General features: G+C 45.4%; 1 long non-coding RNA gene across 1 annotated transcript; it reads right to left on the bottom strand.

Annotated features, from left to right (window-relative positions):
* Nucleotides 1–38,348: 38,348 nt before the first annotated feature.
* LOC135975095 (uncharacterized) lies at nt 38,349–69,637 on the bottom strand. Its single transcript, XR_010592132.1, has 2 exons — nt 69,546–69,637; nt 38,349–38,658 (listed from the first exon to the last, which is right to left on the bottom strand). It is a non-coding gene; the product is annotated as an uncharacterized LOC135975095 (long non-coding RNA).
* Between the last annotated feature and the right edge of the window lie 2,452 nt (nt 69,638–72,089).

The following is a 72,089-nucleotide window of genomic DNA, read 5'->3' as shown; positions in this document are numbered from 1 at the left end:
TCTTTTGTTTTGTTCTTGTTTGGACCCCTCCGCATACATTTGACAAAAACAACTCCACTTTTCACCTGTAGACTGGTCCACTTTTTTTTTTATACCTGTCGTCTCCTTTTTACCCTTAGATTTATAAAATAAATCTAAATCTACATCTGGACATGTGGCTTTCCATCCATAACTAATGTTCTCAGGACTAAAATTTTGACTTCATTTAGCTTTTCCTTGTCTTTCAACTCCTGCATTCACATTTTAACTCAAAGGGCATGTGGAGTTTTAACATTGTGTGCTATAGGTGGCCTAGAGAATTCCCAACAATTCTTGTATATTTGTTTGGTATTTTCATCATTGTGATTCCCATTAACTTGGGCCCAGAAAGTTAGGTCCAGTAGTTTCACTTGTAGTGTAACTGGCATTTCACTAGCAGCTATCTGTAGTGTGCATATGGGTGTTGTAATTAAAACGCATAGTACCTGTTGTTGTGTTTAAATCTAATTTACTGAGTTTGATGCTGACCTAAAAGCTAAGCAGCTATAATTGAGAACTGGTCCAAGTAAGGCTCTGAATACCATTGGCAGTGTTTTCATATCTGCTCCCCAATTAATAGCAGCAATCATTTTAAATAGGTTGATCCTTTCTTTAACAGCCTATATGATCTTTCCAGAGTAATTTAGTATCAAGTAGTATCCCTAGGAATTTAAATCTTTAAACTATATTTATTTGTTCTCCTTGCGGATACAATTTACATTCTTTTGTAGCTTTCCTTTTTTGTAAAGATCAATCCTTTGGTTTCAGCAATGGAGAACTTGAAATCTCATGCATTTACCCAGTCTGAAGTCTTTCATAGCACTTTGTTGATTCTCTTTTCTCTCTCTTGTTCTGAGGGTAAAGCCAGAATAAATACAATTTTCTTCCTAGAGTTCATCACGATTGGCTAGGAGAGGTAGGAACCCTGACCTGCCCACACGACAAGGCTCTTAGTCGCAAGCCCTTTAAAAAGAGAGTATCCTGGGTTTCCCCAAGCCTTAACTATTCCCCTGGAACCATCTTCTCCCCCAACACCTATCTTTGCTTTCCCTACATCTTCATCCACTGACAAAAGCCCCAGGAGTTAAAGGGGAAAACCATGGAACAGCTGTTGCCTGACCACTAGTCCTTACTACCCTTAAGGGGATGGTCACCCTGTTAGAATAATACACCTTCAGCTAAATCAGGACTGAACCAATGCTTAGGCGTGATGTTAAAGGGTGCCCTGTTATCTCTAAGATGAGTCATAGAACCAAGGACCCCTCACCACTAACAGCCCTTAGAATCTCCCATGACATTCTTTTTTTTAGGGGAGGGGGCAGGAGTGGATGTGTTAACTCCTGGGTCCAGGCCAAATTCTAGCTTGGGTCATTATATTTTACCCCTGCAGATTTAACTGCATTGAGTTACATTCGATCAACACTCTTTCCTTCCCTGTCATTGTGTAGCATTGCTGTGCCTAGCCGAAGAACTGCTCGGCTCTATCCTGTAGGTGACTGCATTTCATTGATAGCTGGTGTTCTCCAGTTTGTAAATCACTCTGGGATCCCTCAGGGCAAAGGCATTGTAAATGGCAGCCTCAGGATTAGGGTTGAGAGGGGGCTGCCAGGTGATTAGAGGGTTGCATTCAGCTGGTGCCCTCTAAGTTCACAAGGATGCAGACATTGGCCCTTGTAAACTTGCAGAAAGAATGTACTCTGAAAAATAGCCATAAAATAAAAAGAATCCATTGAAGCTGCTGAATTTGCAGGGTGTTTTACAACACTCAGGGTGAAAGCAAAGAGATAATAAATCTGGGAGCTAGTGGCCACAGCAACAAATTGCATTTCTCCTCTGGATGGCTTCCCCTCCTCCCCCTCCCCCCAATCAACAGCAATTATCAGAAACCTTAGAGTAATATAGCAAGGTTTATGCTGCTTCTATGACAAAGTTCTTTCACAAGACTAATTTATTTCACATCTGCAAGGTGCTGATTCATTAGAATGCATTACATGGGGGCCTCATCATGACAGCCAGCAAAAACACAATGAGAAAAGCCCCAGACAGACCTCATCCTAGTCTATTTATTTCCAATGCCAATTAAAAGCTCAGTGCATTGGATTTAGAAAACAGATGTCCACCGTAACTTCCCTGGCACTTAGGAACGGGGAAGGAAAGCAGAGATAAAAGTATTTGGAAAAAACATTGGCAATGAGGGTAGAATTTAAATCCACATCTCCCAAGAGTAGTAGGATGGGCTGCAACTCAGCACCCATCTGGCTGCCACACAAAGTAATATTGGTAAAGTAACAGCTATGCATCCTTTCCCTAGTCCTCAGGTTCGGCCTTAACTCTGCTGTAAATCCCCTTTTTGCACTGTTGCAGCAGTGCAAGCAGAACTTACAAAGGGCTAAGGACCTAGCCCTTGGTCTCTAAATGCTTTATCTGAAAAGCTTACATACCAAACTGAGTTCAGTCAATCCTCAGAATGCCCCAGGAGTGCCTTGGAGAACAGATCTCTGTACATATGTAAATACTAGCTCATTAACATGGTGACATGGTGTCAGTAGATGGTGCTCAGGAATGTACAGCATTGATTCTGGGTTTTGTAGGCCCACTAAAACTTCTGAGCGTGGGCACGGCAAATGGTTTCTTTTATGCAGTGCTTTACATCAGCTCTTCACACTGAAGAACGAAAGATTGCGCTGATCCTAGAGGAATGGAATCCCATACTTAAATGGCACGTGAATCATTTGAACATGATGCTGGACTATGGAGCCATCTCCACCAATGACTATTGTATTTTAACCATGTTTGCTTCTGCTACCAGTGAGCGCTCTCAAATTCAGTCCCTTGTGGGGGCAGGTCTACACTAGGGCAGGGATTGACGCTCTGAGATTGATACACCAGCAGTTGATTAAGTGGGTCTAGTAAAGACCCACCAAATCGACTGCAGATCGCTCTCCAGTTGACCCCTGTACTCTACCCCTGCTCAGAAGAGTAAGGTAAGTCAACGGGAGAGTTTCTCCTGTCAACGCCTATGGTGTAGACCCCATGGTAACTCAACCTAAGGTACGTCGATTCCAGCTACGTTATTTACATAGCGTAGCGTAGGTTATTTGCGTAGCGTAGGTCAACTTACTCCAGTAGTGTAGACATAGCCTAAGAAGGCATAAATTGATTTTTTGCTCCCAGTGCCAACAGCACTGCACAGGCAGCATGATTAAGGCCCCACATAAATTATGATTTCACAGACTGCACAGAAATCATGAAATTAGCCCAAGATCATGATTTCTCCAGAAGCAAAAAGGCAGAAGCAGACCTCCCCACATCCAACTCCCTGCTGAAGCGGCAGCTGCTTGTGAGGGGTTAGTAGGTGGGTCCCATCCCAGAGAGGAATAAGGAAACAGCAGGCCAGTCATATCCTGAGATAGGGATAGGGACAGCCGGGAAGAGGTGAGGACAGTGTCTCACCACATGGCACCAGTTGTCTAACCCTACCCCGTCCAGGGCAGGGATCAGGGTCCAGCTCACTCCACGCTCAGTTCTGATCCAGGCCACTGCTGCAGCTTCTTGTCCAGCCAGCTTGGGGGGCAGGGGGCACTGCTGACAACATGGAAATTAGGAGTCCGAGCCTGGCCCAGCCTGCCTTACAGTGGCTGCCAGGAAACACCTGGGGAGACATTGCAGCACTAGCTGGAGAGGGGCTGAGACCAGGAACCATCCCGAGTGGAGGCAGGGCCCTGTCATCCCCCAATTCCCCTTCCAACAGGGACAGGACCCCCTTGCATTCCTGCTCATGTTCCAAGCTGTGGTGATGCTGGCTACATTGGGGAATGGATCCCAGTCTCAGCTCCTGTGGTGTCTCCCCAGGCCTGCCAAGAGCAACTGAAAGGGGCCAGTCTGGGGCTCCTAATCACTGCATTGTCAGCATCGCTCCCCTCTTCCCACTGGCCGGACAGGAAGCAGCAGTGGTTGCCAGGGCCAGAGCTGAACACAGAGCAACCTAGGCCCAGAGGCAGGCTGGGTGGGCCTGCCTGGCACCATGTAGTGAGACACCACCCCATCTTTCACTCCCTAGGATAGGCCTGGCCTGCCACCTCCCTGCCCCCCTTCCGGGATGGGATTGGCCTACTAACCCCCCACATATAGCCACCACTTCAGCAGGGAAGCAGAAGTAGGGATGCCTGCTTCTGCCTCCTAGCTACTGGAAAAATCACAGCAGTTGGGGAGGGGGGAGGAACGACGACTTTAGCCTCTGGGCATATCCAGTGAAATTTGAGCATTTACCCAGGATGCCGCTGTGACTTTTTTTTTTTTTTTAAATAAATTATTTTCCTCAGGGTCGTAAGCCTGATCAACCACTTGGGGAAGGAAGAGCCTTGTGTCACTCTGGGACAAATGCTGTGGCCAGATAAGGATCTTCATTTTATAGACACTGAAAGAAGTTCCATCCAGGATCATATACTGCAAGTAACCATATCATCACACCTGATCCGGTTCACTGCCTCCTCTGTCTCCTCCTTCTGAAACATGCCCCTTCTAGGAGGTCCGTGAACCCAATTCCCAACCTCAAGCCCAGAAGAAATGTGGAATTAACAAGATGCATCATTCACTTACCTGCTTTTGTTACATGCTATCTCCCACCTGCTCATTGTCTATTTAGATGGTAAATGCTCCACGGCAGGAACCTTGTCTCCTTGTTGACCATAGAGCACCTAGAATACTTTGGGTGGGTACTATATGCATGTAGCCCTTCTGCTAGATGGTTCACGGCAGCAATTAGAGCTGGCTTCAATATATCTAGAGTTCCTCTTGAAGGATAATAAAACTTGCATGAGCCTCCATCCAGAAAAGAACCCTCCTGCAGTGGTCCTTAGCAGGCAGAACGCCTCCCACTTCGCAAGCCTTCCGAGTCTATATTAGAAAAAACGGGGGATCTTAGTTGGGGGAAAAGGGGATATAAAATCTGGAAAAACTCAGCAATAATATAACATTCAAATAAGAATTAAAGCACACAGTATATCTGCAGCAGTCCATTCAACTCCCTCCCCACCAGCCTCTGGACACCAACGAGCAAAAGTTCCCTGGCACCATCAACCCACCACAAACCCTACTCATGGTTTGGGCCAGTGAATAGTAGTCCTGGCATTTAAGGGTGATGTTCTCTGCAGCTCTGGCTCTGGCCCAGTTGAAGCCACTTGCTCAGTCCCACCTTGAGGTGACCCACCTTGGGTGATTCAGCTCATCTGAGTAGGGGGAACCTCATTGAAGCAGTCTCAGCACTGCTACTGCCCCACCAGCCTCTGGTGAGGAGTCCTCTCTGCACCATCTCCCATCAAGCAGTGTGCTCTGTCTGCACCACAGAATTCTCAATAGGGGGAAGCCAAGACCATGTAGGACCCTGAGGCAGAGTGCCTGCTACTTGGAGATGAGCTTTTCACTATGCAGAGACAGCTTTTTCCCCTTCTGTTTCTCTCAGAGCTTACTCCCTAGCAAAGTCTAAGTCTGGTACAGTTAGGCTGATTCCCAGGTGTAACCAACCTCTGCTGTAGCCAATCCTGGTTGAAAAATGAGGAGAATTGGCATCAGGCTGGCAGCCGACCATAAAACTTAGCCTAAGAAATCCAGGAAATTGTCCTTTCTATGTCCTATGTGACTAGGGCATTTCCTGGAAGTGAAGCATAGCACCCTCATCTGAGTGCTAACTGCATCATTCTGGATGGATGCAGTCAAAGTCCAGAAAATAAGATTGGCATATTGGGATATAGGGACCTTAACTGGAAAAACTGCACAGCTGGCCCAGACATTGATGGAAAGTACAGATTGCTCCCTTCCATTTGGTCTCTTGAATGCAGGCAAAGGCAAGAGATGCTGGGAAAGACTGTAAGCTACCATAGTATGGCATGTCAAATAAGAGAAATGGAATTGGTACAGTTTCAGACAAAGTGATATGGGAATGTGTAATAGTTGTGGATAGAATATGTGATAGAATAATTTTGGTTAAGTTAGCTCTTTAAAATGGCCTCCTAAATGTTATAGGTGAGAGGCGATGAACAGGAAAAAGAGGATTTCTGGGAAAATGGACACTGTTGTATGGAAAGTGATAAAGAATGAAAGAATCATCACATGGGGAGAGATGGTAAATACTTCAAAAAGATACCACAGCAGCTGTGAGTATGAGCATAGGAACAAGGAAGGGGAAACAAATCCTATACCTATGATTTGGTAGTCATTAATACATTTTTCACTAAAAAGGAAGAACATTTTCATTACTTATAAGAGTGGTAGTATGAGGGCACAGATAGCTTGGTTTATCAGGAATTAATCTGAGCTGAAGAACAACAAAAACTTTAAGATCATCCCAGGGGAAAGCATTATAGCTCAACACAGAATGCTAGTTCTTGACTATGGATACATATATATCAGAAGAAAACCGCCTGAAGCAGTATAGAAAGCCAAATAGTGGAAGCTTAAAGTTAGCAAAGAGTTTGAAACAAAAAAGTGTTTGAGAAGATCTCTTTAGAAAGGTGAATAGAAAATATGAATCAATGATGGAAGCACATTTCAAGCAACATTCAAGAATGTGCAAAGAGCCTACTTGATGAAACGAAAGTGAGAGCCTTTCTCCAATGAGATCTGTTGGTGGAATTAGAAAGAGAGGCCACGAAGAAAAGAAAATGGGTTTTAAACTTTGGCAAGTGACACTCCAAGAACAGGATTTTCAGGAGTATAAAAAAGCCAAAATGATAGTGAAGAAAGATAGCAGCTGCTAAGGTTAAAGCCAAGGAAGGCTTACATGCCCATCTTCAAACAAAGGAGGGTGAGAAAAAAAATAAGTAGACTGGTAAAAAGACATGCAATAAGAGTATTAAAGACATTGGTGAGATACAAGTCATTACAGATGAAAGTGGAAATATATTAATCAATGAGAACCAGATTAAGGAATGGTGGTGATTTTACTTTGAACAGTTTATGAATGAAGAGACTCCAAGAGAACTATTCCATTTGATAAAACCAAACCAAGGTCTGGTGGCACCAGTCCTAGAAGAAGCAATTGCAGAATCCCTGAACGACATGAAAAATAATAAAGCTCTTGGCCTTGATGGCATACCAGCGGAAATATGGAAGTGCCTGAGGCAAGTAGGTGTGAATATATTGACACAACTGTTTAATTGCATCATGAGGACTGAGAAGATGCCTGATACCTGGAGAAAGACCACATTCATACCAATATTTAAGAGAAAAGGCTGTGACAAAACTGTGGTAACTACCATGGAATTAAACTCATGAGCCACACAATGAAGATTTGGGAGAAAGTTATTGATAAGAGATTACAAAGAGAAGTAAAGGTCAGTGACAATCAGTTTGGATTCATGCCGGGCAAGTCAACAATGGATGCTATCTTTGCATTAAAACTGCTTGTGGAAAAATATAGAGAAAAGAGGGAAATCTTGTACATAGTATTCATTGATCTTGAGAAGGCTAATGACCACATTCCAAGAGAAGTCATCTGTTGATGTATGAGAATGAAACACATCTTAAGACTATATCAGACTCATCCTGGACATATACAAGGCTGCTGTTACCACAGTTGGAAGGCCATGTAGAAAAACGGAATGGTTTCTAGTAGGAGTTGGAGTATATCAAGACTCGGCACTAAAGCCCTTTGTGTTCACATTGGTGCTCAATGCACTTATAGAAAATATCCAGAGTGGCACCCTAGTGCATACTTTTCCACAGATGATGTAGTGCTCATGGAGGGTAGGGAGAAACAAAGAGGATGTGGAAGAAGATTTTAGGCTATGTCTACACTAGCACTTTTGTCGGTAAAACTTCTGTTGGTCCTGAAAAAAACTCCTCCTGACTGACATAAGTTTCACTGACACATGCGCTGGTGTGGACAGCACTCTCACTGACATAGCTACCACCGCTCATTGCAAGTGGTTTAATTATGTCAATGGGAGAGCTCTCTCCTGTTGGCATAGAGCGGCTACACGTGAGACCTAACAGCGGTGTAGCTGCAGCGATACAGCTGTGCCACTATAAGATCTGTAGTGTAGACATAGCCTTAGAGAGATGGAGGTGTGTACTTGAAAGAAATGACATGAAAATCAGCAGAAATATATGGTCTGTAGATTTGATGATACCTTGCAGGAGGACGTCGGTGGCGTGGGGGGGCAGCCACTACCAAAAGACACTGAAGTTCAAGTACTTAGGTTTGATAGTACAGGATAACAGAGAACTCTGCGATGAATTTATAAGCAGAACAGGAAAGGCATGCACTAAATGGAGAGAAGTGAACAGAGTGATCTGCGATAGGAGAATGCCTATCAAATTGAACAGTAAGATCTACAAGATGGTAATTAGGTTTGCACTTTTGTATGGCTCTGAATACTGGGTACTGATGAAGAGGTAGGAACAGATCTTGAATATGGGGAAATGAAAATGTTAAGATGAATGCTTGGAGTTACAGGGATGAATCATCTTTTGAACGAACAAATTTGGGAAGTGTGAAGGTGGTACCAATTATAGAAAAGCTGAGGGAATCAGGCTGAGATGGTTTGGGCATGTGAAAAGAAGATTGGAAGAATATACAGAAAACAGGATGTTAAATGTACTAGTGGAGGGTAAGAGAAGGGTTGGAAGACCCAAAACTAGTTGGATGGATGTTATATAAAAGGATTTGATTAGAGTTTCTGAGGAATTACTTCAAGTCAGACTGGAATGGAGAAGAAAGACTCAAAGAGCTGATTCCATATAGAAGAAGGAGAACCAGTGGAATTATGGGTATGTAACATGTAAATGAAGCTCTCCATAGCCATTCTTTTTTCTTTCCACCAACAAAGGGAGCAGAGAGCTCCTTCCACTCTGAAGCTTCTGACTATAGGCTTACATAAATTATGAATACGAACTTCAACTAGTTTTCAAAGATGTTTTCTTCTGTCATATTTTTTAGTCCAGGTGTCAGGGGTGTGCATGTGTGTGGTGGCCTTCCCACAGCTGGCAGTACCACTCAATGGCAGTAATCTCGAGTCGTCACACCTGGTTGTTATAGTTCAAGGAAGTGTCGCCCACTGGTGAAAGCTCCAGGTCACCTTGCCTACTGGCAACAGTTCAGGAAGCATCTCCCCATGGTGAGAGTTCAAGGCTACCCTGCCTAGCAGCAAAAGTTCAGAAAGCATTGTCCAGTGGCAAGAGCTCAAGGCTGCCTTGCTAGCAGCCAAAGCTCAGGGATCGGGGTGGGGCAGAGGAACTGGGACCCACCCTACTTGACTGGGCTCCAATCCAGGACCCTTTAAAACAATAACCCTCAACTGTGGCTGAGAGTCTGGTGCCCTCAAGCATGCTCCCTGGGTCACGTTCTATCCTTGTTCTGGTCCTGCTGTTGTTGCTTCAGGCTGGCCTGGAGATCCCTCCTGGGCTCTCCTCTGGTCAATCTCCGGAGTCCCTTTCGCTGGCAGTAGCAAGCATTCACCCTCAGTCTCTGTGGTTGAAGGGTTCCCAGGGACTTGGCTAAGAGGTCTGATCCCAGGTGTTTGCAGTCCCAGTGGCTTCTCCACAGGAGGCTGCTGCTGCTACATGCAACTGCTCTCCTCAGTCAACCCTGACTGAGCTGAGTTGCTCCATTTTAAATGCTCCATCCACTGGGAGTATACCCAGCATGGGTTAGGGGGTGTGGCTTCTTGGGCCCAGAGCAGGTCTTTAACCCTTGCCTCAGCAGTACGGGGTTGGTACACCCCATCACACTGATGAATGGGAAAAATCTTCTATTTCTGCTGTGTTTTATTTTTTAAAAGATGCTTTTTGTGCTACATTGTGGACAAAGTTCTGTTGGTTGTCCCAGTTACAGGGTGAGCTGCACCTTGGACCCTCTTGAGTGCACCCTTCAGGTGATAGGCCTGACTTCCTGCATCTCATTCTGGGGAACTACATGGTCCTACCACTCATAGATTAGTCCTCTGGACTGCAGGCTCCCCCTCCCCCATTTCCCAACTGATTTAACCCAATGGGCCCAACTCAGTTTGGAACCTGTAAGTTTTTTCCTCTGGGAGCCTATGACAGCTTCTTCAACACCAAGCATTGTTTATTCTTTCATCCAAAGATAGAAAGCATGCACAACAAAGGGTTAAAACAACAAATATACACATTTCCCCTTACCTATACCTTACTCTTTCCTTGCAAGCATTTGGAAGTTCCCCTCAGCCCAGCCAACTCTCGTCTCTGGCTGGAAGAAGCAAACTGTCCTGCTTGCAGCATGTTCCCTCTGTGTCCCTCAGTGCATGCTTGTCAGCTCTCACTGACACTCCCTGGGCAACCCCCGTTAGCTCTAAGGTCACCAAACAGCAAATGTGAAAAATCGGGGTTGGGGGGGTAATAGGAGCCTATATAAGAAAAAGACCCAAAAATCAAGACTGTCCCTATAAAATCGGGACATTTGGTCACCCTAGTTAGCTCACCTTTTTTCTAGGCTTGGGGTCCTGTAATGGTTAGGCATCCTTCTTTGATCCTAATAAGCACTTAACCTGGGGAAGGGTAAACTGTTCTCAGCCTGGATAGAGCCAACCATGGAGTATTCTCCCATAAACAGCTACCTTATTGTTTCCTCAGGGACTTGTATCGTTGTTCCCTTTAATAACTCCTTTGATTTAATTCTATGCATTCAGGCAGGAAAATATCATGCAGGTAACTTGAAGGGCAAGTGGTACTTATGAAAAAAATACTACACATAACTCCCCCATTCTCCACACTAGCATTGCCCCCTCCCAACCAAATTAAAAAATAATTTGGCCAGCTCTAATGACAGACTAAGGACTGTGTCCTGCTCCCATTGAAATGAATGGGAATTTTGCCATTAAATTCACTGGGGCAAGATCAAACCTTATGAAAATCAGACAGACAGAGATAATCATGCTACAATCCACATCCATGTAGGAAGTACAGCAAGCAAGGTTCCAAATAATCTTGTTTATTTTTGTACCCCCACAGATCGCCTTATATATCATAGACTATTAGGGCTGGAAGAGACCTCAGAAGGTCATCTAGTCCAATCCCCAGCTCAAAGTAGGACCAACCCCAACTAAATCATCTCAGCCAAGGCTTTGTTAAGCTGGGCCTTAAAAACCTCTAAGGATTCTACCACCATCCTAGGTAACCCATTCCAGTGCTTCACCACCCTCCTAGTGAAATAGTGTTTCCTAATATCCAACCTAGACCTCCCCCACCGCAACTTGAGACCATTGCTTCTTGTTCTGTCATCTGCCACCACTGAACAGCCTAGCTCCATCCTCTTTGGAACCCCCCTTCAGGTAGTTGAAGGCTGCTATCAAATCCCCCCTCGCTCTTCTCTGTTGCAGACTAAATAACCCCTGTTCCCTCTGCCTTGCCTCATAAGTCATGTGCCCCAGCCCCCTAATCATTTTCGTTGCCCTCCGCTGGACTCTGTTTGTATCTAAAGATGCTATTGCTCTCATCGAAGGCTATATCCTAACTCACATAAGGTCCCTTATTTAATGGGCTAGAAATTCTCATTGATTTAGAATCTACACTGAACCATTTAGCTTTTAATAATTCAAATCACAGCACACTATTTAATGAAAATAGTAATTACAGATTTACAGAGCAATGCAGGTTGCTGGAGGAAGAAAGCAAATCTCAGCATATTGTTTTCAAATAAATCTAATCTTGTAACCAAAAAAAAAATCCATGATATCATCCATAAGCTTTTCTTGCTGGCTGCAACTCAGGGGCTTGGTTGATCTTCCCCCCCGCTCTCTAATGCTCAGATAACTGAGTTATAGTGTAACATTTCTCCTCACTGTGGAGCTTATTTACATACAGAAAATAACTGTGAATGGAACAAAATTGTGATACAAATAACTTGAAATAATGCCTCAATTTGTTGTTTTACATTAGCATAGTTGATGGCTGCGTTTACCCTTAACTGACAAAAGAAAAAACTTTACTGTTTTCCACACTCGGTGGCCAACTGTGTTACCCACTGAATGACAATAATTATGATATAATGTTTACGTTATGGCAGCACCCAAAGGCCCCAAGCAAGCCTGGACCCCACTGAACTGTACAAATAGAGTTAGATGGGTTTATGCCCCAAAGCACGTATAGTCTAACAATAAGAGCGGTATGTGCTATGGCAAGTTCAGAGAGGAAGGAGGCTGTTCTCCTAGTTAAGGCACTGGATCTGGACTCAGACTTCCCATGTGACTTTGGGCAAGTCACTTTCTCTTAGTGCACTAAGAGATCTGTAACAATACCTGGAGAGAACAATGCTTCCTTTCTCCCACCCTCTGTCTTGTCTACTTAGATTGGAATTTCCTTGGGGCAAGGACAGTCTCTTATTCTGGGTTTGGGCAGTGCCTAACACAAGAGGACTTCCAAATGAGGGGCGCTGCTTGAAAAGGTGGCAAGAGCATCAGAGAAAAGCTTGAGTCACCTAAACTCTCCAGTAGAACTATCATCTTGTTTCACCGACCGGCTTTTATTATTTTAGCTCCATAAACTATATTGTTGCTATAGTAGCAAGGGACTGCAATATCATCCCGGCCTGATCAACCTAGGTTCTCCTACAACACCCACAATAATGGTATCGGAAGCCTCATGCATCTCAGGCCTCATCTGCAACTCCATCCCTGGGCTTCTCTTGAGCTGAAACTACCCTTGGTGATTACATGGAGTTGGATTTTCAAAGAGGTCATCTCCCATTTAGGCACCAGAATACGTGGATCTGCTGGGTAATAAACACTTCTGAAAGTCTACCCCATGATAGTTTTGGATCATGGTACACAAACTTGGGCATTCTTTTTTAAACATAATATAGGGTTACCATTCGTCCGGATTTACCCGGACATGTCCTCCTTTTGTGTGCTAAAAATAGCGTCCGGGGGGAATTTGTAAAGCACTCACAATGTCCGGGATTTCCCCCTCCCCGGGCAGAGCAGAGCGAGCGGCTGGGAGGGCTGCAGGAAAGTCCCGGGCTGGACTCCGGAGCAGCTTCCTCCTCCCACCCACCCCCCCCTGCATTCTGAGCCGGCCGGCAGCTCCTCCTCCTGCAGCCCGCTCCGGCAACCCTGTGCAGGGCCAGGGACCGGGTTTTGTGTTGTGCAGGGGAGCTCAGCCATGTGTCCGGCTGGCACAGAGCCCAACACCCTGTTCTGAGCAGCAGGGTAAGGGGGGGCAGGAGAAGGGACAGGGAGGTTCTGGAGGGGGCAGTCAAGAAACGGGGGGGGCTTTTGGAGGGGAGTGGAGAAAGTTTTGGGCAGTCAGGGTACAGGTAGGGGGTAGGGTCCTGGGGGGCAGTTGAGGGGGGGGGTCTTAGGAGGGGGCAGTTAGGGGACAAGGAACAGGGAGTCTTAGGTAGGGGGTGGGGTTCTGGAGGGCAGTTAGGAGCAGGGGTCCCAGGAGGGGGCAGTCAGGGGACAAGGAGCGGCGGGGGTAGGGGGCTGGGAGTTCTGGGGGGGAGCTGTCAGGGGGCAGGAGTGGGGAGAGGGATCGGAGCAGTCAGGGGACAGGGAGCAGAGGGGTTTAGATGGGTTGGGAGTTCTGGGGGGGCTGTCAGGGGGCAGGAGTGTGGAGAGGGATCGGAGCAGTCAGGGGACAGGGAGCAGAGGGGTTTAGATGGGTTGGGAGTTCTGGGGGGGGCTGTCAGGGGGTGGGGAGTGGTTGGATGGGGCGTGGGAGTCCCAGGGGTCTGTCTGGGGGTGGGGGTGTGGATAAGGGTTGGGGCAGTCAGGGGACAAGAGGCAAGGAGGCTTAGATAGGGAGTGGAGTCCCGGGGGGCAGTTAGGGGCAGGGGTCCCAGGAGGGGGCAGTCAGGGGACAAGGAACGGGGGGAGGGTTGGGGGTTCTGGGGGGGCGGGAAGTGGGAGGGGCAGGGGCGGGGCTAGGGCAGGGGCGGGGCTAGGGCGGGGCTCCTCCCGTCCTCTTTTTTGCTTGTTGAAATATGGTAACCCTACATAATAACCTGATCTGAACTTGGATCTCCAGCACTGAAAGGCTATTCTGACCACTGTGCCACTAGTAACCCAGTTGCTATTTTGGTAATGATGATATTTAGTGCTCTCTGCCGGTCTTAAGTTTTTCTCTAGCATCAGTCTCCACAGTATCTAAGTGTTGATCAGTCTTTTATGGAAGTGAATTAATACATCAGAGAGATTGGGAGCTGCCTGTAGGCCCCAGCCAGTATGGGTGTGGAAAAGTCTGATGCAATGGCAGATCACATAACCAACTAGATTCCAGCAGTGCCAGTCAGTAGAAGAATGTCAATGAAAGTTTGCTGCTTCTCAGAAGAAGCCAATAGGGTCAGGTGTAACTGACTTCTCTGAATGTTTTTTTTTTAAACCATTCCTCTTGGTATTTAATTGTTTTAGCATCAGATAACTTGAATAGGGCCTCTGAAAGATTTTTCCTTTTTTTAAACAAGAGCTGAGATGCAAATATTCTTTTCCAAGAGCTTAAACCCCAGGGAAGCAGATAATAAGCAATTACACTAACCAGATAGCACTGATGTCTAAAAATTAATTTCTGTGCTAACATTCCACCCCTAAAATTTCAAATTTCAAAGCACAGCACCTTTTAAAAAGATACACAGCTGCACAGTTATGCTTCACAGACATCTGCCTTTGCCTATTCCTGTGAAATATTTTAACCCCATCTACCCTGATGAATACAGGATACACTATAGCTCTTTCTAAACATAATTTCTTAAGTGCTTTGAGACCACTAGATGAAAGGTACTGTATAAGCACAAGGCACTACTCTTGCTGCAGCAGAATGACCCTGTCATCGCAGCATTTGTAACATGCTGCTTGTGCTATAGGTATCTCTTTTTCTCTGTCAACTTCTTCAAACCAATTTCCTTGGGGAAGAATATTGTTTCTTAAAGCTTCACTCCGACCTTAGGCTTTCCAGCATCTTCTGCAATGGTAACACCCTTAGTTTTGGGTCAGACTAAACAATAGGGTCATCAAATCAACTGAATCAAAACCATGTTTAATCAGGTCTACTGTAACTTGGTTCCTTATCACAGCTCCAAGCAACTCCCTCATGGTCACTAAATTCAGCTTAACCTATAAGTAATACTAATGACCCTGGTCATGTTAAATGACTGACTGCCCCAAAGAAGAAAACATCCCCATGAGATGATGTCCTTTAAACCAGTGGTTCTCAATCTTTGGTCTGCAGACCCTGGGGGTCCACAGACTATGTCTAAGAGGTCTGCAAAAGACTTAGACTGAAAACTGACTGAACAGAATTCAACTATATATACAGACAATAGATTGCCAATAGATTTCCATTCAAAATTTTGAAAGGGGTCCACAAATGAAAAAAGGTTAGAACCACAGCTTTAAACCTCATCACCTTTATACAACATAGATTTTATTTTTGCCTCAAATACACAATCTAAGAATACATGAACCACCCCTTCCAAAATATATACCTAGGAAATTAAACACTGAAAACATAGGGTATCAAGTACTACAAAGTAACAATTTTATCTGCATTTATGCTTGAAGAGCCTTAAATCAAAGATCAGTATTATCAATCAATAAAGATCAACAACTAACTTCCAACAACGTGTCTACTGTAGCATTATTTTGGTGGTACCAGTAAGAAGAGAAGCACACTAAACTATATTTAGCAGCTGAGCAGAGACTTCAGACTATGGATCAGAAGGGCTATAGACTATAGTCCAGTCTACTTCAACACATGCCTAACTTCAACCACTCCAGTAGCCCCATTACTTCAATGGAACTATCCATGGGTTTAAAGTTAGCAACTTCTTTGCTGGATCAGAGCCATATTAATAAATCACAGAGCACAGTCTGCAAGTATAGTCCCATATATAAAACAGCTTACACAACTCTTCACCTTGAAGCGGTGGGCTATAGACATTGTACAGTTCTGGCCACTCAGTACTAGAAAGGTGTAAATGAATGTGGATAAGAGCTACAACAATGATTCAGGGCCTTGAAAGCTGATTTCTAAGAAATAAAAGATTAAGAGAACTAAATGTGTATTGCTAGAGCAAACAGTGACAAAGGTGGATATAAAAATCACCTGCAAGTATTCAAACAGTAGAAAACACCCAGGAAATGGAGGAAGGTGAATAGGATTAAAAGTAATGGGAAGAAATTAAATGCAAAATTTAGTCTGAGAAGCTGATATTTTTTTAACCAAGAATAAAGTCTAATGGATTGCAGAATAATGTCTCTGTGGTCTCTCTTTCTTGCTGTGGGAGTCTGGCCAAGTCATTGAAGGCCAAATTTACAAACAAGGTGTCTAAAATTAGGCATCTAATTAACCTGTTTTGGCATCTAAATAACCATCCATTTTAGACATTTTCTACCACCTCTTTGCCTTCTTTCTTAAGTAGTAAGATGCCTTAAGCAGTATTTTGGTGCCTAAATATGGGTTATGGGGCTTACTTTTGAGGACCATATTTCAAAAGTAGATAATCTCTCCGTGCCTCAGTTTCTCCGTCTTTAAAATGGGGGTAGGAAAAGCTACCTACCTCACAAGGGTGCAGTGAAGATTCATTAATAAAAGTTTACCACCTGCTGTGAAATCTTCTGAAGACAGGAGTTATAGTAGAACCATTACAACTAGCCCTGCTCCGTTCCACTCTCTAGCCCTAAAAATCCACCACCTAAATTATGCGGAAATTACCAATGTAGTGAGTCTGACACCTGAAGTTTCATTTGTTATTTAATCTCATTTTCCGAGTGCACATCTTCTGCAGCTTGAACATTCTCTGCCTTTTGTTTCAATTAATGATGTCATAGATCAGTCTATTTTCCCAACCAACTATTAAATTAACTGCCTCCGTCTTTCTTCATTTCTTATTCAAGAAGGGGGGGGAGGAAAATAACCACAGCAAACTGCTGCACTTAACTCTTTATGATTTCAAATAAAAAACAGAAAAATGATGGTAATGTTTTGCCAGTCCTGCGGTTTAGCTGAAAAGTACACCGTACATCTTAGTTATGTCATGTTTTATTCCTCAGTTTATGAAGATGCCGGAGAATAATGTATCCTGTGGTCAAAAAACAAATTAGAAGAAAACAGCAGCAACTTCCACTGAGAGATTTTTCTGTTGTTTAACTTTATGCACCCACAAATAACCTAATTCCATGTTCTTTTCCCTTCCTTAAAAAACAAAGACACAGCACAAGGCAAATAAAAAATGCCACATGAAGCTTTTATATCCAAGTCTGATGCAATAGCTGTTTCGCATGTTTAGCTTTAGTAGCAATAATCCGTATCGACCTCCTATTCGCTGATGGTCTTGGGATACCTGATTGATAGACCACTATCTAAATGCACACCATGTTGAAAAGCTGGTCCAATAATACTCAGGAATAATGGGGTGGATGAAATTTTCCTTCCAGAACCATCAAATTAATTATTCACAAATAAATTCTCTCATTATTCAACCATGCAGGACTGAATAATATTCACTTGATACATGGTTCATGAACTGCCCTGCCCCATATCAATTGTCAAATAACAATTCATGAATTTTTTGTCATTATCCATTTTCAGTAGAGTGTTCTTTCCTCTTGATAGCTCTACTCTCCTTTCCCCCGTCTCAAAAGAGAAGGAGCTCTGCTCCCCATCTCATTCCCTCTTACTTCCAGCTTGCTGGAAAGATCTTTTGCTATGATGTGGGTCAAGCAGTCGCCGTTCATTGTATACGTGTTCTCTCTGAGATGGTCTTGGGAGAGTGGATTCCCTTCAATGGACCATCAGCATGTCTGGATACTCCACTGTTGTACCTAAAAGGCTGGTTGTGGGTTTTCCCAAGCTCACAACATATTTCAGTAACACACACATAGCATAACTTCATAACCTCACATACAATGATAGCACATAGAATTTAACAGGATATTAATGTTCAACAGATCAAGCCTTTTAAAATGATACCTTACAAGGCATACTTTGTACAAAACTTATCATAATTGTATGACAGTGGTGAATGTGGGGGTTCCAGGGTGCTGGTTTGAGGTACAGAGTGCCACACAGACTTTTACAAGAAAGTCTATAGCAGGGGTCGGCAACCTTTCAGAAGTGCTGTGCTGAGTCTTCATTTATTCGCTCTAATTTAAGGTTTCACGTGCCAGTAATACATTTTAACGTTTTTAGAAGGTCTCTTTCTATAAGTCTATAACATATAACTAAACTATTGTTGTATGTAAAGTAAATAAGGTTTTTAAAATGTTTAAGAAGCTTCATTTAAAATTAAATTAAGATGCAGAGCCCCCTGGGCCGGTGGCCAGGACCTGGGTAGTGTGAGTGCCACTGAAAATCAGCTCGCGTGCCGCCTTCGGCACGCGTGCCATAGGTTGCCTACCCTTGGTCTATAGCTAGGACAGTGCTGGGATCAGGAGAGTCTGGGACGGGGCTGATCAGAAGCAAAGATCATTTATACCTGCATAGAGCAAAACTGCAACTACTCTGACTCTGTATTTTACAACCACTTTGCACAGATATAAATGAGAACACATCTAGACAGTGAACAAAAACCCGTATATCTGCTCCGAACTTTTACCTTGGCTTGTTTTTCTCTGTGTCAAACTCTACAAAAGGTAAAATGCTCACAACCTGTCCATAAAATGACAGCAGCTACCTGCCCAGAGTTTCTCCAGAGTTTGTTTTTTGTATGGTCCCTTCATTATCAGCATTCCTATATTTTAAGGACCATGACTCACAATCTGGGTCTTCTGCATCAGGCTGAGAAATATGTAGAAAGGGCCATGAATCACTGCAGGCACCATTACATAATAGAGTGGCTGACTGATGGCCTACAAGCATGAAGAGCCAGGATTTTCAGTAGATTGAGAATTGAAGAATTTATTGCTGGCTGGAATTACCAGGGCTTTGGTCAGCCTCCAGGACCATTCAGCCATGGCATTAAGGAATAGTTCTCTGGAACAAGTTGCAGTAATTAATATGATCTGGAGGATGAGTCCAGCTGAGGATACTTGAGCCCCAACAGCCTCAGTTTGAAACTGCTGAAGGAGACGTTATCTAATCACATTCCTCAGAAGTACCACCTCCAGGAAGTGGCAATGGTGGGGAATGATGTCACACCAGCTGTCAGTCAACAGCGACATGTTCTGCAATGCTGTTCCCAGGACTTGCACTTTCAGGGCTTTAGTCATTTATTTGTGGATTGATTTTTAAATACATCCATCCTCATAATGTAACCCACACTAGGGAAATGTAGGTCTTTGTCCCCCTCTTGTGGCAGTCTACTTCATGTGGTGTTCCTATTAAGGCATGGAGAGCTTGTATTTAAACATTACAGGACTGTAATGCAACAGAAACCAGAGCCTGGTGTTGACTACAGCCTGAAGTCTTGAACCCCCCTTTCCAACATACAGGTTAACCGTTAATCTCTGTAGCCACACCCATGACTTGACACAACGATGGCAGCTATGCCACACGTCCCCTCCCCCCATTACCACCACACCACCCTTTTTATAAAAACACTGAAATTTGAACTTGCATTTGTATCTGGAGGTCTCAGTCCTACCCAGCTCTGAAATTGGCATTTTGCTTTATATTATAACATGTGGGGTTAGAAATGCAAATCTAGTTCTGCTTTGGCAAAATCTTTAATGTTCCCTATCACTCTTCCTGAAGCTCCTTCTTCTGGGAGGCTGGAATCTTTTCCCGTTGTACAGTGGATGTTCTTAGTTTCTCTATGCCCCATGCCTCCAGGAGCCTCCAGACAGCATTCAGGATGTTGTTCCTCTTCCATCTGTCTCCTCTGGTGAGGAAAAAAATTCCTCTCTCAGAACAAGTTTCATGCAAAGATGATTTTCAATTTTTCTTTGTCTCCTTCAGCTGAAACTTACTTTCAGTCTCCGTTGTGCGTTCAGCAGCACTCAGCACAACAGATTTGGTCAGCCATTACCCATTTTCAGCTTAGCTAGCAGTGCTGTGATCTCCTTTTCACCCACCAGAGCCTGTGACACTTGCTTTATATGGAATCAATGTACAGTGCCTCCTCACTGGAGCGATCCATGCATTCCTTCACTGCATTTACAGTTTGCTTTTGCCTGCGTTGTCTGACAAATATTCCAGCATTTGAACAAAAGTGCGGTCTATAAATGCATGTTCACACCCACATCTCCCACACAACCGTTGGGCTGCCTGCTTATTGCAACTTTTTGACACTTTTTCTTGTACTGCCCCTTTTCCTAATATGTTCTCCTCTTATGCCCAGCTGTCATGTTCCACTGTGTGAATTTCTTGATTCTCCTCCTGACTTAGACCCTGAACCCGTAATGCTGCCTGTTCTGCTGCTTTGCAGAGTTGTAGGATTTTTTCCAACGTCAGCTCACAATCCTCTCAGCAAATACATTCTCATCTCTGTAGCCTACCACCAGCCTCTCTCTAGTCAGGGAATCTCTTAAGGCAGTGATCTCCGAACTTTTTTGATGGCGCACCCCAACAGTAAAAAAATTTTGCGCACGCACCCCCTGCTTCCAGCCCAAACGTCGAAGCCAAAACAAACAAAAAAAAAAAGCCCCTTGGACTCCCGGACGAAGTTGGGGGGGGGGAGGGGAAAAGCCGCTCGGACTCCGGCCGAACTGCAAAAGGGGGGGGGAAAGCGGCACTGCTCCGGCGGCACTCCTCCTGTTGTGCACCCCGAAGGATCCTCTTGCGTGCACCCCACTTTGGAGACCACTGTCTTAAGGGACCACTGTTGCAAGACTGGCTATGGACCTTCCAATTAGTACCATATTCCTCAGTGCTTTCTTGTGCCTTTTGTACCTTTATGTGGAAGAGGGATAGTTCAAAGGTTTCATTCTTTCTTGGTGCACAGTAAGCTTTAACAGTGGAAGGACCTTATCTAAATCAGTTCTGTTTGCTAGCCACAGCTGGAGACTATTATAAATATCTAGGGCCTCTGCAGCAGCTACAGTTAATAAGGCCATTTTCCTAGCACTGCTTATTGTGTCTGCATCCACTGCAGTCACATACAACGAAAACCGGTTTGTGAAAGTTTCCACCACTCCTTCATGTTGCTCCCAATCCTTAATGCGGATGGTGGTTCCAGGCCATTCATCCTTGCTGGTTCAGTCCATGGAATTCTTGTACTGCCCCTTTGGATTCACTTTGAAATTTCTGGATTCACTGTGAAAATTCTTCTTGGTCACTCTCAAATTGGTCCAATTCTGGTACCAGGAGTAGTTGTTCTGACTGAGGCATAACAAGCTTGTATTTAGCATGCTAGTTATTTTTATTCAAACATTATATAAGTAATAACAGCACCCAGAGTCTGGTGTTGATGGAAGCCTGCACCTCCCTACAGTCCTGAATGCAGCCTTCCAAAATGGAGGATGACCTTTGGTCTCTGCAGGCACAGCCACCACTTTACATAACAATGACAGCCACTGCACATACCTAAGACCTTTAAAAGTCAGCTACTGCTTCCAGCTGAAGGATTTAGGCCTCAATCCTGCATGGGTAGATCTTTGTGGAGCCCTATTGGAGTAAATGGGGGCCTAACCACACAGAACAATTTACGGAGTTGGAGCCTCAGCCTTTTAGCTCAAGCAGTAGGGGTTCATGGTTTAATGCTGGATGTCCTAGGTACAAAAGAAGCTATTATCCCAAATAGAGTCAGTTACAAAAGCATTTCAATAAATTACAGAGATTATATATTATGGGTGTGGGGGGATACCAAGTAGCGCTGTTACCATTTTACAAGTGGTAGTGTAGACCTGCCCTAAGAGTCAATTTTTGAGGCAGAGTTGCTTCCTAGGAATAAGACATCAGTGTTTGGGTGGAGATTCTTGAAAGAGGGGACTAGGGCTGTGTGCTGCTGGTGACTACCTCTGCTCAAGGACTGCTGTATATAATGTAAATAAACAAGTTGCACTAAGGAAATACCCAAAGTCTACATCACTTTCTCCTGCAATAGGAAACTGACTTGGAAAGCCTCAAAATCTGCTACCACATGGCAGAAGAGCTACTACATTATAGATTTATAAAGCATCATATTTTCTCACCTCTTTCCCTTAGGAGTGGATGTACCCATCAGTTCAGAATTAGGTCAGAGAGGACATGATGCTATATCTAGTCATGAGCATTCAAACACCTCTTCTGTACTTCTGCAACAGATTCAAAGTATTATCACACACAGCAAGAGAACAGGACACTTCAACCACTCCAAAAATCTGAGCTGAGACTAGAAAAGCTAAGTCAGCATGAAGAAGGCATTTATTTCAACACTGAATGGTGTTATTTAAAATATATATATATATTCTCTTCCACAAATGCACCCCTTAGAAGACAGTTCCCATGATGCACCATTAATCTCACTAGCACCTTTGTTCCCAGAGATTCACCTGCAGCTGATTCAGCAACCTTGCAACTGTCACATGCATTGTACTACCAAGAGGGACCAAAAAAAAAAAGGCCATAGATTAAGTAAAGTTGGGACAGAGTCCTCATTAGTTACATGGTGGCAGGCCTTTATTAATGGCAGTAATCAGTAGAGTTAAAGTTTAGAGGCAACAGTGGAAAATCCCACCACTTAAATGTTGATTGGTATTGTCCCCTCCTCCCCCAAACTTAATGGTACAAGGTGAATTATTAACTGCTTTTGACTCAGCATCTCGGGTCAGCTTGGCCCCTGTGTCACAATGTCACTATTAAGACAAACAACCTCCCTCAGCATCCATCTCAATCTTCCAGCATAGCAAGGAAATTAGAACTTGACCAGTGAACAATAGTTGTCTCTGATTATGCCATTCATGGACAACATGAAAACACAAGAAGGCAATCTTCTCTCTAAGCAGAGACACACAGTGCTGTAGTACATTCCCTTATGACCCTAGACAACAGATTAATTCGGACCAGTAAGGTAGCCAAGCACGGCCTATTGAAAATGCCTAGTTGTACATGATGTAGTTGTTAAAATACAGGATGGGGAGTCAGAAGATTTGGAGCAACATTTCTGGTAATTCTGGGCGTGTCCGTTTTTGGGTGTTCAGCTTGAAGACACGAAAGGTCTGATTTTCAGAGGTGCTCAGCATCTACAACTCCCACTGGTTTGAATCCTACACTTGGCACAGGTGAGGAGGGACAGGGAGAAGGTGGCTCTAAGACATCTTTCTTCTCCCCCCGTCCAAGGGCTGCTCTAACTTATACCACCTGTGGTATACCATCAGTGGCTAGGGTGGCAATGATTTGTCAGAGTGCCATGTGCTCCTCCTGACCCTAGCACATCCAACATACCCCCTACATTCGGGGGGGCGGAGGGGTTCGGAGATGGTGCTGGATTCCTAAGGGGCAGAGGGAATTCTCAGCTGCCCCTTTAAAGAACCTCTCTGTTCAACAGCACCCAGCGAGCAGAACTAGGGTGGAGCCCATTAACTGCAACCAGAGTTGTGAGTATTTATCACCTCTGAAAATCAGCAACCAGATTATCAGATGGTAATCATTAGTATATCTGCATTAAAGTCAATGGAGCTATGCCAAATTACACCACCTGAGAATCCAGCACCAGGACCTTTCTAAAGGTGTTTAGGTGCCTAGAGGTAAAGCTGGGCACCTAGGGCTAGATTCACATTTAGGCGCCAACATTTAGGCATCACTTTGCTTTCTTCTTTCTCTGCTTTGCTTTCTTCTTTTTCGCTTTGCTTCCATCCTCTGCATCAAAGCCACTTCATGTTGAGCTGCACCCAGTGTCAGATATTCCCTCCAGGTTGAACGGGATTCTGCGTGCTCCTCCCAGCTGATGTTAAATGACTTCATGTAATTTTTGCACACATTATGGTACTGCCATAAAGCGCGATCCCCGCTTTCTAGAGCGGACGTGAATCGTGCTGCACAAAATGTTCTTGGGGATATGGTCTCCTCCCATTCTCCTGACATGACCAAGCCATAGCAACTCCTCTTCTTGATAGTAGTTTCTAAGTGTGTCAATCCTGCACGCTCCAGCACCTGTGTTCGGTGTTTTATCTCCCCACTTTATTTCCAGAAGCTTAGGCAGGCATCTCATGTGGAAGTTGTTCAGTCTCCTGATGTGCCTAGCATACGGAGTCCCTTTTCTGAAGCATAAAGCAGGGATGACAGCATGCACGTCTCATAGAGTCACAGCTTCACCTTAATTGATAGTTTGCTGTTATACCATAAACATTTCTATAATAGCCCAAAATTCTTAGCTGCTTTTCCAGTTCTGTCAGTTCAGGTCAAGACTCCTGCAGATCATAGAACCAAAGAAGCAAAAGCTGTTGATGACACCAAGAGATTTACCCTCTAACGTAATGTCAGACACTGGTTCTTCCACCCCTTTTCTTGAAACTGATTGTCAACCCAAAGCTTTTGTATGATAGAGGATTTGAACTCAGGTCTCTCACGTGAGTACCCTACCCACTGGGCTACTGGATACAAGAGGGACAAGTATCACCATCTCCTTGTCCTCCTTGGTTATTGGCAAGAAAGGATTGACCTGGCTTAGGCACCTAACTCCCAGAAAGGGCTCACAGCTGATAATACCAAGTGGAGGGAGTGCTCCCTTTGGCCTGGACTTAGGTGCCTAACTTGTTTCGAGGGACTGGACTTAGGCCACATACCTCTCCTCTGCATTTCCTACTGGCTAGTTTAGGTGATCCCCACCCTACCCTACCCCACCTCCAACCCAGTGTGCTAGCTTCTATGACTCCCTTTCTGATGCACCTAGTTCTCCCCATGCATTGTACAGGAGCCTGGTGCCTGACTCAGGGTGAGAATTCCACTTTTAAGCAAGACACAGAGGGGTTGGAACACCTAACTTTGAAGTCCCCCTTGTGACTCTAGCCCTAGTGCCTAGACGCCTCTCTCTGGGATGAACTCACTATTGTCCTTCAGCATGCACAGTCATTTCCACCAGCATGAGTGGGGTGTTAAACACTCCCAGATCAGAATGGTAGCTTTGATCGTTACTTTGCACTGATGTAAATCAGTACAACAACGTGCAGGGCAAAAGAGAGTCAGGCCCTCGGTGTCAGTTTTCCCACCTAGAGAGCTAATATAGTTCTTACCTACATCCTGTGGGAGGCTTAACTCAATTTCCTCCTGGAAGATGGTATAGAAATGCCAGGTTTTATTATATAACATCATAGCATTAGCATGACTATTGGATTAAGAGTGGGGCCTCATGAAGCAAAGCTGAGGAGACTTGACTTTTCCACAGGCCCTGAGCTGTCACCCAGAAACTCCTGCCCAAACACTACTATATGGGCAGTATTGCAAAGCCGATTGAACCTTTTCAGAATATTTTACCTTTTGATTTACCTTTGCATGAGGATGCCATCTCCTCAGAACAAACAAATGGAAAAACATATCAGATACCAACCAGCTCAGTTAGAGAAAGATGTGGCCAGTTGCAAAACGGCCACTTTAGGGCTGCAGCTGATTGCTCTACCACATTTAAAGCTGTAGCCACAGAAAGGCTGTGGGGGAAATTCCTGTGAGAGGGCAGCCCTTCTTTAGTCTGCTCTGCTTCTGGGATCTGCTCCTGTAAGGGCTTGTCTATATGGAGTTAGTGCACAGCAAGCTGGGGTGTAATTCTACAGCTCATTAATTGTTCATGTGGACACTGCTACCTCACACTAAAAGCTCCCAAGTGCACTTTAATCTACTCCTGTTTCAAAGTGGAGTAGATTGAAGTGTACCAGGGAACTTTTACTGCATCGTTGGCAGGTCCACAGGAGCTGTTAGCACACGACACTCTAGTGTACTTTCGATTTACACCTCACTCACTGTTCGTCTAGACAAGCCCTATCCTCCAGTCAGTTATTTTGTCTGCTACAACTGCCACTTTCCATCCCCACGCTGTGTCATCTACAGGCACATACACCATTGTTTTCATCACCCGTGAACTTAGCCTAGAATTGTATTTGGTTCTTGGCTGGAGGAATGGTTTAAAGAAAATGTTCAGATAAGGGGGAAATCAACAGGGGTGTGAGAGGGAAATAGGGAGTGTCTACCCCACTGCAACGCAGGCTGAAAAAGGGAACATTCTTACCTTGGCATTAGAAATGCAGAGCACCGGTTTTAAAGCTCAGAATCATGAGACACCATCTGTAAGCATAATAAAAAGCTGTGGAATTTTCATAACAGAAATGATTGAATTCACTTTCTGCTTCCTCTGCAACATGAATATGCCAGCTATTGAGTGCCATGATAAGAACCTGCCAAACTATGTCTGAATATAAAATCTATCTTCCCCTCTCACTTCCTTTCTGGTGATGTTGGAGCTGTTGTGCAAAGAACAGCGGTCAATCCCGCTAGGCATAAGAGAAATTTTAAGCCAGCTGAAATAATGGATAGCTATTATTCAACTTAGAGACCACCAACTAACTGATTCCCTTCAGCTTCATGAACTTCTGGCTCCTGGTTTACTCTAGCATTAAAAAGCTAACATTTAAGAAGGGAAAGGGGGACAGTAGACGTCCAAGATCTAGGATCCTCAAATTACATCGTCTACCATGGTAGCTTCCAAACAAGAGACAGCCAGAGAGAGAAACTGCACTTCTTTTGCACACCCCCAATACATCTTCCCTTCCCCGCAAACCTAACTTGTCTCCCACCTCCACCCCTTTGTCTACCACCTGACCGCCTTGATTGACACTGTTTGCATTCGCTTCATTATTGCAGCTCCAGAGATCTTTTTAGAAAGGCAAAATAAAATAAAATAAAATAAAAAGAACAAGAAAGAAAGAAAATAATTACAACAGGATTTCATCGACAAGAAGAAAGAAGGGAAATGTCCCTGTGGGTTTGATCAATAATGCAGCACTTGTTATCTTGATCTTATTAATAAACCACAAGCAGCCAAGATACATTTCTATCTACGAATCAATCCCTTGCAATGTTTCTGTCACAACTTTGCCAATACATGCAACCACAAAAAATAAAATAAAATAAAATAAAATAAAATGGGCTGGTTTTATTGACCATCTGAGCACTATCCCCTGTAGCTCATGTAGATTAACATACAGGAGGCGCTGCCAGCTCTGGTCTTCTTTTAATTACTCCTGGTTTTTTTTCAGGATTTGTTTCATTTTTTTTTCCTGAGGGGGCATGCACATAGAGGTGATTCCCTGTCCTATACTTCCTTGCTTCCACCCTCTAATGTTTACCTAGGGCCATTCTTTAAACCTGATGTCAGAACTGAAGCAGTGTGGGCCTCTGCAATGAATGGCTGCAGTTCTAGGTACCGATCCTGCTCACCTTGAAGTCAACAACAGAGAGCAGAAGATTGGTCTTCCGGTCCCTGTGCAAAAGACAGTGCAACAGCACACCGTATGCATGGTTGGTTTCTTCTCCTTCCTCTGTGTCCTCTCACCTCTTCCGTTCTCTGTCCTGTGTCCTCCATAGTTCTACTGCTCTATGCTTCTTCATGCATTTGTGTCCACCATTCCCACAGATCGTCTCATCATATCAAGCGGCAGCCATTGCTTTCCTGGACAAGTGTCAACCCATGATGTCACTTTCAAGCTGATCTAGCAATTAGGTTTGTGAAACTCTGTTACTCTTAGCTACAGCAGAAGGCTCAAGGGCCCATGAGTAGTTTGGGATTTTCAGTTACACAACTTTTCCTCCAAATCAGGGTGTGCCCAGGTCCAGGGCCGGCTCTAGGTTTTTTGCTGCCCCAAGCAAAAAAAAGTTTGGCTGCCCCCCACCCCAGCCCTGGGCTCCCCCCGCACCCCACTGCCGCCCCAACCCTGGGCTCTAACCTGCACCCCCTGCCGCCCCAACCCTGGGCTCTCCACCCCACCCCCTGCCGCCCCAGCGCTGGGCTCCCCCACACCAGTGCTGACTCCACCCACTCCCCCCCTCACCTCCAGCCGGTCTGGCGCTGGCAGGGTCGGGGAAAGCAGCGGGGCTCCCGGGCCGTGCCTCAGCCCAGGGTCCCTCCAGCTGGGGCTCCCGCCTCCAGGACCAGCCGGGACCCATGAGGACAGAGCTGGGGGACTGCCCCGGGAGGGGGCTAAGGAGCCGGGGCAGGGCAGCCCCAGAGGGAGCGGAGCCCCAGAGAGCAGGACGCGGGCCCCACACAGCAGTGCCCTGGGCACCAGTCCCCTCTAGGGCCCCACTGCTGCTCCTGGCCACCCTGCCACAGCCCCTGGGCGGCTCAGCCGCTTCGCCCAGCCCCTGCTGCGGCGCTGGGGGGCGGGCAGCCGCCCTGCGGCACCTGCAGGCGGCTCTGTGTGCCCCGCGGAGCGGCCCCCAGCCCAAGTGTCCCGCGCTCGGAGCCTGCCCAGCCATACGGTGCCGGCGCTGCTCCCCAACATGAACCACAGTGGCTCCAGGGCGCCCCCCATGGAGGACGCGCTGCCGCCCCAAGCAAAAAAAAAAAAAAGGATGGCCGGAATGCTGCCCCAAGCACGTGCTTGGTTTGCTGGTGCCTGGAGCCGGCCCTGCTCGGATCACACTGAACTGTATCATTAAAGGAAGCAGCCTGTGGAGGGACTGACATGAAAGCAGTGGTCTCTGACATGGAACTGCTATTCAATAGCTGGAAACAAAGAGGTGGATCCAGCACCACATGACCTGGCAACTCTTCACAGGTCATCCCCAACTGCTGCACAGACCACAGATTGGGGAAATCGCTTCTTTAGAATATGGCTGTTCTGAGCTAGGGAGAAAACTCACAGGAAGATTAGGAAGGAACTGTAGTAACTCTTTAGCTGTCATTAAGACAGACTCCTCAGTACAGTGGGGACTTCAGTCCAGGTTAACCATATGAAGGGAATTAATAACTAATGACTGTGATGGAAATGAAAACCTCCCAAGTTCTCCCATTTGTCCCCCAAGACACAGGCCTCTGCACGTGTGTTATCACCTGGATTTCCATGGTGGCCCTTGAGAAAGCATGTGTGAAAAGAGCTAAAGGAACATTGTGCTTCACATGACCCATTCCTGATGAAATCTCAAAACGCTGGGAGTGGAAGACATAGCAGCAAACTTACACGTTGGGGGTGAAATCATGACTCCATTAAAGTGGATGGCAAAACCTCCATTGACTTCAAGAGTGAAATCCTGGCCCCTCTGGACTCTTCTCCATAGCTTCTAGTGCACATTTCAGTGATGAGCACACTAGAAATGCCTAGAGACAAAGAGGAGCAGAGAAGTTTTCAGACCAGAGGGTTTGGGGTGGGGGAGGGAGCAGAGAAGGGGGAATATTGAAAACAGGAATATTAAAAGCTAGATATTCCTAGCCCTTTCAGTTTTAAGGGTCTATGAGAGTTCAGGTTGATTTTCAGCCATCCCACCTCCCGCCAGGTCACTTATCATAAAAATCAATTTTCAAGGCAATCTATCTAAGCTGTCTATATTTCCAATCTAGCTACCTAAAGTTTTATGCCAGGCTCTTCACCATGGTATGTGAGCACCTACCTCAGTGACAAAGGTTCCATCCTTTTGGACTGAGAGTTGGCACTTTTTTGGATGGGGAGATAATGTTGTCCAGCAGATAAGGCAGCCAACTGTTTTAGATTCTGTTTCAGGCTTTGCCACTTACATATTGTGGGGCCTTTAGCAAGTCACATATCCTCTCTGTAGCTTAGTTTCACCAATGGATCACATCCTGGTGTCCTTACTCAGTGTTTACATAGCACTTGCTCTCACAAGACTCTCTCTGAAGTCAATGAACATTCTGTTTGGGGAAAGACCGAGGGTAAGCCAAGCAGGGCCTTCGGGATTTGATCAAGAGAGAAAACACTAGACCCAAGTCATAATTATCATTCAAGAAGAATTACAATCAGAAAGCTAGATTCTACTCCATACTTCTTTATACTAAATCCAAGATCTGGTTAATTTCCCACCATGTTGTGGCCAGATCCATGTTGTATAAAACTCACCCACTGGCTGGCAAATGGCTTAGCTGACAGAAGGAACCTAGTGCCTTCCCTGACTTTCTAAAATGATTTCACTGTAGATATTAATGAGTTTTGATAAGCCTGAGTCTGAATATATGTAGATGAGTCCCACTTCATGCTGAGCCAGCGTAACGTTCTTGAGGAAAATGTAATTAAATTAGACATGTGAACTATAATGAGTTTCTATTACACCCTGCTGATAGTAGCAGCAACATCTGAAAATTGTATTTCACTGTCTATAACCAAGCAACACCTCCTTTATTAAACACAGGGATGGAGTTAGTAACTCAGGAGACTGCTGCAGTTTCAAACAAAGTTACTTTGTTAAAAAGAGGGAAGGGAAGATGTCATGGCTTATTGCTGCGTAATAATGTACAAGAACAATGGACTATTAATTTATTAATATGGGACTGGATGTCTTAGAAGCAAAACAATGGTCTATAAAGCATTTCACCTTTATGTCACTCATACAAATTCAGCCTGGTAATGACTGAATGTTGCTACAATCAAAAGCTGGTCGGTGGCCTATGTATTATGAACAAAGGATCTCAGAGGAGATCCTGTAGGACAAAGAAATTGCCAGCTCACTATCCTATCCCTGACAATGGTCAATTGTGAATGTTTTAGAAGAAAGGCACAAAACCGCAACAGTGCACCTAACTGTATAATTCTGGGCCATGCAGGGAGGTTGTTTTCTGACACAAAGTAGTAGTTAATGACCTGAACATAAGGATAAAAAGCTCTTGTAAATTTTACCTCAGAGATGTTTGATGGCAGCAGATATTCTAAGTCATACTTAACCCCTTTTTCCTTTTTTTTTTTCCATTTTATTTATCCATTTGCCTCAGTAATTTCCAGCAGCAGTGAGTTTGCATTTAATAAATGAATATTTCCTCTTACCTCTTGTAACTGCATTGGCTCTTCATTTCACAGAGCAGGCTCTTTTTCCTGGGCTATGGCTGCTCGGTACCATTCACCGTACACCAACAAAGTCTCCAGCACAATTGGAACAAACTGCCCCCTCTTCTTGGCAGTGTTAGTAGAAGGACCAGACCATATTTTTCAAATATATACATGGCATTAACCGTTGCCCTCATGCGAGTATTGGACCCAAATAAAATCACAAGCTCCCTTAAAGCCAATGGGTACCAAGCATTCTTTATGGCTCCACAGAAGGAACAATCAAGCCCCTTTATTAGCCTCACAGCCCCCAGCTGTTTTTACTATCACTTGAGGTACTAGGCCACGGGGCAGGGCAGAGCTAATCTGGATGGGCCAATGGGTTTTCCTCTTTGCAAATGAAGGGGCTGTGATGTCAGCGGCAGGCGGTGTGCAAGAGGCAGAAAGCCAGAAGGAAGAGTGTTCTCCTAGGAGAAAGCAAAGGAGGCAGCTCTTTGGGCCAGAGCTTACTGGAGAGGCAGATTTATGATGAGGCAGGACATAGTATAGATCTAACAGGTGTCTGTTTAACTGGTTCTTAAAAACCTGCCATGGCAGGGATTCCATGACCTTCCTTTGAAGCCTATTTAAGTACTTAACTATCCCTATAGTTAAGAAGTATTTTCTGATATCTAACCTAAATCTCCTTTCCTGCAGCTTATACCAATTACTTCTTGTCCTACCTACAGTGGACATGGAGAACAATTGATCCCTGTCGTCTTTATAACCACCCTTAACATATCTGAAGACTTATCTGGTCTCTTCCTCCCTCCCTCTCCTCCCCCCCACCCCATCACTCTTTTTTCATCAAGATTAAACATGCCAAGCTTTTAGGGTGACCAGATTAGCAGTATAAAATATCGGGATGGGGCGGAGCAAAAAAGGGGGCGGAGCAAAAGGGGGGCGGAGCAAAAAAAAGAGTTTTAAAGGGGCCTGGGGCATTAGCAGGCCCCGGCCCCGCGCGCTGCCTTCCCCGTGGAGCCTCCTGTCCCCCAGCCTGCCACGGGCATATGCAGGGCACGGTGGGTCCAGGCGGGGGCAGCGCGGAGCGGGCAGGAGCCGGGTGGGGCCGAATCCCCGCTGCTGCCAGGGAGCCCTGCGCCTCTCCCTCCCGCTCGCGGCTGTGGCTCCTTCCTGGCGGGACGCGCGTCCCGCTGCCCCGGCCACATGCGGCGCGCGTCCCCCGCGCCTAGTCTCCCTCCCGCCGGGAAGGAGCAGCTGGACGTGCGCCGCATGTGCGCGGGGCAGGCCGTGGGGTGCGTCCCGCCGGGAAGGAGCCGCAGCCGCGAGCGGGAGGGAGAAGCGCGGGGCTCCCCAGCAGCAGCAGGGGTTCGACCCATGCCCCCGCGCCGCCCACCTGGCCCCTGCCTGCTCTGCGCTGCCCCCGACCGGACCCACCGCGCTAACCCGCGGGCTGCAGGGCTGGAGCAGCCTCCAGGCTGCGCTCCCGGCCCCGGGTGCAGCAGCCCGGGCAGAAGGCCTCTGGCGCGGCGGGGGGGCTCACAGCTGAGCCCCACGTCTCCCTCCCTTGCCAGCTCCCCTTTGCCCGCCCGCCCAGTGCCTGGGTGCCGGAGCTGACTCACCAGCTCCAGGATCCAGGCACCGCCGCCACCCCCTCCCTCCAGGCTTGTGCCGCCATGCTGCAAGTCTGGGAGGGAGGAGGAATGCTGCATGGTTGGGGAAGAGGTGGGGCCAGGATGGGGATTTGGGGTGGGAGCCAATCGGGGAAGAAGGGGGCAGAGCCCGGGGCAGGGGGGCGCGAGCACCAGAGCGGAGGGCAAAATTTCTTTTTTGTGCAATGTTTGTCCCGAACATTGGTCGGGACGCGGGACAAAGAAGCAAATATCGGGACAGTCCCGATAAAATCGGGACGTCTGGTCACCCTACAAGCTTTTTAAACCTTTCTTCACAGGTCAGGTTTTCTAAACCTTTTATCATTTTTGCTGCTTTCCTCTGGACTCTCTCCACTTTATCCACATCTTTCTTAAAGTGGAGTGCCCTGAACTGGACACAATACTCCAGCTGAGGCCTCACCAATGCCAATTAAAGCGGGATAATTTTCTCCCATGTATACACCACAAAAAGATATTAGTTTTTTTTGCAGCTGCATCACATTGTTAGCTTATATTCAATTTGTGACCACCAACATCACCACATCCTATTCAGCAGTACTACTGCCTAGCCAGTTATTCCCCATTTTGTAGCGATGTAGTTAATTTTTCTTTTCTAAGTATAGTACTTTGCACTTGTCATTACTGAAATTCATCTTGTTGAATTCAGACCAGTTCTCCAATTTGTCAAGCTCCTTTTGAATTCTATTCCTGTCCTCCAAAATGCTTGGAACCCCTCTCAGCTTGGTGTCATCTGCAAATTTTGTATTCATACTCTCCACTCCATTATCCAAGTCATTAATGAAAATATTGAACAGTATCAGACCCAGGACAGACCCATCTGGGGCACCACTAGACACACCCTCCCAGTTTGACAGTGAACCATTGATAACTACTCTCTGAGTATGATTTTTCAACCTGTTTTGCACTAACCTTATAGTAATTTAACGTAGACCGCATTTCTCTAGTTTGTTTATGAGATTGTCATGAAGGACTATCAAAAGCCTTATTAAATATCAAAATAGATCATATCTACAGCTTTCTCCCATCCACTGGGCCTATAATCCTGTAAAAGAAGGGAATTAGGCTGGTTTGGTATGATTTCTTCTTGACAAATCCATGCTGGCTGTTACTTATTACTCTACTATCCTCTAGATGCTTATAAACTGATTGTTTAATAATTTATTCCAGTATCTTTCCAGTTACCAAAGTTAGGTTGACTGGTCTATAATTCCATGGATCCTCTTTGTTCCCCTTTTTAAAGATGGGTAAACATAGTACCTTTCTCCTGTCCTCTGGGACCTCACTCATCCTGCAGGAGTTCTCAAAGAAAATCATTAATGATTCTGAGATTGCTTCAGCTAGTTCCTTAAGTACCCTAGAATGACTTTCATCAGGCTCTGCCAACTTCAATACAACTAAATTATCTGCATATTCTTTAACCTGTTTTTTCCCTATTCTGGGTTGTGTTCCCTCCTCCTTTTTGTTAATATTACTTGTGTTATGTATCTGTGTAGTGAGGGGACCTGGTCTCCCTTCCTGACGGATGGGGAGAGAACCGCGATGGGCAGAACTGGGATACCCGCAGCCACCCCAGTGGAAGCACAGTGGCAGGACAGGAACTGGAAATATAAAAGGCCGGCCCTCCAGCTCAGTTGAGCCAGAGCTGCCAGAGGAGCAGGACATCTCGCCCTCCTACCCCCCACTACTGGAGCCCGGACTCATTTTGTGCCTTAGCCTTTCTGATTTTGCCTCTATCTGCTTGTGCTCGTCTTTTGTACTCACCCTTAGCTATCTGTACAGGCTTCCCCTTTTCATAGAATTCCTTTTTGATCTTCAGGTACTTAAAGAGCTCCCGGTGAAGCTCAATGTTTTACCCTCAGTGTTACCTATAGGGATATTATTATTGCATCCATCCTTCTTATCTCATTTTCTCTTCCATCCAAATCTGATCAACACAACTCAGTAAAAACCAACGGACTGCTTGGCAGTTGCACACTCTCTAGGGTTCAACAAACTGTAAGAGCCCGTTGCCCTGATCTAGATCCAAAATTCTACCTCTCATACGATAACTTGTCTAGCCTTGTTCCCTCCAAATTCTGTGTGAGGAAATTACAAAGACGTTTTGTATTCAGGCCTGGACTACGCTACAAAGTTAGGTCAATGTAAACTGTCTGGCATCGACCCAGCTGTGCATGTGTCTACACTTAAATGTCTCCCGCCGATGTAAATGCCCATCGACATGGTCGATGTACTAAGCTCAATGCAACACGAGTGCAGACACCACATCACCTACGTCAACCGTAACAGTCCTCCAACAGCTATCCCACAATGCCTGACACTGACCTCTCTGGTCACAATTTTGAACTCCATTGCCCAGGAGTCACAGAGACCACAAGCCCACATCCCTGTAAAGTCCTGCATATTTTTGAAATACCTTTTCCTGATTGTCCAGCTTGGCAACCACAGCTAGCAGCTCTCCATTGAGTCCAACTGCCCAGCTGACCATGCTGGCTACACTCCAGATGCACGCTGGCTTGGAGTAGACAGAACATATTGGCCATGAGCCAGGACCTCTTGGAGATTTCATGGCAGGCCAGCCACTCCTGGCAGTTGAGCATGGGAGAGCCTGATTCAGGGGAAGCAACCTCAGATAAGCGTGTAAATATATTTCCCATTACAATGATGTACCAGTGGTGCCGCCAACAGGGCACTGCTATCAACTTTTCATTAATTTATTCATACTAGAAGAGCTAGTGTTACAACAAAAAGAGGCAGAGTTGTTGTTATCGGCTTTTCATTCCCCTGTAGAGTTAGGCAAGGGGGACATGCAAACCAGTTTATTTACGTACATTGGGATGTCCCTTGAATCCTCCTGAGAGATCTTAATGGAACTTTGGTGGAGGTACCTGCATTCCTCTCCCAAAGCTTTCCAAGGATGGCAACCTTATTTCTTCCTCCGCGGTAGGACACCAGTCAGTGATAGCTTTAGCAGACACCATTGCAGTAAACAGGCTAGCAGCATAAAGGCCCGGTGGCTTCAGGAAGCCAGCAGCAGCTATTCTCCCTGTGCCTTTGTTACTCTCAGGCGTGAGATATCCGCTAAAAATCACCACTGCCTGTGGAAAATGGTGCCAATAGTCAGTCCCATTGCCCTATACTCCGAGTTTCATGCAACCGAGCAATTCCCTCTTCACGTCTCTTGCCCCTGGAGGGCTAGACTCACCACAGCTGGTGCTGAGAGTGGCACCGTGCACAAGCGCTCTGAAGCAGAAGTGTGAATAAGCACATCTTGTGTAAAACTTTAGGGGAGCAAGGGAAGGAGGGGAGTTCAGCATCTTAACTTTTGCTTCACATTGTGACCAGGCTGACAATGGTACCTCTGTGTGTTTTACCTGTAGCTGCTGCCATTGTGGCCTTGAGGGGGTCCTCCTCCACACCCTGGAACGCCTGAGCCAGATAAGGAGAAAAAGGAGGACTCTGGATGACGTGTTCAGCCAGATCCTGCATGCCAGTGCTGCACTGGTCTGTGAGCAGAGGGCCTGGAGGATGAATATTGCAGACTGGCTGGAGAAGGACAGAGCAGACAGAAGAAAGGCCCAGAAAAAGGAGAGGGAGATGAACTAGGACAGAATAAGGCTTCTCTGTCAGAAAACACAGATGCTGCACACTCTTGTGGCACGACAGGTTCATCAATCACGGGCTTGTCTCCCTTTGCAGTCCATGGAGAACTCCATTACAGCCCCTCACTAACATCCACCCTCAACATTCCACATGGCATCAGGGGCTGCATCCCTACCCCAGCCACTCCACACTGTGGAACAGGAAGAACAAACACAGCTTCACATACAGCAATTGTGGCTTTCACAGGCCAGTGTATGGATAGCTAAAATGGCCATGAACATTCTTTCCCCTTGTTAAAAAACTTAATAAGTAATGGAAGAGAATTTAATATATTTTCTTTTAAATTGCAGAGAGCTTTTTTCACACTGGCTTTGTTACTCAGTATAATTCTATTATTTGGAAAATAGTTCACCTTAATTAGTTCATGATATCTGCTGCAGCAGAACTGAAAACACCCACTTACTTGTTATTGTACAGTGTGACATAACTCATAGGATCAGTGACACACACAGTGTAATGATCAGAAATGTATAGCAAACACCACAGAATTAAATAGATGCATTAACAGTGGCATATTCATAGTTGCACACCAAGCACCATACATCACATCAGCAGGGCCAGGTAGATAAGAGTGAACCATAATGAATTACTGTGGCTCACTGTTAAAGTGCTGTTTCAAAGCCTCCCAGCTGTATAGCTCCATGTTGAGCTCTTCTAATATTTGCTGTGTCTGGGTGTTCAGACTCACAGCAGACAGCCCACCACCCTGGCGACAACTTTCCCCCCTTTGCTTAACAGATATTATGCAGAACACAATGGGCATCTATAATCACTGGGATTTTTTTCACTGAGATTCAATCTTGTAAGCAAGAAACTCCAGCGTCCCTTCAATCTATTCAACTGTCATTCTGCACCGGCTGAGCCAGTAGCTGAACGTTTCTTTGGTGCTGTGGACATGGCTGGTGAATGATTTCATGAGCCAGGGGAGCGAGGGGTAGCCTACCCATGGTGCACTGCACTGTGCATCGACACAAACACTCCTTATGCACGCGGCACAAACAACAGACTAACTGTGGTGTTACATCAGCAAAAGTTTATGGCCTCAGTCGCCCTCCCACTTTGTTTTATTTTTCTTTGAAAAATGGCTCAGTCAATCCATGATTTCTGTGCCTGTACCAATCCATGGAAGCCTAAATGCCTTTGAGAATCTGGGCCTTTGTTCCCAACCTCCCTCCCTAGGGGGGGGCATCCAAAATAGAACAGAAAAGGTAGAGAACAAATGCAGCAGAAAATAATGTCAATCAATGTCTTAAAGAGACAGGGCAGTGGGAAAAGAGAACTAGACTGTTGGATAGATCTAACCCAGAGGATACCCCAGCACAGTAGGCTCACATACCCACCTCCTTCCCTCTCAGTGCTATGGTACAGATATGGGTAAAGAGAGCCCCATCCTCTTTTAAGGAGCTCTCTGGCTTCCAAAGAGAGTCTTGTTGGGGTTTTACCCCATTCCAATTCTCTCAGAGACCTGGTGTGCTCATCACGTAGATGAAAAAGAAATTCTCCCTTTGAAGAGACTGCGCAGGAAGCCCACTGCACAACACATGCGTCTGCTGTCACAGACCATGCTGTAGAGTCTCTGCAACTCACCTCAAGTTTTTGCCTCTCTATTGAACTCTCCTTGAACTAGCAGGTTTGGAGGAAATCCCTCACTGCTGCTATAGTAAGGATCCAGATCCACCCATGATAACTATCGTGGGAATGACAGCACCAAGAGGACTCCAGGCATTTTTACCACCAGCTCATAAGACCTGCACACATTGTGCTTAAAAAAATACCAGCAGCCATCCAGAGCACCGTCTACACTAGGGCTCGCACCATTGAACCCCCCGTGGATCTGCACCACTGGGAGATTTCACCCCAAATGCTGGTTCCATTGTGGTATGTTTCGATGGTCCACGGTATTTCTTCCCAATGAGCTTCTTGTTTCTTGGAAGTGGAGCAATGGTTCTTTTCCTATTGCTGGAGGATCGAGGTGGAGCCAATCAATAAATACCCCTAAAAGGTGAATCCATACACACACAAAAACATGTCATTTATATGTCTGGAAAATAGCTTAATTTTTGCATAGTCTGGCTGTCTTTTGCTGAGATTCTGGGGGAAGATGTGCTAGCAGCAGACAAAAATCAGACATTAGCCCGATCAAGCAGATAAAGAACAGAATAATTATTAAAACAACACCAATGCTTGGCCCAGGCCCAGACACCAGGATAAACCGTGTACAAATCATTTATTTTTAGAGCTGGGAGCAATTTTATTTTAGTACTTCAACAGCAGGAGAAAATGCAGAAATCACTACTTCTGCAAAGCACTCTGTACACGTCGGTAATAGGTACAACTCACAGTCGGATATGCTGGTTAAAGCCATTTAGTCTGCTCCACTGATGGATGGAATTAATCCCCTTTCCAGTGCTGATCTGGGCATGCGGCTGACAACAGTTCTCTATAAAATGTCCAGTCCAAAGGTCCAATCTTGCTCCTATTGTAGTTAAAGCAAAATTGACTTCATTGCAGAAGAACTGGGCCTGGAATAACCAGAGACAGGACACATCAGATTGCCAATTGGGGGAATTTATTTTTCCCAGATAAGCCAGCCTTGGAGTAATTAAAGAACACCAGCCCCTCAATCCCACAGCTAAGGATTTTTGGGGGGCACTGGGTTTGTAAAATACAGAACTCAATCGGAAAAAACAGACACTGCAGTGACATTTCTGTCTCTATGCACAAACATATGTACAAGTCACAGTAGATCTGGTGACCTTCCTGAATAAAACTGTCTCGTATAGGAATTGAAATATGATTCTGAAAAGTCTCTGTCATGCTGTCAGAAACACTTACATTTTTCATACTTACCCTTAAATCTTTTTACCTCTCTAAAGTTTTTCAGCAATTTCCCTGCCATATTTGCTATCTGTCAAAGACTTTTGTTCTAATTTCACCCAGGATTAACTCTCCTAAAGCCAAAGGTGTTACCACAGCGGTGAATTTGATCTGTTTTATTTAAGTTAGGGATGTAAAATGTTAACCAGCTAACCGGTAAGCATTAGTCTTACCGGTTAACCCGCCTTAAGCATTAACCCCTGGGCTGGCCCCGCACTGGCTGGAGCAGCCACAGTGGCCCCGCGCCGGCCAGAGTGGGTGGAACAGCGCTGCCCGGCTGGTGCGACCCCAGCCACACTGGCCCCAGCCGGAGGAGCCCCAACCCCAGCCATGCCATCCCCGGCTGGATTGGTCCAAGCCCTGCCGTCTGTCCATTTAGATCGGCCTCAGCCGTGCCTTCCGGCTGGCCCTTTAATCGGTTAACCATTTAAATGAAATATTTTAATCGTTTAAAAGGTTAACTTTTTAAATGATATTTACATGCCTAATGTAAGCAGGGTTTTTTCAGTCCCCACTACCAACATGTCCCATCATAAGAACAGCCATACTGGGTCAAACCAAAGGTCCATCTAGCCCAGTATCCTGTCTTCTGACAGTGGCCAATGCCAGGTGCCCCAGAGGGAATGAACAGAGCAGGTAATCATCAAGTGATCCAACCCGTCTCCCATTCCCAGCTTCTGGCAAACAGAGGCTAGGGACACCATCCCTGTCATCCTGGCTAATAGCCACTGATGGACCTATCCTCCATGAATTTATCTAGTTCTTTTTTGAACCCTGCTATCGTCCTGGCCTTCACAATATCCTCTGGTAAGGAGTTCCACAGGTTGACTGTGCGTTGTGTGAAAAAATACTTCCTTTTGTTTGTTTTAAACCTGCTGCCTATTAATTTCATTTGGTGGCCCCTAGTTCTTGTGTTACATGAAGGAGTAAATAACACTTCCTTATTTACTTTCTCCATACCAGTCATGATTTTATAGACCTCTATCATATCCCCCCTTAGTCATCTCTTTTCCAAGCTGAACGTCTCCTTTCCTCTCTTTAATTATTATAATGTCCATGCAACCTTAATTCAGCCCCTTATCTGTAGGAATGATGATACAGCCTTTAATTACACACTGTTTTTTCCTGGATATCCCTGCCTCATTCAGTGCACAGGATGGCTAGTGTTCAAGGACTGAGACAGCTGTTCATTGTTTCTTTTTATCCTCATACAATGGCCCCTGCCTTATTTACTGCACTCAATCCAACCCCTGCTCTGGATTATTCTGCGGTGTTCATCACCATTCTGCCTCACAGATATTAATGACGTTATCACCACATCTCCCCTGGGAGATGTGAGAATTATTAGCCCCCTTATACAGATGGTGAAGCACAGACAATCTGACTTGCATGAGACACAGAGTGAATCAAGGGCAGAGTCAGAATTAGAACTCAGGATCTCCTTCCGCCCAGTGTTGTGCCCATTCCTCCAGACCACATTGCTAAAGATGCAGGGCATCCACAGCTCCCATTGACTTCAGTTGCAGCCGGGAGCGCTCAGCACTTCAGGCCCCAGGGCACCCAGAAAATGAGACACACACAATTAGTGACCACCCGCCAAAATTCCGGGGTTAAGTGATTTGCCCAGCATCACATAAGAGCTCTGTGGCAGAGGCAGGGAATTCTTCTATGTGGCATCTGCCTGCTTTACTCACAAATCCATTTCTCTCTTGCGGAAGTGGCCTGCCTTGTTCTCCACACACCTTCCAATGCAAATGAAGGAATTCTACCAAGAGCCCCATTCTGTACGCAGCCCTGATTCATTCCCTGAGCACTAGATGAGGCAGAGGACCTTTGGAAAAAATAGCATGCATTCATATACTTAAAGACTATCATAATGCATACACACAGCAGGGCTGAATTAAGGCTGCACATGCAATCTAAATTCTGGCATTTCTTAACTTTCAAGTGCTTGACTTTGCAACCTATGTAATATTTTGGTGTCACCGGGGTGGGGGAGGGCAGCACCCCAGTTCCAAACATGCACTCCCAGTCAAGGAGGTTTATTCTTTTATAACAAAAGTTAACAAACACCCAGAAGGCAGTCTGAAGTCAATACCTGGCCCCCAGGCTTCAGGGCCACCCGTCCCAGGGACCTCTGGCTCTCCTGCTCCTGACAGCTTCCTTGCCTCCTCCCGCTCTGCTCCCCTCTTGGAGCCGCAGCTTTGGGGTTGTTTCCTTGAGCCCCTGACCCCCTTGCTCCAGGGACCCATCACAAGGGTTAGCTCCACTCCAGTGTGGCGTCTGCTGACCAGAGCTCAGCCTGTCCCAGTCCTTCCTTCCAGCTGCCTACTAGCAGCACTTTAGAGCCCCTCTTTAATTAGCTGGATTGGACTCACCTGCTTCGGTCCTGGGGCGCTGGGCTCAGTCTATCAACAGACACCAGTTACCCTGTGACACTTGTGTGTTTGTTTTTAAAGGAAGAGGGGGAAAAAACCAAAATCTAGGATTTGGTCCTATAGCAACTCTCCCACCATCCATCACTGGCATTGCAATTCAGCTTCAGAACTAACTTCCCACTGCCAGCTAATGTAGGGCTGTTATCTTAAAGGGGAGGGGGGATGGGGCACTGAACCTGCATGTTGGGTCCAGGAGGTAGCTGGGGGAAGAGTGGCCCAGTTCTCTCTCTCCACCCTGAATTTAAGGCAGTTCCTGCCTCACGTCGTGCCCCCAGAAGGAAGAGATGGGACACTGGAGCCATCTACGGGTCCGAGGGGTTATTGGGGGAACGTGGTATGGTCTCTTTCTACTCTTGCTCCAGCAGCAGGTGTGCTGTCTGCCCCTAGGGTTCCTGGGACTGCTTTGGTAGCAGTGTGGGTTTAGCTCTTTCAAATGTTCATGTTCAGTTATTCTGGCAGGCTGCTAAGGTTTTGCCAACAGCCAAAGCAACAGAAAAGAAAAGGTAACTTTGAAAAGTTAATAAGCCCACTAAACCTGAATGGAATTTCATGGGACAAAGAAAAGGCACTTCTCTAGTGTGAGGGCCTCCTCCCGGCTGAATTTCAAAGGCCAGCTGCAAACCACAGAAATGTTCAAGCTTCTCAAAAAAATAGTTGCTTTCCATTATAAAAGATTCTTGCATTAGGCAACCTAAATAGAGGTGTTGCTACCAGCTTCCCCCATAAGGTATTATTTGTACTGTGGTAGCACCCAAAAGCCCAAATCAGATTCATGGACCCATTGTGGTAAACCCTGTAGAAAGACATAGAAATGCAAGAAATGCTTCAAATATTTTCTCTACTAGAGTGCTGGTTTGATCCAGCCTTGGTAGACAGGGTCTGACCATGGTCATACCTTCAGATCACTTCAGCAGCCCATGTGAAATGAGGGTCTTAATCCAGTTCCTCATGCACAGGCAGCCAAACGTTTGGTGCTTATTACTCATTAGCTGAGGAGGGGGTCTTGAACCTCCCTTTTACAGCTATTGTGGGAGGCAGAGTCCTTCTAGGAGAAGCCTGCAGCATATCAGCACATACAGGCCTTGTCTAGTGTGGGCAATTTTTGCTAACTTTTTCCTACCACACCTACCATTGACTCAACTCCACTAGCAGTCGCCAATGGAAACAGGCTGCAGATCACCACCACTAACATTGTAAGCATTATTTTGTGCAGGCCTGCTCCATCTCAGTAGGGTTATATGATGCACTGGCCACCTGGAGTCTTGTCTACACTAGGGTTCCCACCTTTGCTAGCACTGATGGCACTGAACCAGTCCAAGCAACGGTGAGAAACCCTAGGAAAAATATCCTAGTATAGATATACCATGGTGCTTGAAAAAAGCTTATGCTGCCATTATCAACACTGTACCTGTTCTGTCAATAAACAGAACTGCAGTCACCCGTGGCTGTCAAACAGTTACCTTTCATAAGTGTGGAATTCACTCAAAATATAATATTTTTAAAAAAATCTTCATTTTTGTTTGATTTTTCTTTTAATGTGGGTTGCTGTGTTTTGCTCCATTTTATTTAATGCCGAAAAATATTAATTACACGCTGTCAAGATCTTCGGAGAAAAATTCAATATTATCTTTTGCTGAGAATAAGAAATGAATCGAGGCTCCATTCCAAATCCGGCAGCAGCCCCGACTTTGACGTGCCGAGGACGATAATAACTTTCATCATATACTAATTGTCTTGTTAACATGGATTATACAGCCAGCCAAATAAATGTCATTCTCACTTTTATGAGGAAGAGCATTAATCTAAAAATCGGAAGTGCATAATATTTTTTCATCTTTTCTTTTCTCCCCATTCTACATTCACAGCCTAAAAACATTTGCATTTTTAATCCAAGCAAACAAAGCAACCTTCTGCTGGACAGTTTTGCTGCTCCCAGGGGATCCCATCCGAGATCAAGGTGATCAGATTTTTAAAACAACGGGCCTGATTCTCATTTATACCTTGGCATCTTTATAGCACTCTGGCAATGTAAATTTAAATTAATGGAGATATCCTAGCTCCTAGAACTGGAAGGGACCTCATTGAGTCTAGTCCCCTGCCTTCACTAGCAGGACCAAATACTGATTTTGCCCCAGATCCCTAAGTGGCCCCCTCAAGGATTGAACTCACAATCCTGGGTTTACAAGGCCAATGCTCAAACCACTGAGCTATCCCTCCCCCGCGAGGGCCTTGACATTGCCATAGCGGTATACAGTGTCTTTAGGGTAAATGAGAATTAGGATCCTTGTATCATTATTTGCACCAGTAGAAATTACTTTGATTCAGGCCCATGGTGCCAAAACATTAGGCCACCTCAGTAAGGAGCTCAGGAAGCGATGCGCCTTCCAGAATGACCCAGTGCACAGGGGGTGCATATGCATCCACAGGCTGGTGCAGCACACTCCTCCTCTGCTGGCTGGGGGAATGCTAGTGAGGGGTTTGGAAGCAGGAGTGTAGCTATGCCTGGACCCCGTGCAGGAAATACAGGGGAAGAGAAGACTCTTTATGCCCTTACCCCTTATGCACCCATTCGGGGCCACATCATTTGTTGATTTCAACAAGTTAACCAAAAAACAAGGGGTGTTATACGTAAAGTGGAGCATACAAGGACTCTTTGAAGCCATTGCCAACAGGGCTGCAGTGCATCGAACATGTTTTCCAGAATTAAAGATACATTAAAGAGAGCAGAGACGTGCATCCGTCTGATCTTTTTTGGGTCCCTTATTCAGGAGATCATCCTCATTTTTTCATCCACAGGGCAAGGCTGATGTAAATGGGACTGGTCAGACTGCAGCCTGTGGTAAGGTTTTCACTGATAAGATTGCAAAGCGTGTAGCAGAAGTTATTACCGAGCAAGAGAAATTAATCATCTGAGCCGAAGTTGATAATAGGAAGGACAGTGGATAGGAAATCCTAATCAGAGGACTTTGCCCACCACCATCAAGAGATGGACGCTCATAAAAATGCAGGGAAAAAAGTCAAGGAAAGTCTGAAGCTAGTCTATTCTTAGTGTGGGGCAGATGGAACTGTGAGCAGGAGGGAGGTTCTCACCCTAAGAGTGTGTTACTGATATGGAGACAGCCTTTCCCAGACACAGCTGTAAGGAGCACTGGGTGTTAGAGATCAGAAAACATTCACTATAGGGCTGAGAGAACCTTGAGGGCTAGAGAAATAGCAACAGCTCCATTCCAGCGTGATGTAGAGCAGGCCCCCACTCCAGCATGGGAAACAGGGAGCTCCACAAGTTGAGACTGAGACTATGGGCATGCTGGGAACTGAAAACAGGAAGACAGCCCTCTCCCACTACCCGAGAGAATTCCAGGAATTAATGCTGCACAACTCTGAAATTCTGCTAAACTTAAACAAAAATTAAAAAGTAAACCCCAACCTAATGCAGAAACACATATTGATACTGTACAGTCGCTCGGCTCAGCAGCGGAACTATCAGAGTGGTGAAGCCAGTTCTGCACTGCAATTCAAGCAAAAGCTTACAGGAAGACACAATTAAAATAAGTGCTGTAGTTTCAATTAACTGTTCTCTCCAGCAGCTTAGGTCTGGAAAGTATTCTTAATAGATCTCTTCCACTGCAGTGCACAAACTCTATTGCAACCGCTTCCCCAATTATTGGAAGTTAGTAGAGTGAGGAAGCTCTCTCACAACACTTTCAATTGTGATTTGAGGATCTGTCTGTCATTATCTGGCCAGTTCGTGTACTGAGAATCTAAGCAGGTTAGAGAGTGCAACCATTCTCCAGATAGGTTTCAGAGTAGTAGGTTTTAGACTGGTAATGTCTAACTTTCTCCGCTGCATTCTCCAGATAGTTTATCTGCTTAGGCTTCCATTTACAAGCTTTGAGAGGTTGCAGTTTGCTTAGCTTTCATGGTTCCTGGCACAGTGCTAGTTCTAACTTTGGAGGAACAGCTGGACCCTGCTGGGTCTTTCTTGATTAGGTCTCAGTATAACAGTTTTTCCACTGGGTCTGGTTGATTAGGAACAAGGCTCAGAATAATTCCTGTAAGGTTTTCTTTCTGAGCTGGAGAGACATCCTGATAGGTTTTAGGCTTTCATTTTCAGCTTGCAAAATAGTCTCCTGGGGAACTATGTTCCATCCAGTCCCACTGCTGATTCCTCATAGACGAGCGCATGATATTTAATCATGTTCAAGTGTGTCAGACAGCCATCAACTGACCTGCATGTTCATGGGAAATATTAAATTTACTGCCTGGGCCCCTGAGGTGCAGAAGCTTCACAAGCCTTTGGCGGGAGAGAATTTAAGGAAGGAACTATAAGTAAAGCACAGCTGTCCCTTTAACGCTGTAAGGAACAAGGTGCACACTTTGAACAGGGAAGGAATTAACCTTTTGAACAACTTGTCTATGGATATGTTGGATTCTCTGTCATTTGAAGTCTTTACATCAAGACTAGATGTCTTTCTAGCTCAATCACAAGTTATGATGCAGGGAACACTTGGTGAAATTCTCTGGCCTGTGTTACACAGGAGGTCGGACTAGATGATCATAATGAACCTTTCCGGTCTTAAAAATCTATGGACTCTCAGGCTGTAGCCCCACTGTGAAGGTTATGCCTGAGGTAAGTCCTTCCCTTCCAAAGAACTCTCAACAAGTTCCCCCCTTCAATCCTCCAAAAATGCACCAAGTTTTCAATAGAGCTGGCTGAAAAAAAATCAGTGAAAATTTTTCACTTTTGGGGGGTTTTTTGGTCAAAAATGTTTTACAATGTTGATGAAAAATGACAGGAAAGAAAGAGAAAGATCTAGTTTTCCCCATGAAATGACACATTATCAACAGCCTCTTCACATTTTTTCCCTCTGGTTCCATCTTCATAGCTACAAGAAAGGTCATCTTGTGATTAAGGCATGGGGCTGGGAACCGGAAGACCCGGGCTTTATGAATGGCTCTGCCATACACTTCCTGTTTCTTGGGGCTTGTCTACACGGTGGGCTAAATGCACTCTATGTGTGTGTGGTTTCTAAAGCACACTGTGTTGCAAATTAATTGTGCATTTAGACCCTGTTGGTGCACTTTATCATAATGCTGTTTGAAACAGTACTACCTTAAAGTACACTAGGGAACCCTTAGTGCACATCAGCAAGGTTTACACCAACCAATTAATGTGCAACACAGTGTGCATTAGAAATCACATCCCCATAGAGTGCATTACCCATCCACCCCCAAGTAGACACAAGCTTTTAGCATCTTTGTGCCTCCATTTTCCCATCTGTAAAATGAGGATAATAATACTGACCTACCTCATACAACACTGTCGTGAGGCCACAGGTAAAGTGTTTGTAAGGTGCTTTGAAGTTCTTAAATGGAAAGGACTTCACAATTTAGAAAACATGCCTTATAGTGATTGAGCTCCTTAAGTCTACCTATTTAGCTTAACAAAGTGCAGGTTAAGGGATGAATTGATTACAGTCTATAAGAGCCTGCATCAAGAACAAAAATGTAATAATGGCTCTTCAATCTAGCAGAGAAAGGTGTAACACAATCCAATGGCTGGAAGTTGAAGGTAAACCAATTCAGACTGGAAATTAGGCATACATTTTTAACAGTGAGAGTAATTAACCATTGGGACAACTTACCAAGGGACATGTGTTGTGTTGGATTCTCCATCACAGACCATTTTAAAATCAAGATTGGATGTTCTGCTACAAGATCCGCTCTGGGAATTATTTTGGGGCAGGTCTCTGGCCTGTGTCATACAGGGAGTCAGACTAGATGGCCACAATGGTCCCTTCATTTTCTCCTGCAGGAATTTAAACCTGCTGCTTTTCTCTTCTCTTCAGCTGTACATATCTTGCTCCCTTCTTGTTTCATTTTCTCCTTGTTTTCCCTAACAGAAAATAAAAGGCACTTTTTTCCCCACACAGCTACACTTGTCTTAGTCTCGGGAAGAACGTTAGACTCCCAAGTGCTGGCCAGGATGAGCACCTACCTTCAGATGACAGCATCTGCAAAATTATTGAAAAACAAGAAGCAAATCTTCTTTGTCCAAGCCAGCCTCCGAATGGCAAGCCTCGTATTTTGCTAACTAGAGAAATTAAGGTTGGCAGAATTGTATACCCAGCACGATAATTGGAGATGAGTCAAGGGGGTGATGGGTCTAATCTGGAGTTTAAGGTCAGAGTTCAAATCAGAGCTGGGATTGAGGTTTGGAGTCAATATCACCAAAAACTCTGCTACGTAAGATTTTGCCCACAAATGGATGACACCTCAGGAGATCACTGGCTCTTACAAGATTTCAGCTGCACTGAACCAGAAAATAAGCCCCCTGTGGTTTGGTTCTGACCCAGACCCAAAATTTTAGGGTGTTTCAGCTCAACATATTCAAATCTGAGACCCCTATGATGGGTTAAGATCTGATATCCTGGCTTGTCCATCTGTACTGATCCAACCCGCAGACCAAATTCAGCGGTGAATCATGGTCACATGCCATCTGAATGCAACCCCAATATATTGCCATTCTTCAACTTTTAACATTTGACTGGCGCTGCAAATTCTTCAGTTTAATGTTGAGGGTCTATCAACAGCCAAGTGCAGGATCATTAGTGCTTTAGCCACTTGTCACAGTACTGGTATAATCTGTTTGCAAGAAACTCATGTTGCTATCAGCGTAGCATGATGTTATGGTATTGATGGCTTTAACCTCATCTCATACTCCCCAGATGTTAAACATGGTGGTACGAAATACATGCATTCCAACATCTCTGATGCTATTCCACTCTCTCCCTCCAGTTTTTACAATGTGATCCAGGTTGGAAGCTTTAGGATTGCCAACGGATGTGTGCACTTTTGTAGCCGGCACTGCAAGGTATTTACGTGCCAGTTACGCTAAACATTCATATGCCCCTTCATGCTTCGGCCACCATTCCAGAGGATATGCTTCCATGCTGATGATGCTCATTAAAAAAATAATGTATTCATTAAATTTGTGACTGAACTCCTTGGGGAGAATTGTATGTCTCCTAGTCTGTTTTATTCACATTCTGCCATATAGTTCATGTTATAGCAGTCTCGGATGATGCACATGTTGTTCATTTTAAGAACACTTTCACTGCAGATTTGACAAAACACAAAGAAGATACCAATGTGAGAGTTCTAAAGATAGCTACAGCACTCAACCCAAGGTTTAAGAATCTAAAGTGCCTTCCAAAATCTGAGAGGGATGAGGTGTGGAGCATGCTTTCAGAAGTCTTAAAAGAGCAACACTCCGATGCAGAAACTACAGAACCCGAACCGCCAAAAAAGAAAATCAACCTTCTGTTGGTGGCATCTGACTCAGAGGATGAAAATGAACATGTGTCACTCTCCACTGTTTTGGATCTTTATTGAGCAGAACCTGCCATCAGCATGGACACATGTCCTCTGGAATGGTGGTTGAAGCAGGAAGGAACATACGAATCTTTAGTGCATCTGGCACATAAATATCTTGCAACTCTGGATACAACAGTGCCATGTAAATGCCTGTTCTCACTTTCAGGTGGCATTGTAAACAAGAAGCAGGCAGCATTGTCTCCTGCACATGTAAACAAAGTTGTTTGTCTGAGCGATTGGCTGAAGGAGAAGTAGGACGGACTGAGTAGACTTGTAGGGTCTAACGTTTGACATTGTTTTATTTTTGAATGCAGTTTTTTTGTGCATAATTCTACATTTGTAAGTTCAGCTTTCATGAGAAAGATATTGCACTGCAGTACTTGTATTAGGTGAATTGAAAATACTATTTCTTTTATTTTTACAGTGCAAATATTTATAATAAAAAATAAAGTGAGCACTGTACACTTTGTATTCTGTGTTGTAATTGAAATCAATATATTTGAAAATGTGGAAAATGTTCAAAAATATTTAAATAAATGGTATTCTATTATTGTTTAACAGCATGATTGTGATTAATTTTTTTATTTGCATGATTAAAATCACGATTAACTTTTTTAATTGCTTGACAGCTCTAATCCCCACAGTTGCAGTTCTTCTGATCTCATCACAATGCCACGTCAAACCCAAACTCACACTACTCTCAGGGGAGAATGAGCATGCCAAAGCAGTCGGTCCAAGGGGGCCTAGACACACCAGTGGGCAGGAGGCAATGAACATTGCATTGCTGCTGGCTAGCTGCTGCCAAAGCAGGATCCCAGGGGCAAGAAATGTACTGTCCATCCAAATGATTCCCTTGCTCCCCTTAGATCAGTGGTTCTCAAAGGCAATCCGCCGCTTGTTCAGGAAAAGCCCCTGGCGGGCTGGGCCAGTTTGTTTACCTGCCGCATCCGCAGGTTCGACCGATTGCAGCTCCCACTGGCCGCGGTTCGCCGTTCCAGGCCAATGAGGGCTGTGTGAAGGGCGGCCAGCACAATCCTTGGCCTGCGCCACTTCCTGCAGCCCCCATTGGCCTGGAGAGGCGAACCGCGGCCAGTGGGAGCTGTGATCAGCCGAACCTGCAGACATGGCAGATAAACAAACCGGCTCAGCCTGCCAGGGGCTTTCCCTGAACAAGCGGCGGACCGGCTTTGAGAACCACTGCCTTAAATCACATTACAGCATGCCCAGGGGGAAGAGTGAGGGGGGACAGGCATGACCAAGACTCCAGATTGGTTAGTGTGCACCGTACACATATTGTTAGTTATACAGAAAAGGCGGGGAGGGGAAGAGGGTGTCCTTGGGACAATGAGCCCCAAAGTTTTGATGCATCCAAATCCAGCAAAGTCTAGGGTTGCCAGTTTTGGTTGGATGCATTCCTGGAAGTTTCATCACATGACGTATTCTTTAATTAAAGATTAATCTTTAATTCCTGGAGACTCCAGGACAATCCTGGAGGGTTGGCAATCCTAATAAAGTCTAAATTCCGCCCCCCCTTTGGGTATCAAAATGTGGGTTGGCAGAATCATGCATAGTCCAAACAGGTTCATATTTATTTCCCTGGACCATCCACCTAGTCCCAATGGAAACCCCTTCATGCTGACAGGTACACACCTCTTTCTTCTAGCAATCCCCATTTCTGTTTTTAGCACCTCTTTCCTTTAGACCATTTTCAAGCGAGGTCTGTATCTTTCCTGCACTTTGGTTTGTGTGTGTGTGTGTGTCCGAACCCCCGTCCTCTCCTCTTGCCTCCATCCTTTTTTAATCATGCTCAGTAATGGGTGTTCTCCACCTCTGACTCTAGGTCTATATCTCATTTTTCTCCAAGGAGTTTGAATTATTGGAAAATATGAAAGCAAAATTCCTATTTTTTTCCTTGTTTGAAACAAATAATTTCACCTAGATGGCCGCAGCAAATGTATTGCAATAACCAGGCTCCTTTCTGGAAGGGTAAATTACTTAGCAGTGGTACCAACGGGGAGCGATGCTGGTTTATCACAGCAGATGTAATCTTTCTGCAATGGTGGCGGGGGGGATGCTTTTAGAAAAATGCTTTTTGTCATTGGCCGCTGTGGTGGTGCATCCAATTATGCTGCTTTCATTTCAGATCCAAGGGATGCAGCTAGGAGGAGAGATCAGCAGCCTCAATGTATGTGTGTGGAATAGACCCAGCTGGGGTTACAGCAGAATATAAATCAGTGTGTGTCCTCCTCAGCAAAGCAGGGCACAGAACTTGGCCTATTTCTCATAAACTGCTTCTGGGCACTTTGGGGAGACCTTGAGGATTATTACATTTTGAGGAGAAGCACCCAGACAGTGGAGGCCTTAGGACCAGGGGAGTCTTGCACTCCCATTCAGAAAATTAGTTCACATGGAGCACAAACCATACACAGTTCTCCTCACCTACATTGGAATTGCTGCATCTCAATGAGCCACCTAGACACATATTATCACGAGAGCTGGTTGGAAACTGGGTTCCCCTCCCCACATGGAAGATTTCAAGATTCTGGTGAGAAAAATTGAAAATCAAAATATTATGATTCTGGAATGCCACCATCAGGCCTCATGGGAGTTGTAGTTTGGGTACCTCATGCTCCAATTCTTCTCTATAGAGCAGGCTCCTTGGTTGGCCTACATCTTCCAGGATGCACCACAGGCCCCCCCTCTCAGTGAGTAGAGGCTGACCATCATGGTAGCTGCATGATTGCAGGGCATCCTAGGAGATGTTGTTTGGATGGGAATCCCAATCCACACAGGAACAGCAGCATGAATCACGTGAATGGCAACTCCCATGGTGCAGAGTGGCAGCATTTCAGAATTAAAATATTTCTGTTTTCAGGGGTTCAATTTTTCAATGAAAAATCAAAAATTTCCATGGAAAGCAGACACTTTTCATAAAACATTTCACATAGTCAGAACCCAATTTTCCATTAAAAAAACTCACAACAAGCTATTCTTGTCTCCAACAAGAGCCAGTCCTAGATACTTCAAAAGAAGAAAACATAAAAACCCTGACACTTGTACTATGTGTGAAATTTCACCCTGAGTCCAGCTGATGATGAGCTTACATTCTCAAGCAAGTGGACTGAGGTCCCTTGTCATTTGTGCCATAATTAACATCACTTCAGCTTCTGTTTTTACTCAAAAAAGACCAGATTTTCAGAGGATTTCAGCACAGGGTGCTGAGCTCTTTTGAAAATCTGTCCCCAAATGATGTGGAGAAATTGAAAATTTGCCTCAAAATGTCTAATCCAGTTTGGAATCGTACAAAGCAATTTGCCTCTACAATATCCAATAGCAGTGAGTTCCATGGGTTAATTACATATTGCATTTAGAAGGTCTCTCTCTCTGTGACCATTTTAAACCCAGTGAGGAAGGAGAAGATCCCACACATGGTGGTAGAGGTGAGTCATGGCTCAGAACAGATTGGATATACTGTTCAGTGCTGCTATTTCCATTCTGAGCTGCCTCATGAATTAGTCCCCCGTTTTCTGTGAGTTTCATCCCATTACACTGATATTTCCTAGTGGCATCTTTTTCATACCATAATTTCTAGTGGACTTGGCCACCTTTTCCAGATATTCTGTTGGTGTGGGAGTAGTTGATAAGCTGCATGCATCCCATCTTCACTTTGTCCTTACACACACACGAACAGTGCAGATATTATGGTGACGTGAGCCATATAGGTTAGATAGATACGTTGGGGTTTTACACTGATATGGCTGCATTGTTGTAGCTATGTTGGGTGAAAAAAAACACAATGCAGACACAGACTATAGCAAGAAGTGACAGTTCTCAGAAGCAGCCGGCACCACTTCCCTGCGGCCCCCGGGCGGGGGGGGGCAGAGGGCTCCGTGCATTGCCCTGGCCTCCAGGCACCGCGCCCCGCAGATCCCATTGGCCAGAAACAGGGAACCGCGGCCAATGGGAGCTTCGGGGGAGGTACCTGGAGGCGCAGCAAGGACAGCACACGCAGAGCCCTCTGCCCTCCCCCGGGTCCGCAGTGCTTCCTGGAGTGGCATGGGGCTGGGGACAGGGCAGGCGTGCAGGGAGCCTGCCCTGGCCCCGGTGCGCACCGCTGACACCCCGGAGCCACTTTAGGTAAGCAGCACCAGGCCGGAGCCTGAACCCCTCCTGCACCCCACCCCCCAACTCCATGCCCTAAACCCCCTGCCTGCACATCGCACCCCTCCTGCACCCCAACTCCCTGCCCTGAGCTCTCTACTGCACCCCGCACCCCTACTGCACCCCAACTCCTTGCCCTGAGCCCCCTCATACACTCCACACCCCTACTGCACCCCAACCCCCTGCCCTGAACTCCCTGCTGCACCCTACACCCTTGTGCACCCCAACCCCCTGCCCTGAGCCCCCTGCTTCCCCCCCCCCTCCTGCACCCCAACCCTCTGCCCTGAGCCCCTCATACACCTCGCACCCCTCCTCTGCCCCAATCCCTTTCCCTGAGCCCCTTCCTACACACTGTACCCCCTCCCATACCCCCAACCCCCTACCCTGGCCCTGCATACAATTTCCCCACCCAGATGTGGCCCTCGGCCCAAAAAGTTTGCCCACCCCTGACTTAATGGTTTGGCTCTGTGAATCAAATCCCTTTCTCCAAAAGCCCATTTCCCACTGATGGCAATAAGCTGTCCCATAGCTCATACTGATCTGTGGGCCTTTCACTTGCAAGCATCAGATTGGTATTGGTTCCTCTGAGGATTTCAAAAGGAGGACAGAATTCTGCACCCTTTTCCAGAGGCTGTCAGCTGTAGGTGAAGAATGTCACAAGACTATAGTAGTTAGCCTTTATAACCTGCCATGACACTAAAAATGCCTGGCAGAATGTATGCTGGCCTAGGATGGAGATTTTGCTTTTGTTCATGTGTCTGATTCACGAAGCTCCTGCTGTCACGGAGCCATCACAAGAGAACTTGGATTGGTGCTGGTTGCATAGGGTATTTCTGTCAAATATCACAATGCATTCACACATACATTTCTCCACTATTCAACCTGCTCTACAGGTAACTGAATAAAATAACCAAATACATAATTTGTAATATTTTCTTGTCAGTCACCAACTAATTTATTCAGGGATGAATTTCCCTCGATGAGGCCAGCTCAAAGTCAGATCTAGTGATCTAGCACTATTCAGATTGACGCTTATGTCAGAATTGCACTGGTTGGCAAGGAAAGATATCCCAGTCTGCCATGAATATTAAAACTGATTATTCTTCCCCCTTGATCCTACTCCCTTTAATAAAAAGAAAGAAAGAAAGGAACTGAGGGGTTTGGAGAAACAGTGGTATGGGCCTAAATAGCAGGAAGATCTGACCCAAGCCCCTTTGCAATATGTCAAAGTTCAGGTCCAGATCAGAACTTTGCCACTTGGTTCCCTCCCTATGTGAGCCATGCACTGTTCATAGAATCATAGGACTGGAAGGGACCTTGAGAGGTCATCTTGTCCAGTCCCCTGCACTCATGGCAGGATTAAGTATTATCTAGACCATCCCTGAGAAGTGTTTGGCTAACCTGCTCTTAAAAATCTCCAATGATGGCGATTCGACAACCTCCCTAATCAATTTATTCCAGTGTTTAACCACCCTGACAGGAAGTTTTTCCTGATGTCCAACCTAAACCTCCCTTGCTGCAATTTAAGCCCATTGCTTCTTGTCCTATTCTCAGTGGTTATGAACAATTTTTCTCCCTCCTCCTTGTAACAACCTATTATGTACTTGAAAACTGTTGTCATGTCCCCTCTCAGTCTTCTCTTTTCCAGACTAAACAAACCCAGTTTTTTCAATCTTTCCTCATAGGTCATGTTTTCTAGACCTTTAATCATTTTTGTTGCTCTTCTCTGGACTTTTTCCAATTTGTCCACATCTTTCCTGAAATGTGGCGCCCAGAACTGGACACAATACTCCAGTTGAGGCCCTTATAAGTTGATGACTTTCACCCATTCTCAAGTGGCATAGCCAGGACTACATAGCCTTGCATGCAGACACCAGTGGAATGGCAGGGCCAGGAATAGAACTCAGGAATGGTGCCAGTCCAAGGACTCTCAGAAACCTTAAAGCCCTGGACAATGGTGGATACGTAGTGCTATCCCCATTTTGCAGACAGAGAAGCAGAGCACAGTGAAGGGGAAAGTTTTCAAAAGTGGACTCTAATTTGATGTACCTCCATTTTTGGCTGCTCCGCTTGGATTCCTAAATATCTTAAACTGGGCACTCAAAATTAAAGGCCACTTTTGAAAATTTGAGCCTAAGCTACATCACAAAGGACATGGTCACACAGCAAATGAATGTAAGGTCAAGAACAGAATCCCAAGTCTCATCACTCCCGGTGCCCTATCCACTGAACCATGCCTCTTGTTTTGTTCTTTATATAAAACGATACAGCTCTGCTCTCTGACTAGCAACATCTCTCTACCCTGTAGTCAAAGCTCAGCTCTTGCTCCCTATTCAGCACACCGCTACACTACATGTATCTGGCTCCACCATTTTTAAAACTTGTTTTCTGTACCACTTTGCTCCTTCCTCACCAGTGTCAGCTGCAAATCTACAAACATACAAAGCTTTAAAGCACTGAAGTAAATAATTTACACTTGGTAGCTAACCAGTAGTGTTTTCATTTAACCTCCCAGATCCTTATTGCAATCATGCTGTATACAATTTCAGTGAATCATATCCATCAATCTATCCATCTCAAACCTTGATGGTACAAATTTCACATGTTTTCAAATGCAATAAATAATTGCAAATTACAGCAGTCACCAGCTATATGACCCATGCTGGCTCTTCATTAATAACCCTCTGATTCAGAAATGACTTGCCATATGAATTTATTTCTGTGAGAAGCTCTCTGGTGGAGGTAAAGCTGTCAGACAAATTTTCATCTGAAGTTAAACTGTAAAGGAAAGAATTTTCCATTTATAACCATAATGGAAAGACGGCAGGCTGACGAGACGAAAAGCAATGCATGCCAGCACTACTGTACCACTACAAGTTACAAGTTTCCAATCTCTGATTCCTTGGAAATATAGTCCTGACAGTCGATGCTGGCATCATGGTCCAGTGGGCAGGACACTGAACTAGGAGTCAGGAGACATGGGTTATAATCCCAATTCAATCTCTTATGTGCTGTGTGACCGTGGGGAAGTCACTTCACCTCTCCATGCCACTGTTTCTCCTCTCACTCTCTGTCTTTTGCTAACTCTTCACTGGAATATAAAGTGTGTTTTCACATTGAGATAGAGAACTCAAGATAGCTGTCTTGCTGTAATATCTGAGTGGCGAGAAGGCCCAGGCAGTATTTACCTCGCTGTGCTCGGTGAAGTCAATCCTATAACTTTCCCACCTGGGGCTGACCTAGACTAGCTAGGTGCCTTGTCTCCACTACAATTTGACAGCTCGACTGTTATCTATCGGAACGTGAAAGCACACCTTCTTTGGCAGAGAAGACAGAGCCTGTGCTGTCTATTTGGACCAGAAGCTCTTTGGGGCCAGGAATATCTCTCACTGTGTTTGTCCAGCACCCAGGACAATGGGACTCCAATCTCAATTGGCACAGCAGTACAAATAATAGATACTTATTTAACTTGGACAGGAGTTAGCTCATTAACTTGAAACACATGTTCCACTGGGGAATGGAGAAACTCCAGGGCCTGTTTCAGATCTAAATAATAGCTGAGTTATTATAACCACTGATAGTAAGACCCCAATTCAGAAAAGTACTTAAGCACGACTAAACACAATTAAGCCATTTACAACCAAGTACCGTGCTGAATTGATGTCTACTAGCTTAAGGTTAGATTCTGCTGCAGTATCATACTGAGTACTCCCCACTTGATCCAGTTAGAGTAAGGTCTGCTCTGCACACAGTTTTGTACCAATATATCCATTAAGGGTGTGATTTTTTACCAGTATAGTTACACCAGTACAACCCTTACCGTGAGCAGTGATATGCTGGTATAAAGGTGCCTTATACAAGCATATTTGAGAGACAAGGTGGGTGAGGTAATATCTTTTATTAGACCAACTTCTGCTGGTGAAAGAGACAAACTTACAAGCGACACAGCTCTTCAGGTCCTGAAGAAGACCTGATGAAGAACTCTGTGCAGCAGAAGTTGGTCCAATAAAAGATATTACCTCACCCATCTTGTCTCTCTAATATCCTGGGACCAGCACGGCTACAACACTTATACCAGTACAGTTATTCCCCTTCCTGTACAGGAACCGCTATACCGAAATTAAGCACTTTATACCATTATAACTGCAACCACTGTAGGGCAGTTGTACAGTATAGATAAAGCAGTACAACTTGTGTGTGTAGACAAGGCCTAGGTGTGTTAGAATCTGGCCCTTAGGATCAATACTGTGCCTTTCATGCTAAGGGATCCCATAGCTTCTTCCAAATTCTGTATAAAGGAGTCACTTCACCCATGACTGAGATGCAAAGGGAATGTGAACCCTCGGCTGAATTTGTCACACTCCTGCTTTCAGAGTGCTGCAAACTACTGAAGATCTATATAACAAAGAGCTGCAGAAGGGAAGATTTGACTAAACATATGTCAGCATGTGAACACACAGCTGGCCAGGCACAGTCGGCAGCCTCCTTCCTGGAGCATGAGGTATGTATTTGGAATCACATCAGTCCTATAAACTGGTTCAACAGCATCCACCACAGAAACTGCAGTTCTTCACCATCACCATCCCCTCCCCTGATAAAGAGGGGAATTAAATCACTCAGCACCCGTGGCAGCCTCAGGTCTTTTACATCTATATCCTGCCTGGATCTGTACCTCCAACACAGCTCCCACTCCCCCCACTGCATCCTGACCCTAACGAGGAGCAGAATTGGCTCTGCAATATCGTCGCAGCCCTGCTGCTAGCAACGGGGCATTAAGCCATGTACGAGTAATGAGAAAGCTGGGAATAGAAAGGAAGACAAGAGATTATTAGATAATAAATTATCAATGCACCAAAACTGCTCGGTACATATTTTTCCCCCTTACTGCTCCACTAAGGTTTTAGGAAAGTGACAATTACACAATTTAAAGAGGTTACATTTATTAAAATCTTTTTTAAAAAAAAAGGTTGAGATAAAGCACCTGATTATGGGAAGGTCACAAAATAAAATATTCAGCACCGATGGAGAAAGCAATCCAGCCTCCACGCTGCACAGAGCAGGGGATGGAACTGCAGAGGCAGGGGGTCCCAGAAGCAGCTCACTGCAGTGGCAGGTCCAGGGAAAGAGAGGGCAAGCAGAATGGAGCCAGCTGGCAGGCCCTGGTTCCCATGCTAGGGCTTTCTAAGGGGCCATCATGGACGGACATGGCGCGTACACTGAGGCAACAGGCAGGAGAGTGGCAACCAAATAAGGAAACAGAGTTGGGAGGTAGCGTATGTAAGGGGTGGAGGGTGTGCCAGGATGCCAGGGAGCTAGAGTATGACCAGCTAACCACTCCATGCCACTCTGGCCGCGGCGCCGCTTCTCACCGCCCCCATTGGCCCGGGACAGCGAACCGCGGCCAGTGGGGGCCGCGATCGGCCGAACCTACTGCGTCAGCAGGTAAATAAAACTGGCCCGGCCCGCCAGGGTGCTCACCCTGGCGAGCTGCGTGCCGAACGTTACCGACCCCTGCACTACAAACACCAATACCCATGTCCCGGCAGCGATGCCGCTACCCTGGTGGTAGTGGTGATGTGAACGCCAGTGCAGAAACACCAGGAAATACCAAACTCGGGTGATACCATTGTGTCACCTCCTCTTGCTCTAAGCAGGTTTTCATGACACAGTGGTACATACACCTGAATCCTGCCTACCCTGATGGTGCAGCCCCATTGCTGGCAGCTGCTGCAAGACAGGCACAAACGTTTACAGCACAGACTTCCTCTGCGTGGAGCCTTTGTGATGGATTCTACTTCCTAAGCTAGAGTCACAGGAGCTAAATTGCCCTTCTCCAGCATCACCTTGTCATCATAACTCACCACAACCTCCCACATCGCTATCTGGACATGAGGGGGAGAGGGGATGAGACAGGTAGCAAAATCTGCAGAGGATACAAAATTATTTAGGCTCCTCAGGGTTCAAGAAGACTGAGGAACTTCAGAGGTGAATGGGAAGCACTTCGACAGGATGGCAGATAAAATTCATTGTTGACAAATGCAAAGTAAGGCTACTGTAAACTAGTCTGGCATATTCCTGGGATCTAGTTGAACTAAAACTACTGAGGAAAAACAAAACACCTGGGGCCCACATCTCCAAAAGTAACTCATGATTTGGGATGAGTAACTAAGGACCAGATTTTGAAAGGTATTTGATGCCTAAAAATGCAGATAGGCCCTGATGGGGATTCCTCTAAGGGAGTTAGGTGCCTAGGCACTTCTGAAAACCCCACCCAGTTCCATCTGCATCTTTAGGTGCCTAAATATCTTTGTTTCTGTGTTGCCTCAGTTCCCCATCTGCAAAATGAGGGTAACAGCACAGCCCTGCTTCACAGGGGAGTTGCAAAGATATACACATTCAAAATTGTGAGGTGCTTGAATACTATGGTAACGTGGGCTGTATAAGTGCCTAGGATAGACAATTATGGAATAATTGTCTGTTAAAGGGATTCTTCCGCCTTCCTCTGAATCATCTGCTCCTGGCCACTGCAGGAGCTGGGGTGCTAAGCTGCATGGAGCTAATTTCTATGGCCCTGTGCTGAAACTTCAAAATGTTGAGTAAAGTGGGAAAACAAAACAATTGTCTGGGAAGTTTTTCACTCCCTCCTGCTCCTTGAATTCTACACTAAGTGGGGGTGTCATTCCGAGCAGCGCAAAACTGTCCCTTTATGGGGGCTATTATTTGGATTTTGTAGGGAACACCACAGAGGTTGAATGAGTAAAATATATAGGACTCTGGTGGGGCTCCTGGACCCAGATGCAGATACCTTGAGCCATTTCAAAGTCCAGCCTCCTGCCACATTTCTCATTAGGAAACAGTTCCAAGTGCAGCTCATATTGATGTTGTGCCTGCCAATTGACAGAGAGACATCACAGCAAAAACTAATTAGTGAAGTCCCCTATCTAGTAGTCAGGTGGGCTGTTTATGCATTCTGCACATTCCCATGAGTTGGCATTCACGGCAAGACCCAAGCAGCTCAGTGCCTTAAAGGACCCTAGCAGACAATAGCTCTCCCACACAGGTGGAATAAGAATCCTTCTAGCTGAGTCAGTAGGAGCTTTGTGGAATGTTCTCAGCTGGAATTCATTCATTGCATTTCTTATAGCATTGCCAGCTGAGTAGCCAGTGATTCACCCTGGTCTTCCAGGCCTAAGCCTCCCTTGGACCGTGACAAAATATGAAGTGGTTTAATGGGGACCAACATGAGACCCTATCAAACTGCTGTTCCAGAGGTTAGAGGCCAGTGCACTAATCAACTGCCCGATTGTGCCATCTGCAGTAATTTAATAATAACAGCTTTCAAATGCTACTCTGCATTCTATAATAACTCCTCTCTAATACCAGAGCACACCGTGCTTTGGAGCAAAAAACAACATGAGATTCTTAACTATGCTGCAGGTCAGAAATAAAAACACTTCGCCCTCGATGCACTCCACAGACATGAACTAGGGATGCCGATAGGTTAATCTCTCCATTTCACAGATGAGAAACTTTAGGCACAGAGAAGTTTAGTAATTTGCCAAAAGCCATAGAAAGAGCCAGTCTCAGAGCTGTGATTAGAACTAAAGAGAGGTCCTGTTTTCCAGCCCTAGATCATATTACTTTCTAGTGGAGAAGGATATTCTGTATGTACACCTCTACCCCGATAGAACGCGACCCAATATAACACGAATTCGGATATAACGCGGTTGTGATGGGTTGGATCACAGAAACCACCAGGGAGCTGCCACCTGATGTGCCAAGACTACCTCTGCTCCTGTTTTTCCTGCCAGCTCAGGACTCCAGCACCCTGTCTTGCTGAGCCAGACACTCCCGTCTGCTTCAACAAAGACCCAGGGTCTGAATTACTTGCCCCAAAGCTGCAGGTTTACCTGAAAACAGCTCACAGAAGTGTGCTTGTCTTTAGCACTTAGATGCCCAACTCCCAAAGGGGTCTAAACCCAAATAAATCCATTTTACCCTGTATAAAGCTTATGCAGGGTAAACTCATAAATTGTTCACCCTCTATAACACTGATAGAGAGATATGCACAGTTGTTTGCTCCCCCAGGTATTAACACATACTCTGAGTTAATTAATAGGTAAAAAGTTATTTTATTAAATACAGAAAGTAGGATTTAAGTGGTTCCAAGTAGTAACAGACAGAACAAAGTAAGTCACCAAGCAAAATAAAATAAAATGCGCAAATCTATGTCTAATCAAACTGAATACAGACAATCTCACCCTCAGAGATGCTTCAGTAAGTTTTTTCCTCAGATTGGACACCTTCCAGGCCTGGGCACAATTCTTTCCCTGGTACAGTTCTTGTTCCAGCTCAGGTGGTAGCTAGGGGATTCTTCATGATGGCTCCTCTCTCCCCCTTTGTTCTGTTCCACCCCTTTATATATCTTTTGCATAAGGCGGGAACCCTTTGTCCCTCTGGGTTTCCAACCCCCCTGACTGGAAAAGCACCAGGTTAAAGATGGATTCCAGTTCAGGTGACATGATCACATGTCACTGCAAGACTTCATTACCCACTTGCCAGCACACACATATACAGGAAGACTCACAGGTAAAACACAGCCATCTGCAGACAATGGTCCTGGTTAATGGGAGTCATCAAGATTCCAAACCACCATTAATGGCCCACACTTTGCATAATTACAATAGGCCCTCATAGTTATATTTTATATTTCTAGTTTTAGATACAAGTGTGGTACATTTATACAAATAGGATGATCACACTCAGTAGATGATAAGCTTTGTAATGATACCTTACAAGAGACCTTTTGCATGAAGCATATCCCAGTTACATTATATTCACTTATTATCATATTTTTATAAAACCATATAGACTGCACAACATCACAGCGGTAAAGCAGCGCTTTGGGGGGGCGGGGCTGCACGCTCCGGCGGATCAAAGCAAGTTTGATATAACGCGATTTCACCTATAACGTGGTAAGATATTTTGGCTCCCGAGGACAGCATTATATCGGGGTAGAGGTGTAGGCCTTTATATGTCTCTCTCCCATCACCACAGTACCCAATCTCCTCACAAACACTAATTAATTTACCCTCACAACAAAAGTAGGGAAGTATTGTCTGCATTTTACAGTCGAAGAACCAGAGCAATTAAGTGACATGCCCAACTTCACACAAGAAGTCTGTGACAAAGCTTGGAATTAAACCGTGACTTCTAGTGCCCCAGGGCAGTGCCTTAACCACAAGGCTGCCTTCCTACAACTTTGAGTACTTTAAGTTCCAGGGGAAGTCTTTTGGCTGCACTATGGGATTTAATAAGAAGATTTAGGTGAGTGAGTAGCTGGATACAAAAGGTCTGGTGATTACAAGTATGCATGTATAGGTGTGACACTGTACCTCCAGTGGAGTACACTGGAACCCCCATATTCATCACTGTGATATGAGTAGGATATGTTTTATACAAAGTATGCCTTGTGAAGTATCATTTAAGACGTCTTGATCTGTTGACCATTACTAGCCTGTTGAATTGTGTATACTATCATTGTATGTGAAGTTATGACGTTTTGCTATGTATGTGTTACTGAAATACGTTGTAAGGTTGGGAGATGCCCACAGCCAGACTTTCAGTGGCAATAATGGAGCAACTGACAAGACAGATTTACATCAGGACCAGCCAGACATGTGTTGATAGCCCATCGAGAAGAATCCACTCTCCCAGAGACCCCTCAGAGAGGGCAGATACTCAATGAGAGCTACCTAACTCATGACACAGCAAGGCTCTTTCTAGCAGCTGGAGGAAAGTATAAAAGAGGTACAGTGACATCACCACGTGGCCTCTCTCCTCAGCCAGTTCAACACCAGGAAGATCGTTTGGAAAACAAAGACTTTGAACTGGGGAGATTGGATCCTCTTCCCAACCTGGGACCCCCAGCCTCTGTAATAAGAACTGTAAACTGCCTGTAACATCTATTAGAGCAGGGATCAGCAACATTTGGCATGTGGCCCATCAGGGAAATCCACTGGCGGGACGGGACGGTTTGTTTACCTGCAGCATCCTCAGGTTCGGCCGATCGCAGCTCCCACTGGCCGCAGTTCGCTGCTCCGGGCCAATGGGGGCTGCAGGAAGCAGCGGGTGGCCTGGAACGGCGAACCGTGGCCAATGGGAGCTGCGATCGGCCAAACCTGCGGCCCGGCCCACCAGCGGATTTCCCTGATGGGCCATGTGCCAAATGTTGCCGATCCCTGTATTAGAATGATTCAAATCTTGCTTAGACTGTAGAATTTAGACTGCGATTTAATTTTTATTTCTTATGTAATCAACTTTCATCTCTATGCCTACTACCTATAATCATTGAACATCAATCTTTCTGTAGTTAATACACCCGTTTTATATTTTATCTAAAACAGTGTGTTTTTGGTGGAAGCGCTTAGAGAATCTTAGCTCAGGTTCACAAGGGCTGTTGCACATCCACTACCCTTCGTTGGAGTGGCGGACTAATTAATGAGCTTGCACTGTCCACGGGAGTCTTTAGCAGTGTAAGACAGTATATTTCTGGGATGCAAGGCTGGGGAATGGGGTGATTGGCTGGTGCCTCTCTGTTTAACTCATAAGCGGGTTGGATTGGAGAGCCTTCATGCAATTTTGCTGAGTATGGATCTTCACATGTGGATGGCCGAGTGACCACGGCGCCTAGAGGGGTTTACTGTTTGTCACTGGCATAGCTTTGTGAGAGACAGCCCAGGTGGGAGAGGTAGGGGGGGGATAGTGATACCCCAGTTTCAGGTTGTACCCCAGGGGTACCATCATAGTAGGATGGATTAAGAAAACTGTTAATTGTTACTTATGGACTCAGCTTCTGTTATTTTGATTAAATGAGCAGACAGGAGGTGAATGATATTGAAAGCCAGTCTGAATTACAGAGGCAACACACTGAAAAACATGAATGAAAGTAGTCTTGGCACATGAAATGTGAGGTGGGGGGGGGGTCAGATTTTAAAATTTAGAAATGCTAAAAAGAAGAATGATTTCCCTGTAATATTTCCAGTTCAGTCTTTGACTTATTAGCCATTGCTTTAGTTGCAGGTAAAATGTTCCCTGGAATATAAATTCTGCATGACATCTTGTCATGGGAGGCCTCCAAAATATATTAGCAGGCAGCTGGAACTGGATGGCCAGCATTATAAATATCATCACCTATTCCACTGACTTGTTTTCAGAGGGAAAACAACATCATTTAGGAAGGTAAAAAGCCAAAATGTTAAAGGGACGGGCTTACTGAGTGCTATATTATCCCCATGCACTGAGGAAAACAAGGCCTTTTGTAGCCTGGCTTCCTTTTATTTTAAAGAACAGCTGTAAAGGAAGAACAAATCTAAGTGCTCAGTCCTGGCAGCCCTTGCACACACGGCCTCAGTGGGACTGCTCATGAGGATAACGTACATACACTTGTAGGATTGGGGGGTGGCGGTGGAATTTGCAAGAGCTATCAGCACCAGCCTAACTCTGCGTGGTGGTTAAAACTCTGATTGATATCCAAAGGAACAGAACTGGGCCGGGGTGACGCCCTTTGGGGAATCTCAGCCCAAGTCCCCATGCGAGAGAGCAGCATGATGCTCACTCTGGAGCAGTCGTTTGGAGCTGAATCACAGCACTGCTCCTCCAGCAGACAAACAGGGAGTTTGCGCGCAATATGCAGAATCATAACATCCTTTAAACAGCCACATGACACTCCAGCAAGGTATGAGCAGATATGTGATTGGTAACTAATGAAGAAAAACAAGTACAAGTTACTTTAGGTGGCACAGATAGTGGTGCCTATGGTCAAGGTTGACTGACGCGTCTTGCTATAAGACCCTGCTTTCAGTTGCTTGTAACTTTGCCAAACCTTAACTGTTAGGGTGAAATTTTCCATATCAAGTGTTTGCTATGTTTAAAAAAAAAATCTTGCTGCTGTTTTGTTGAGAAGCTTTAGTTAGCTCAGCAAGCTTAATTCTGGTATTTCCTAACTTCTGAATACTTGACTTCTCAACTATAATATGATCTTTTGTATGTAATCTAATTATATATTGATCCTGTGATTACTACATTTGTCCCACGTACAACTAGATAGAGCACGAGTTAAGTGCATCATGTCCCAATGTAGTAGCTAGTCCATGGCGGGGGAAGAGCCTGCTACTCGCAACAGCTATTCCTCTCGCTCAAGTGGTAGAGGCCTGTGATGTAGAACTGAAGGCCCCAGGTCAAATGCACTATAAGCTTCCTATATTGTTTCTTTAACAGACAGCCCAATTGTACCTGCAATCTAGGGCTTGCAAAGTTTTCAAGATCTGGCCCTGCTGGCACTCCACTTTGCGTGCATGTACCTGCACGGGTGTTGGAGCACTCTCCCCTTCTGCCCCACTAGTCACCACCATTGCAATGCAGGCCTCCATGTCCCGTTTCAGTTGGGGAAGAAATGCAGGGTTTTTTAACAGTGCTGCGAAGCTGCTCATGTGTCTAGAAGAGCTTTTAGAAAAGCATTTTCACTTAATAATCAGACTTAATCTCTTTAAGTTTTGTTGAAGTCACTTTTCCAGGGCCTTAGGCTAAAATCAATCTTAAAATGATTGTGAAGCTGTACAGCTGTGGTTAGAATATTTATTATTCCATAACTCAGAGTCTTAATCTAATTGGAGATGATATCTAGGATTCGTTTCAGCATTTATTTATTTATTTTTTACTTGCAAACATTTGCAAAGAGATGATAATTGTACTCGAGGGAGAAAATAAACCCTCCATGGCCTGCCTTTCATCCTGCCAGACACCCCTATTCCAGTTGCTGTTAACATAAATGACGCCAGCGCAGGGACAAAAATCAGTGAGTGGCAGTAGAAAACCAGCAGCTCCTTCTTGTATTAGCATGGACCATTCCCAAGCATCCAAGTACTGCATGGTCCATGTCTTTGTTTTTGGGAGGGGGGGGGGATATGGGGGAAGAAATAGGAGATATGCCATTCTCGCCTCCCTCTCTCCCTGATGGCCACATCTTGGTCCCATCTTTTCTACATTGCCCCAACATATCTCTACTCCAGCCAGGATGTGACCCAAAATAAGAGACGCTGCCTTCAGTACAACCTCATCAAGTACTACCTTCCAGGAGGCTGCTACCATGTTCTCTAGGGGAAGGGTGAAGGCCTGAGAAATTGTGCCCAAATACTAATCTATCTGTTCCCTGAATCTCAGCATTAACATCCCAGTTCCCACCTCTCCTATATATGTCTATGTGCTTTGCATTATCATTGGGTAAATATATCCAGTTTGACACATCATTTGCAGCTTTGCGTGGCTTCCCTCACTATGGGACCTGCAGAAATAAATCACTGGGCTGTCATCTATATTCTCCCTGGTGTCAAGTATCGGGGGTAGCTGTGTTAGTCTGTATCCACAAAAACAACGAGGAGTCCGGTGGTACCTTAAAGACTAACAGGTTTATTTGGGCATAAGCTTTTGTGGGTAAAAAAACCACTTCTTTTTTTTAACCCACGAAAACTTATGCCCAAATAAATCTGTTAGTCTTTAAGGTGCCACCGGACTCCTCATTGTTTTTGTATATCCTCCTTGCATGCATTATCTTAAAACCCCTCTGCTCTTCCTTGGCACTCTATGCGGGGACCTGTAGACAGTATATCATGTATTTATTTAAACTTATACAATATCTAGAGGTGCCTTCTTGAGCCCCTGGGCATCTCTGACAAATAACAGAAAAAGGAAGAGGAGGAGGAGAAACAGCAGCCCCATAATACATAATACCCTGAAATAAACAGGCCGCACAAAAACAAACCAAATCCCACCACTTCTGTTAAAAAGCCCTAACCATGTTTGTTCCTTCAGCAAGCAGAATTATTTTAGGATACTGAGTATGGCTCGATCTTGAGAGTGGCCAGGAGAACTGCTGCGGGATACAGAACATTTAATCTCTAGCTCAATGGTCTGACTACAGTCTAGGTCAGTAGTGATAGAAAGGCAGTTATCTTACGGCTGTCCAGGCTGCCGTCGTGGAACGAGTGGCTGGCTCAGTTCAAGTCCCACTGAATAGGTACCCACATGCAGCAAGCAAAAAAATGAACCAACCAAATCAAAACCAAACAGATACATGCTTCATGATAATTGGAACCATTATTGATAATCACAGCGAGGCGGCCAAAGATGGATGAATCACAGAAAGCCCTGATATTACACTACTCATCTCCCCTTGAGAATGGATCTCAGTGATGACTGGAAATGGTCAGAAATATTTTAAAAACAATTTTCTTGCTGAAAAATTCCCATTTGTTAAAACTGAAACTGTTCATGAAATTGTCTCAATTGCAACGACTCTCCCAACTCAAAAATATTGGGGGGGGGGGGGAAGTTTTGAAATTGTTGAAATGTTCCGTTCTGAGCTTTTCAGACTAGAAAGTTTCTGATTTTTAAGTTTAAATGAAAAATTATTTCAAAATGTTAGTGGATTTAAAGTAAAAAATGTTTTTAAAAGTACAACTTTTTTCAGCATCTTGAAAATTTTTAGGAGACAGGAAAAACATTTTCTGTCCAGCTTTAATACAGACCTTCAAGAACTAAGGTAAGGAAGCGTAGGGGAATTTTTACTGCTCCTGCCTGACCTTGGATAAAAAACAGTCTTCAGCTTTCAGAGCTGCCAAATTAAATTCACTAAAAAAGGAACGAAAATTTAGTCTGTGCTGCTTACTGACTTATATGAGAAACGGTGGTAAGCTCATCTCATTAAAAAAAACAACAAGGAGTCTGGTGGCACCTTAAAGACTAACAGATTTATTTGGGCATAGGCTTTCGTGGGTAAAAACCTCACTTCTTGACTCTATGCATCCGAAGAAGTGAGGTTTTTACCCACAAAAGCTTATGCCCAAATAAATCTGTTAGTCTTTAAGGTGCCACCAGACTCCTTGTTGTTTTTGTAGATACAGACTAACACGGCTACCCCCTGATACTCATCTCATTAGAGGTTATGGATTCATTATCACTGGTGATTAGGAAGCTGGCACATCAGACCTGCAGTTTGTTTTAATTGGGAAACATCAAAAAAATCAAACTTTTCATTTGGGAAACTTCTTGCTTTCCTTGGGTCTTTAATATGGAGACTTACAATCACTGCACAACATACTGTCAAATAGGCTACGAGAACATTATAGCCAAGAAAAGCTTAGTATAGCTCCTACTGGCTCAATGTGTCCATCTAGTACTTGTCCATCTAAGGCAGTTCTTCTCAAAGCCGGTCCACCACTTGCTCAGGGAAAGCCCCTGGCGGGCCGGGCCGGTTTGTTTACCTGCCGCATCCGCAGGTTCAGCCGATCACGGCTCCCACTGGCCGCAGTTCGCCGCTCCAGGCCAATGGGGGCTGCGGGAAGTGGTGTAGGCTGAGGGATGTGCTGGCTGCCCTTCCCGCAGCCCCCATTGGCCCGGAGCGGCGAACCGCAGCCAGCGGGAACCGTGATCGGCCGAACCTGCGGACGCAGCAGGTAAACAAACTGGCCCGGCCCGCCAGGGGCTTTCCCTGAACAAGTGGTGGACCGGCTTTGAGAACCACTGGTCTAGGGTATGTCCACACTGCACACTAAGCCTGGGCTCTGACTCAGGTTGGAGCCCAAACCCCCGTTGGTCCACACACAAATCAATCTGACTCAGATCAGAAGAGTGGTAATGGGGAAATGGGGGCTATTTAAGAAATACGGATAAGGAGATATGAGCTTCATCTCCATAAGGGCATGATTCAGAGCCATTAATTCAATGAGTTTTTCCATTGCCTTAAAGGAGCATTGGATCAAAGCTCGTCTAATTTTGTAATAATTAATGTGACTTCCGTGTTAATTAATGTAACCGTAGGCAAATTGTTTAACCTCTCTGTACCTCACTCTCCTCATCTATAAAGAAAGCGCTGAGTATTATTATTAGTGTTTGTTAGTGCTGAGCTGCATTTCTTGTGTAGCCTGGGACCTGTTTCCCAAATAACTTGGCAAGAAAGCACTGGCAGCAACCCATGCTTTTCACATAGGCTTGCTTTCAGGCCCCACTGGTTCTGCAGCTGCTTTGCCATGATGCTAACTCAAGGTTTGTTTGCAAACTACATGGCTTTAGCGATGCTTGTAAGCTTGGGCTGCTGATTGTTGTTTTGCATTTGCCATTTCTATAGTCTCCCTCTCACACCTTGGAAAGACAAAGTAGTCGGGCCCACATCACTGGGCTTCCTCTAGCCCCAGCACCACCACCAGAAAGGGAAAGGAAGTCAGATGGCAGGAAGAATTTGGTGGTGATACTTGCTAAAAAGGAACAGCTAGTTTGCCCCTTTCTGACAAGTGACTATAAACTCAACTTTGCTCATTTGGTCTAACCATGCTACATAACAACAAAAATCAGCTAGAAACCCTTTGTCTCTGGTTAGAGAGACCAGAAAACAAACATCTTTCTTCCGTTACTTGCTGTCTATTTGATAGAGGAGGGGATGTCCTATTCTCTGTAGTTTTTTTCATGGTGGTGTAACAAGGAAAAATAAAGCAATAACTCACCTGCCTTCGCTAAAGACCTCTATCCTTCCTCTGCACTCTCCGCTGAAGTGAGGTCTGCTAGGAATGTCAGATCACTTTCTGTACTGAAGAACTGGGGAAACGAATTGCACTGGTGACTAAGTGTTGTTCCACATCCTCTAAAGAGTTTAAACCCCAGCAGCTAAGGATTAGGGTTTGTGAAAGGATAGATACAATGTAATACCAACAATTGTCTAATATTTCTACAAATTTACTCTAGCTCAGCCACAAGATATTGGCTTGAAACAGGAATTACTGGTCGAGGTTCTCTGCCCTGTGTTATGCAGAAGGTCAGACTAGATTATCATAGTGGTTCCTTTGGCCTTAAAAATCCAAGAATCCATGACTAATCCCAAATTGCAAATAAGGGTACATCTCTAAATGTATTTTCAAAGTGTCCTAAACCAAATTTTAAAAGAAGAACACTGTCTCCAAGATCCTGATTCAGGAAAGCACTGAAGCTAGGTTGACCAGATCACAAGCAAGAAAAATTGGGATGGGGGGATGGGGAGGGGAAATGGGGTCCTATATAAGACAAAGCCCCTAATATTGAGACAGTCCCAATAATATCAGGACATCTGGTCACCCTAACTGAAGTACCTGCTAAAATTCCACCAATTTCACTTTGCTTTAAGCAAGTGTTTAATGTTAAGCACATTCTTAAGTGCTTTCCTCAGCTGGGCCCCTAGGGAGCCACCAATTTGTCAGTGTAACGATGCAGATTAAGGGCTTGATCCAAAGCCCACTGAAATCAACAGGAGTCTTCGCTTCCTGGCTCTTTGAGCTGTGGTCCAAGTGTAGTGTCTGTTCTTTCCCTTAGACACTAGAAATGGAGCTCACATTTGAATACATGGGGAAGCAGGAGACTTCCAAAGCTGTTCTTAGGGGAGTTTAAAATAATTTAAAAAAGGAATTGTTGTAGGCTAAGTTCTATTTAAGTCTCTTGATTTCCAGTGGATTCGAATATTGAACTGCAAACTCTGAACCACAGGCCCTTATTTTTCAAATAGCCGCTAGCTGATTGCTAGTTTTGTATCTGCAATTAAATGCGAGCAAAATTCATAGACCTTTGACATTTTACTGGCGGACTGACACACACCAGTCTGCAGGCACAGAGACATCTAAGGAACACAAATTGCACCCAAGGGTAATTGTGGGCCCAAAGTGGCACCAGAAAAAAGTCAGAGACTTTTTGTCAGAAGCACATTCCTGAGCTGCCTCTGCAGACCGGACCTCCGAACAAGAAAGGGCAGAACCACGGCAGTTTGCAGTGGGACAATAGTCACCTCTTTCACAGTTCTGCAGAAGGTGAAGCAGTGAGACGCACTGCTAGTGACGGCTGTGATAAGTCAGGTTACTGATGATTAATCACTGTCATTTTTCTTTAATGTGGGAATCACGTTAATTACAAAATAAGATTTAATGGGCTCTAGATCACGCCTTTATGGAGATGAAGCTCACATCCACCTATCCTTATTTTTGAATTTGCCTCCATTTTCCCACGACTGCTCTTCCAGACCCCACAAGTGCCTACCTTCTGGCTCAGGAGATGGAGGCAGCTCTCAACGGAGCAGCTCGGTGCTACTCCCAAAGTTAACCAGAGTGGGTTGGGTTGGGTTGGGTTGCTGCACACTATTGTGAGACACTCTCTTCCTGTAAGTGCTCAGCATGCTCCCTCTAAGACAGCGATGTCAGTGTGTGACAATCAAGCCTGAACTATGGCATCCTGTGCAGCTCTTGTTAAAATGCCACCACCCATCTCCCCAATTCAGTAGGGTTACCATTCGTCCGGATTCCCCCGGACATGTCCGGATTTTTTAACTAAAAATAGCGTCCGGGGGGAATTTGTTAATGTCCGGACTTCCCTCCCTCCCTCCCATGCAGAGCACACGCGGCTAACAGGGCAGCCGGATGGTGCTACTTACATGGGGCTCCGACAGCGAGAGAGAGTCCCTCCTCCACTTCCCCCTCCCCCCCCTGCAGCATAGCTCCCTCCCTCCCTGCATTCGCCTCCGGCAGGCTGGAGCTCCTTCCCCGCTGCTGGCCAGCGTGCCAGGAGAACGGCTCAGACTCAGCAAGCTCCCAGAGAGCCCTTAGGTGAACCAAAGGGCAACGACAAGGGAGCCAGGGGGCAGGAGAAGGGGCAGGGAGGTTTTGGATGGGGCAGTCAAGAGATGGGGGGGGGTTCAGGAGTTCGGGGGGGAGCTTTCTGGGGGGGAGTGTGGATAAGGTTTTGGGCAGTCAGGGTACAGGTAGGGGGTAGGGTCCTGGGGGAGAATTTGGGGGGGGGTCTTAGGAGGGGGCAGTTAGGGGACAAGGAACAGGGAGTCTTAGGTAGGGGGTGGGGTTCTGGAGGGCAGTTAGGAGCAGGGGTCCCAGGAGGGGGCAGTCAGGGGACAAGGAGTGGGGGGCGGGTGTTTGGGAGTTCTGGGGGGGGGGCTGTCAGGGGGCAGGAGTGGGGAGAGGGATCGGAGCAGTCAGGGGACAGGGAGCAGAGGGGTTTAGATGGGTCGGGAGTTCTGGGGG

The sequence above is a fragment of the Chrysemys picta genome, chromosome 13, assembly GCF_011386835.1.
Source record: "Chrysemys picta bellii isolate R12L10 chromosome 13, ASM1138683v2, whole genome shotgun sequence".
In the NCBI taxonomy this organism is placed as follows: domain Eukaryota; kingdom Metazoa; phylum Chordata; order Testudines; family Emydidae; genus Chrysemys; species Chrysemys picta.
This window is presented reverse-complemented; position numbering and strand designations above follow the sequence as displayed.